Source organism: Pseudophryne corroboree, chromosome 2, assembly GCF_028390025.1.
Source record: "Pseudophryne corroboree isolate aPseCor3 chromosome 2, aPseCor3.hap2, whole genome shotgun sequence".
NCBI classification, from domain to species: Eukaryota; Metazoa; Chordata; class Amphibia; order Anura; family Myobatrachidae; genus Pseudophryne; species Pseudophryne corroboree.
The window spans coordinates 538,289,241-538,361,329 of NC_086445.1; the positions used below are offsets into that span (position 1 = coordinate 538,289,241).

The following is a 72,089-nucleotide window of genomic DNA, read 5'->3' on the forward strand; positions in this document are numbered from 1 at the left end:
TGGGGAGGCTGATAGCCTTTGTTGTAAAAGAAAAGATATTGTTTTTAGTAGCAGTACTACAAGGCCCAGCAAGCCTCCCCCGCATGCTGGTACTTGGAGAACCACAAGTACCAGCATGCGACGGAAAAACGGGCCCGCTGGTACCTGTAGTACTACTACTAAAAAAATACCCAAAAAAAGACAAGACACACACACCGTGAAAGTATAATTTTATTACATACATACACACATACATACATACTTACCTTAAGTTCCCACGCAGGTCGGTCCTCTTCTCCAGTAGAATCCAAGGGGTACCTGTTGAAGAAATTATACTCACGAGATCCAGGGGTCCAGGCTCCTCGGGAAATCCAGGGGTAATCCACGTACTTGACAAAAAAAACAAAACGGTGTCCCGAGCCACGAACTGAAAGGGGACCCATGTTTGCACATGGGTCACCTTTCCACGAATGCCAGAAAGCCACTCTGACTTCTGTCTAAGTGGGTTTCTTCAGCCAATCAGGGAGCGCCACGTTGTAGCACTCTCCTGATCAGCTGTGTGGTCCTGTCCTCACTGACAGGCAGCACACGGCAGTGTTACAATGTAGCGCCTATGCGCTACATTGTAACCAATGATGGGAACTTTCTGCCCTGCGGTTGACCTAAAGTGACGTCACCGCTGAGCAGAAAGTTCCCATCATTGGTTACAATGTAGCGCATAGGCGCTACATTGTAACACTGCCGTGTGCTGCCTGTCAGTGAGGACAGGACCACACAGCTGATCAGGAGAGTGCTACAACGTGGCGCTCCCTGATTGGCTGAAGAAACCCACTTAGACAGAAGTCAGAGTGGCTTTCTGGCATTCGTGGAAAGGTGACCCATGTGCAAACATGGGTCCCCTTTCAGTTCGTGGCTCGGGACACCGTTTTGTTTTTTTTGTCAAGTACGTGGATTACCCCTGGATTTCCCGAGGAGCCTGGACCCCTGGATCTCGTGAGTATAATTTCTTCAACAGGTACCCCTTGGATTCTACTGGAGAAGAGGACCGACCTGCGTGGGAACTTAAGGTAAGTATGTATGTATGTGTGTATGTATGTAATAAAATTATACTTTCACGGTGTGTGTGTCTTGTCTTTTTTTGGGTATTTTTTTAGTAGTAGTACTACAGGTACCAGCGGGCCCGTTTTTCCGTCGCATGCTGGTACTTGTGGTTCTCCAAGTACCAGCATGCGGGGGAGGCTTGCTGGGCCTTGTAGTACTGCTACTAAAAACAATATCTTTTCTTTTACAACAAAGGCTATCAGCCTCCCCATCCGCAGCCCATTGGATGGGGGGGGGACAGCCTCGGGCTTCACCCCTGGCCCTTGGGTGGCTGGGGGGGGGGGACCCCTTGATTGAAGGGGTCCCCACTCCCCCAGGGTACCCCGGCCAGGGGTGACTAGTTGGATTTTTGATGCCACGGCCGCAGGGCACTATATAAAAGTGACCCCCGGCTGTGGCATTATCTGTCCAGCTAGTGGAGCCCGGTGCTGGTTTTAAAAATACGGGGGACCCCTACTCTTTTTGTCCCCCGTATTTTTGGGACCAGGACCAGGACCAGAGCCCGATGCTGGTTGCTTAAATATGGGGGAACCCCTGTCATTTTTTTCCCCATATTTCTGCAACCAGGATCGGCTCAAAGAGCCCGAGGCTGGTTATGCTTAGGAGGGGGGACCCCACGCAATTTTTTTAGAAAAAATAAGCACTTTCCCACCCCTTCCCACTGATATACATGCACGGATCTCATGGATCCGTGCATGCCTATCCAATCACGAATAAAAAAAAAAGGTCTGTTTTTTTTTAGCACTTTTTTACGAGTTGTAATTTTTCACGGCAGTGTTTGTTCTTTTTTTGCTTTGCACTTCTTAGTAAATGACCGAGATTCATACTTAAACAGCCGCGTTTTGACCGATGGTGTATTCATTCGTAATTTTTTACCTGAACTTGCAAAAAATTACGAATGCCCTCATCACTGCTGTGATTAGTGTTTAGTAAATTACCGAGATGACACTTTGATGAAAAAACGGCATCTCGGTCAAAATCGGGAGCTTAGTAAATTTACCCCAAGGTATGTGCAAAACATGGGACGTGCTGGAATTTGCCCAGATTTAATGCACACACAATATTGCTGGCGTTGTCCGATGCCACAAATCCACAGGAGAGTCCAATTGGGGTAAGCCATTCCGCGATGATCTTCCTCAGTTGCCGTAAGAGGTTTTCAGCTGTGTGCGTATTCTGGAAACCGGTGATACAAAGCGTAGCCTGCCTAGGAAAGAGTTGGCGTTTGCGAGATGCTGCTACTGGTGCCGCCGCTGCTGTTCTTGCGGCGGGAGTCCATACATCTACCCAGTGGGCTGTCACAGTCATATAGTCCTGACCCTGCCCTGCTCCACTTGTCCACATGTCCGTGGTTAAGTGGACATTGGGTACAGCTGCATTTTTTAGGACACTGGTGACTCTTTTTCTGAGGTCTGTGTACATTTTCGGTATCGCCTGCCTAGAGAAATGGAACCTAGATGGTATTTGGTACCGGGGACACAGTACCTCCAACAAGTCTCTAGTTGGCTCTGCAGTAATGATGGATACCGGAACCACGTTTCTCACCACCCAGGATGCCAAGGCCTCAGTTATCCGCTTTGCAGCAGGATGACTGCTGTGATATTTCATCTTCCTCGCAAAGGACTGTTGGACAGTCAATTGCTTGGTGGAAGTAGTAAAAGTGGTCTTACGATTTCCCCTCTGGGATGACCATCGACTCCCAGCAGCAACAACAGCAGCGCCAGCAGCAGTAGGCGTTACACGCAAGGATGCATCGGAGGAATCCCAGGCAGGAGAGGAATCGTCAGAATTGCCAGTGACATGGCCTGCAGGACTATTGGCATTCCTGGGGAAGGAGGAAATTGACACTGAGGGAGTTGGTGTGGTGGTTTGCGTGAGCTTGGTTACAAGAGGAAGGGATTTACTGGTCAGTGGACTGCTTCCGCTGTCGCCCAAAGTTTTTGAACTTGTCACTGACTTATTATGAATGCGCTGCAGGTGACGTATAAGGGAGGATGTTCCGAGGTGGTTAACGTCCTTACCCCTACTTATTACAGCTTGACAAAGGCAACACACGGCTTGACAAATGTTGTCCGCATTTCTGTTGAAATACTTCCACACCGAAGAGCTGTTTTTTTTTGGTATTTTCACCAGGCATGTCAACGGCCATATTCCTCCCACGGACAATAGGTGTCTCCCCGGGTGCCTGACTTAAACAAACCACCTCACCATCAGAATCCTCCTTGTCAATTTCCTCCCCAGCGCCAGCAACACCCATATCCTCCTCATCCTGGTGTACTTCAACACTGACATCTTCAATCTGACTATCAGGAACTGGACTGCGGGTGCTCCTTCCAGCACTTGCAGGGGGTGTGCAAATGGTGGAAGGCGCATGCTCTTCACGTCCAGTGTTGGGAAGGTCAGGCATCGCAACCGACACAATTGGACTCTCCTTGTGGATTTGGGATTTCGAAGAACGCACAGTTCTTTGCGGTGCTTTTGCCAGCTTGAGTCTTTTCATTTTTCTAGCGAGAGGCTGAGTGCTTCCATCCTCATGTGAAGCTGAACCACTAGCCATGAACATAGGCCAGGGCCTCAGCCGTTCCTTGCCACTCCGTGTGGTAAATGGCATATTGGCAAGTTTACGCTTCTCCTCCGACAATTTTATTTTAGATTTTGGAGTCCTTTTTTTACTGATATTTGGTGTTTTGGATTTTACATGCTCTGTACTATGACATTGGGCATCGGCCTTGGCAGACGACGTTGCTGGCATTTCATAGTCTCGGCCATGACTAGTGGCAGCAGCTTCAGCACGAGGTGGAAGTGGATCTTGATCTTTCCCTAATTTTGGAACCTCAACATTTTTGTTCTCCATATTTTAATAGGCACAACTAAAAGGCACCTCAGGTAAACAATGGAGATGGATGGATACTAGTATACTTATGGATGGACGAGCGACTGCCGACACAGAGGTAGCTACAGCCGTGGACTACCGTACTGTGTCTGCTGCTAATATAGACTGGATGATAATGAGATGAAATCAATATATATATATATAATATCACTAGTACTGCAGCCGGACAGGTATATATATTTATTATGTAATGACTGATGACGGACCTGCTGGACACTGTCAGCTCAGCAGCACCGCAGACTGCTACAGTAAGCTACTATAGTAGTATGTATAAAGAAGAAAGAAAAAAAAAAACCACGGGTAGGTGGTATACAATTATGGATGGACGAGCGACTGCCGACACAGAGGTAGCTACAGCCGTAGACTACCGTACTGTGTCTGCTGCTAATATAGACTGGATGATAATGAGATGAAATCAATATATATATATATATAATATCACTAGTACTGCAGCCGGACAGGTAGATATATTTATTATGTAATGACTGATGACGGACCTGCTGGACACTGTCAGCTCAGCAGCACCGCAGACTGCTACAGTAAGCTACTATAGTAGTATGTATAAAGAAGAAAGAAAAAAAAAACCACGGGTAGGTGGTATACAATTATGGATGGACGAGCGACTGCCGACACAGAGGTAGCTACAGCCGTGGACTACCGTACTGTGTCTGCTGCTAATATAGACTGGATGATAATGAGATGAAATCAATATATATTATATCACACTAGTACTGCAGCCGGACAGGTAGATATATTTATTATGTAATGACTGATGACGGACCTGCTGGACACAGTCAGCTCAGCAGCACCGCAGACTGCTACAGTAAGCTACTATAGTAGTATGTATAAAGAAGAAAGAAAAAAAAAACCACGGGTAGGTGGTATACAATTATGGATGGACGAGCGACTGCCGACACAGAGGTAGCTACAGCCGTGGACTACCGTACTGTGTCTGCTGCTAATATAGACTGGATGATAATGAGATGAAATCAATATATATATATATAATATCACTAGTACTGCAGCCGGACAGGTAGATATATTTATTATGTAATGACTGATGACGGACCTGCTGGACACTGTCAGCTCAGCAGCACCGCAGACTGCTACAGTAAGCTACTATAGTAGTATGTATAAAGAAGAAAGGAAAAAAAAAAAACACGGGTAGGTGGTATACAATTATGGATGGACGAGCGACTGCCGACACAGAGGTAGCTACAGCCGAGGATGTTATGAGCCACGGCTGTGGCTCATTCCTGTTTTGCATTTTGGTTCTGTATTTTATGTTATACTTCAGTTTATGTTCCCCGTGGGTATCATGGGGTGCTCGGAGCTCACCCTTAAGGAGGGGATACTGTTATGAACCACAGGTAGTGGTTCATTTCTATTTTATGTTTTTTAAGTTGTCTTGCATGCCAGGATTTCCTGTTGCTCTGTTTTAGTATGCTCTTGTCTGCTGCCGCTAGTTAGTCTGTGTAATTGCAGCTTGTTCCATGTGTTCAGCCTCACCTGGCTGCTAATTGCATCTTGTCAGCTGGAATCATGCAATAGGCCAGCTGCTCTGGATTATTAATTAGGCCTCTCTGTTATATGCTGGCTGATTGCAGTTCACAGACGCTGGTGATATTTCTGGGTTTTCAGTCTGCTTGAGTTCTGAGCTTGGTTCCTGCTAGTTCCTGAGCTTCCTGTTTGCTGTATCTGTTGCAGAGAGTGTTTCCAGTCCTGCTCTATCCGGTCGTTCCTGTCCTCAGTGGTCCAGTACTCGGAAGTTGTCATCTGTTCCTGGAGTCCTGACCGAGCACCTTTAACATCCTGTGGTGTTCGTGAGTCGCGGCGTAGCCGTGTGTTGCGGCTTGACCGCTTACTATTTATTATTTGTTATATTGAGTCTCGGAGCTTTTGCGGAGGATTCCGCTCCCACAAATCCACTCTGGTATCCAGCGGTGCTGGGTAGGAGTAACGGATTAGTGGATTTTGGTTGTCCTTTTCCCTGGCGGTTTGTCCGCACATACTTCTGGTTTGAGTTTAGTTAGCTTGTAGCCCCTGGCCTGGTTGTTTAGTCAGAGGGCCCCTTGTTATCACCCTGTCTCGGATTTCCCTTTGTCTCCCATTAAGACCTGAGGGGGCATCGGAGTTGGGCAGACATAATCCGCCCTTCAAACGCGGCTGCCATGGGCTCAAGCAACCATAGTCTCGCAGGGGATTTCTGATAACACGGGCGAGACAACGGAGTTAGGGCGCCAGGGGTTACTAGGCTTTCCTGCTCCCATAACCAGCATTCCCCTCCAGTACTCTGGCCTTTGTCATAAGATCTCCTCTGGTCAGAAGTACTGGAATCATAACATTATCACCAGCCATACCACAAAAAAGAAATAAAACTTTTTTTCTTTTTTGGCCCAGTCCAGTGTCTAGTCTAGAATCCAGTCCTGTCTAGAATTCAGTGTGCAGAATCCAATCCGGTGTTTAGAATCCAGTCCTGTATAGAATTCAGTGTGCAGATTCCAGTCCGGTGTTTAGAATCCAGTCCGGTGTTTAGAATCCAGTCCGGTGTTTAGAATCCAGTCCGGTGTTTAGAATCCAGTCCGGTGTTTAGAATCCAGTCCGGTGTTTAGAATCCAGTCCGGTGTTTAAAAAAAAATAAATAAATAAAAAAAAAAAAAAAATTTTTTAAAAAAAAAGTCTTGATTTGTTTAGCAAAATTTAGTCTTGTCTTGTCTTGTCTTGTCTTGCCTTGTCTTAAATCCTCCTATGTCTACTATGCAAGCCCTGCAGGCATCTCTCGAAGCCCTGAACTCTGTATTCAGTGCTTTGAGACCAGAGCGACTACAAGTTTGGCAGCAATCCCTAAAGCAACTGCAAAACCTTCTGACTAAAATCTTGCTCATTTTGCCAGAAGTCGTTGAGAGTACATCTATCTCTAAAGAGACTCTTGTTCACAGTATGGTGACAAGAGAATCCTCTGGTTTAATTGAAGAGAAAAGGTTTAAAAGTTTTCTGCGGCCCAGGCTCTCAGAAGAGGAGCGTCTGCGTCGCAGAAACTTAAACTTATGCCTATATTGTGGGGGTTTAGGCCATTATCTGCAGACCTGTGAGTTGCGCAAGCCAAAGTGTGGTGACGAGTCTTGCCCTCTGGCCAAGTTGAGTCATGATACAAGACCTACTCCTGTCTCTACTGTGGCAGAGGTACTTGTCACACAACCCACACAAAAAAGCTCTCTGTCCTATAATTGGGGTCCTTGGGCAAGGGAGCCCCATTATAGATTCAGGAATCAAAAGAGAATGTTTCTCTCCTCTCTTGAGGTTCCTGTGGAAGCGGAGTTGCAAGTCCCTGGAGGGGTGCCCGATGCCCAGGGTCCTGGAGTGGTGCCCGATGCCCAGGGTCCTGGAGTGGTGCCCGATGCCCAGGGTCCTGGAGTGGTGCCCGATGCCCAGGGTCCTGGAGCGGTGCCCGATGCCCAGAGTGCTGGAGCGGTGCCCGATGCCCAGAGTGCTGGAGCGGTGCCCGATGCCCAGAGTGCTGGAGCGGTGCCCGATGCCCAGAGTGCTGGAGCGGTACCCGATGCCCAGAGTGCTGGAGCGGTACCCGATGCCCAGAGTGCTGGAGCGGTACCCGATGCCCTAGCTTATAGAGGGACATCAAATATTATAGTTCAGGTGTCCATACCGGAAGGGGTCTCAGAAGCTGTTACCCCAGGTAGGGATTTGAAAAGCGCAATCCCAGAAAGGGTATCTAAAACCATAGTTCTTGAAGGGAACTCGAGAAGCAAAACCCCAGAAGGGATCTTTGAAGTAATATCCCCAAGTGGGGTCTCGAGAGACGCAGCCCCAAAGAAGGGTCTAGAAGTCGCTTCCCCAGGAAAGAACTTAAGAAGCATAGCATTAGTGGAGGATCTGAACGTTATGGCTTCAGCAAAAATCCCGGAAGTCATAGTCCCGGGAGAACTTTCGATAATTATCGACTCAGAGAGGGAGGCCGATGGCCCGATCCCAGTCAGGGAGGCAAACGGTCCGGTCCCAGTAAAAGAATCCGAGGTGCTGACCCCAGCGGGGTTCCCGGAGGCCACTGCCCCAGCGGGGTTCCCGGAGGTCACTGCCCCAGCGGGGTTCCCGGAGGTCACTGCCCCAGCGGGGTTCCCGGAGGCCACTGCCCCAGGTGGGGTTCAGAGAGTCACTGCCCCGGGTGGGGTTCAGAAAGTCACTGCCCCGGGTGGGGTTCAGAAAGTCACTGCCCCGGGTGGGGTTCAGAAAGTCACTGCCCCGGGTGGGGTTCAGAAAGTCACTGCCCCGGGTGGGGTTCAGAAAGTCACTGCCCCGGGTGGGGTTCAGAAAGTCACTGCCCTGGGTGGGGTTCAGAGAGTCACTGCCCTGGGTGGGGTTCAGAGAGTCTCAGCCTCAAGTAAGGTCAATAGTGACCAGGTACTAGCAAAGCACTTCAGTCAGTCAGATGGGAAGGAAACAGATCCTGACTCTGATATCTCAACATCCATAATCTTTGATGGGGACTTAGCCCAATTTCTGGCGCTTTACAAACACTATTACATTATTATGTTGTCTAGACCATTTCTGGGCATCACTCCAGAGAACCTTGTGCTCTATCTTATTTATTCTTTTAAAGGAGAGCCTTTTGAGTGGGTGACCAGCCTAATGAAAGCTGAAGATCCCATTCTTCAGGATCCCCCAGCATTCAGTGATGCAATTATTAAAAGATATGGTTCCAAAGAAATTGGTTCAGGTTCCTCTAAGTCACCCGTCTTGTCTTCTGAGATTCCACCAAATACTGTAAACTCGGCACAAGAGTCCCAGCCCGTTGTTTTGACTGCAGGATGTGCTTTTCTGACTTCTTCTTCTTCTAATAATAGTACTTTGCCAGAAAGTTCAGCTCCCAAGGGTAAGAAACCTGTCTCTGATTTGAATGCAGCCTTGTTGGGTGGTACCATCAGTTCAGACAATGTTTGGGGAATTACCTTGGTCAGACCTAAAGAGCTTTGTAAAAAGAAGAAGAAGAAAAAGAAATAATTTTTGACTCTTGCCTTGATAAAAAAAAAAAAAAAAAAAAAGATTTTTTTCCTTATCTTGTGTCCAGTGGCCACCGTCAGGGGGAGGGCACTGTTACAAGCTGTGGTTGCAGCTTGTTTCTGTTTTCGTGTCTGTTTGACCAATGTGTCAGGTTTTTTTTTTGTATCCCTTGTTCTGGATAGTCTGAATTTTGGGGTCTTTTGACCCCTCCTCAAGAGGGGGGTAATGTTATGAGCCACGGCTGTGGCTCATTCCTGTTTTGCATTTTGGTTCTGTATTTTATGTTATACTTCTGTTTATGTTCCCCGTGGGTATCATGGGGTGCTCGGAGCTCACCCTTAAGGAGGGGATACTGTTATGAACCACAGGTAGTGGTTCATTTCTATTTTATGTTTTTTAAGTTGTCTTGCATGCCAGGATTTCCTGTTGCTCTGTTTTAGTATGCTCTTGTCTGCTGCCGCTGGTTAGTCTGTGTAATTGCAGCTTGTTCCATGTGTTCAGCCTCACCTGGCTGCTAATTGCATCTTGTCAGCTGGAATCATGCAATAGGCCAGCTGCTCTGGATTATTAATTAGGCCTCTCTGTTATATGCTGGCTGATTGCAGTTCACAGACGCTGGTGATATTTCTGGGTTTTCAGTCTGCTTGAGTTCTGAGCTTGGTTCCTGCTAGTTCCTGAGCTTCCTGTTTGCTGTATCTGTTGCAGAGAGTGTTTCCAGTCCTGCTCTATCCGGTCGTTCCTGTCCTCAGTGGTCCAGTACTCGGAAGTTGTCATCTGTTCCTGGAGTCCTGACCGAGCACCTTTAACATCCTGTGGTGTTCGTGAGTCGCGGCGTAGCCGTGTGTTGCGGCTTGACCGCTTACTATTTATTATTTGTTATATTGAGTCTCGGAGCTTTTGCGGAGGATTCCGCTCCCACAAATCCACTCTGGTATCCAGCGGTGCTGGGTAGGAGTAACGGATTAGTGGATTTTGGTTGTCCTTTTCCCTGGCGGTTTGTCCGCACATACTTCTGGTTTGAGTTTAGTTAGCTTGTAGCCCCTGGCCTGGTTGTTTAGTCAGAGGGCCCCTTGTTATCACCCTGTCTCGGATTTCCCTTTGTCTCCCATTAAGACCTGAGGGGGCATCGGAGTTGGGCAGACATAATCCGCCCTTCAAACGCGGCTGCCATGGGCTCAAGCAACCATAGTCTCGCAGGGGATTTCTGATAACACGGGCGAGACAACGGAGTTAGGGCGCCAGGGGTTACTAGGCTTTCCTGCTCCCATAACCAGCATTCCCCTCCAGTACTCTGGCCTTTGTCATAAGATCTCCTCTGGTCAGAAGTACTGGAATCATAACAGTGGACTACCGTACTGTGTCTGCTGCTAATATAGACTGGATGATAATGAGATGAAATCAATATATATATATATATATATATATATATAATATCACTAGTACTGCAGCCGGACAGGTATATATATTTATTATGTAATGACTGATGACGGACCTGCTGGACACAGTCAGCTCAGCAGCACCGCAGACTGCTACAGTAAGCTACTATAGCAGTATGTATAAAGAAGAAAGAAAAGAAAAAAAAACACGGGTAGGTGGTATACAATATTATATACAATTATATATATATATTATATACAATTATATATATATATATATATATATATATATATATATATTCAAATAGGAATAAAGTCTCTGCGCCTTCAGTGCTTGGGTATGGAAACTTCCATCTGTGTATAACCAAAATGATATTTATATGCGTACCGGAAGTATGATCAAATTGTGCCTGTAGTGGTATCTTTAATTGGTCATCTCCCCTTGTCTTCTTACTCCATGTGTAAACGCCCTCAGCGGGGTGTTGAACCACAATTTACATAGGCAGAGAGGGAAGATGTGTCAGCAAGAATGCTCTTACTGTTATAAAGTGACTCGTGCCATAATTGTGCCAAAAAAAAATGTTTTTTATATATAAAGTGCTCTGTGCCTATAGTGTTTCTATAAACCACTATATTTCTTGTGATTTCTAATATAGATAATCAGAATCACACCCCAGTGGCTAATAAAAAAAATAATAAAATAATAAAAGGAAGGTAATGACTCACTCCTTTTAAGAATGCTGCTCCTATGAGGCGATCATTGACCTAGTCTGGTACCTCTATAGAGAAAGTTTTTTTCATGTACAGTAAGGATAACTGTGGAGAGATAACGTGTTACCCTGCAGACTGAGTAACACGATGTGTAATTACACAGATAATAACGTATACTCAGAAGATGTTCTGGTGTCCACTGTCTCCTGTGTTATTATTGCAGCACTTTACCGGTCTCTTGTTTTATTTCTGTTACTTCTATCCAGAGATGAGAGGGACTAGCTGCAGCCGGGTGGTAGGCCTGCTCTTGGTGGAAGGAGCCAGGCTGCAGCTGCTCCTGTGAAAGTTTTCTGATCTCTCTCTCACTCTCCCTTTTCCGCATTGTGGAGACAGGAGCCTGGATTATACCCTCCACACTGCAGCCTGGCTCCTTCCACCAAGAGCAGGCCTACCACCCGGCTGCAGCTAGTCCCTCTCATCTCTGGATAGAAGTAACAGAAATAAAACAAGAGACCGGTAAAGTGCTGCAATAATAACACAGGAGACAGTGGACACCAGAACATCTTCTGAGTATACGTTATTATCTGTGTAATTACACATCGTGTTACTCAGTCTGCAGGGTAACACGTTATCTCTCCACAGTTATCCTTACTGTACATGAAAAAAACTTTCTCTATAGAGGTACCAGACTAGGTCAATGATCGCCTCATAGGAGCAGCATTCTTAAAAGGAGTGAGTCATTACCTTCCTTTTATTATTTTTTTTATTAGCCACTGGGGTGTGATTCTGATTATCTATATTAGAAATCACAAGAAATATAGTGGTTTATAGAAACACTATAGGCACAGAGCACTTTATATATAAAAAAACATTTTTTTGGCACAATTATGGCACGAGTCACTTTATAACAGTAAGAGCATTCTTGCTGACACATCTTCCCTCTCTGCCTATGTAAATTGTGGTTCAACACCCCGCTGAGGGCGTTTACACATGGAGTAAGAAGACAAGGGGAGATGACCAATTAAAGATACCACTACAGGCACAATTTGATCATACTTCCGGTACGCATATAAATATCATTTTGGTTATACACAGATGGAAGTTTCCATACCCAAGCACTGAAGGCGCAGAGACTTTATTCCTATTTGAACATTTGTAATTGTGACTCAGCGAAATACGAGTCAATAAGAGAGTCTATACTGCAGCCCCTACACGTGGGAGTGCTGTTTGGAATTAACGTGAATGGTTATGCACGAATTTTTATGTATTTATTGTAAACGGTTTAGGTTTTAAGCGCTCATTATACACCTTTATTGTACATATATATATATATATATATATATATATATATATTAAACTGGTGGTCAGGTCACTGGTCACACTATCAGCAACTTGCAAGTAGTACTCCTAAGCAGACAATCACAATATATATTATACTGGTGGTCAGTGTGGTCACAATGGCAGTGTGGCACTCTGGCAGCAAAAGTGTGCACTGTACGTTATATGTACTCCTGAGTCCTGCTCTCAGACTCTAACTGCTCCCCACTGTCAGTGTCTCCCCCACAAGTCAGATAATACAGTCACACTATCTATCACTTCAGCAAGTAACTACTAGTACTCCTCCTAATGCTCCCCAAAATTACTACTGTGTCTCTCTCTGTCTCACTCTCTTCTCTATAAACGGAGAGGACGCCAGCCACGTCCTCTCCCTATGAATCTTAATGCACGTGTGAAAATGGCGGCGACGCGCGGCTCCTTATATAGAATCCGAGTCTCGCGATAGAATCCGACAGCGGGATGATGACGTTCGGGCGCGCTCGGGTTAACCGAGCAAGGCGGGAAGATCCGAGTCGCTCGGCCCCGTGTAAAAAACATGAAGTTCGGGCGGGTTCGGATTCCGAGGAACCGAACCCGCTCATCCCTAGTGTATTTTCGCTATGTAAGTGTGCGAACGCTGTTGCAGCCGACGGCACAAAAATTTTTTTTGCAGTTTCTGAGTAGCTCTGGACTTACTCAGCTGCTGCGATCACTTCAGTCTTTTTGGTCCCAGAATTGACGTCAGACACCCGCCCTGCAAACGCTTGGACATGCCTGTGTTTTTGCAAACACTATCAGAAAACGGTCAGTTGACACCCACAAATGCCCTCTTTCTGTCAATCACCTTGCGATCGGCTGTGCAAATGGATTCTTTGTTAACTCCATCGCCCAGCACCGGTCCTCTTTGTACCCGTACGATGCGCCTGCGCATTGCGGTGCATACGCATGCACAGTTTTGCAGAGATTTAACCTGATCGCAGCGCTGCAAAAAGTTGCTAGCGTGTGATCAACTCGGAATGACCCCTTATAGCTCCAGGTCCCTTCGGCCTTACTAGTGAGTACTATAAAATTCTCTCTGCAAGGATTTCTAATACTCTTCGGGGGTCTTTAAGATAAGGCTTAACTTCATCTCTGATTATTTTAAATCTGCAATTCTCAAGATTTTGCCTAAACCAGAGAAATGTTAAATTACCAGATTCATTTAGAATAGTTTCTCTTTTTAATATTGACTACAGACTACTGACAAAAGTTTTGGTGGAGAAACTTATACCACTTTCAGACTGCCAGCTTGTAACACGGGTTATTGCTCATGAGTGCGCAGTAATTGTGCGGTCTGAAAGGGCCCATGGGAAATATCCCGGGTCAAGCGACCAGGGTTGACTCTGGCTTCAACCCCGGTTGCTGTCCGGTGTGAATGGGTTGCCGGGTCGATGTGACCCATTTTCCGTTCACATCTGATGTCCAAGTGCCGCCCCCACACGCATCACTGCTGACGTCACTTACCTGGCAATATGCCAGGCTGGGGACAGCAGTGTGAAAGGGGCTCAGGTGGGTCGCACTCGGGAAGCACCCGTCTATTGCGGTCTGAAAGGGGTATTAAACAGGTGTTCCTGCTCATTGTTCATTATGATCAGACTGATTTAATGTTGGAGTAGGCACTGTGTGGTTAATATCAGAAAGGTATTTTAGATTCTTGGGATCATAATGGTGCACTCTGGTGTTCTGGATTGTTTCATAGCCACTTTTCCAGCTTTCTGTACAACCCCTAAATCACAAGTGCAGTGTAATGGTTATCTCTCTGATTCATTTTTGATAGAGAGACACCAGGTAAGGTTGACCATTGTCCCTACTGCTTTATGCAATTGCTTAGGAATCCCTGACCTTATGTTCTTATTTATAACTTCTTGAGATCGAGAATGGATCGACTGAAATAAAGTTAGCACTATTTTATCTGATGATATATGTTGCTCTTTCTATCAACCTGACTGATTACTTTTTTCTGTCAAACATGATTGATTTGATGCCAACGGATCTCAGTTTTTGAATTAATTGCAGGATATACATTTAATGAATTTCTCTCACTGACAAATATTTTTTTCAAATTACCTTTCCTCACCTATTTCCTCACAATTCAGCTAACTTCCTCTCCATTGAAATATTTAGAGATCGTTATCCCCTACACATTACATAAAAAATTTTTTAATGCTAATTTTCACCTCTTGATCACTAAAATTGACTAAAGCTGGTGTTATTGAAGGATGGAACAATCATGTTCTGTTTGTCATAAGCATACTGTAGGACAATAGCGATATGGTCAGGTTTGATGTACAGCACATCAAACTTGACAAAATCAGTAATGACCGCGGGCACCCATGGGCGCCTAGGGACGGCAGTTGTTTGGGAGAAACACTTGGATGCTTGCGTTGGTACCGTCAGCCTGAAATGTACCAGTAATTGCAAAATATTTTCACTGTACTGTACCATATGCCATCTTGAATGGAGTATAAACAGGTAGGATAGGCACATACTGCCCCCGTAAGCTGTCCTACTCAGTAAATATCTATACATAATTAAAAAAAAGAAATGACATAGTTAGTGGCTTTATTAAAATTGTTCTATTAAATTGACTATCATCTAATGAGGGCTTACATAACCAATCAATAAAAATAATAAAAATAGGGTTGCATTAATGTTGTGCCTCTAAATCCGCCCCTGTCAGTGTGTACCCAGCTTAAGTGTTGGATATCTGGAATTGTCTACACCTTTCACTTTTTGGATAGTCAACAGTATTTAAAAGTAAATCTAGCCCAAATTATGAAGGTCCCCCCATAGCAAAGTTGAACTGCCAACTATATTATCCTTTATTGCCTTGTCTGCCTATAAAAGTGAATATCAATACAAAGATCATACCTAGAAAAGTTTATGTTCTCATTCTGCCACTATTTTGTCCAGAGGTATTTTCACTGTTAATTCCGGCAGTGGCTTCATCTGGCTGGCTGGGATGGGGGGCCTTTGGGGGGGGGGGGGGGGGGGGGGTAATCTGGCTGACCACCTATGCAGCCCTGCCCTCCCTGTAAGTGACAGCTGATATCACAGAAGGGGGGGGGGGGGGTCCATCTATGCAGCCCTGCCCTACTGGTGAGTGACAGCTGATGTCACCAGAGGTGGGGCTTTCATTGGACTGTGGGGGAGATGTACTAAGCAGCGAAAAGTGTGTAGAAATGAGCCAGTGGAGAAGCTGCCCATGGCAACCAACCGGCTGCTCTGTATAATTTTATAGTATGCAAATTATAAATGTTACTTCAGTGCTGATTGGTTGCCATGGGCAACTTCTCCACTGGCTCACTTCTCCACTCTGTTCTCTGCTTAGTACATCTCTCTGCTATCGCAGTCCAGGCTGGCAGTCCCAGGGGGAGAAAACACCTCACTCTGGGACTGCCTGCCTGGTTGTGGTTAGCTGGGAGTGCTTCCATTGGGAAATCACCGCCACTTTAGGTAGCGGATTTTATGGGGGTGAGGAGGGGGGGCTGCAGTCTTAAGTAAATTCCGCCACTGATTAATACTATGCAAGATACACCCATCAACTATAACATTAAAACTATTCAAAATATTGGGTTGGGGATAAAGGGAAAAACTTCTGCACCAGTAGGTACTGTGCTATTAATACTAGACCCGGAGATGTTGTTATTAACACATGGTACAATTATTGATGTGGGGGTTGCCGCCTAAGACAACTCGTACATACAATGCAAAAAAGAGAGAGAGGACTGTCTTTTTTTCTGGCACACTGAAGAAATTGTCATAAAATATAATCTTTATTGAGTAAAGTTTACCCAAATAAGGTTATATTTTATGATAATTTCTACAGTGTGTCATCCTTTCTCTCTTTTTTTTTTTGTATTCAATAACATTAACACCTCCTGCCTAATATTTTGTACACCAAAAACAGCTTGAGGCATGGACTCCACAAGACCTCAGAAGGTGTCCTGGGGTATCTGGCACCAATACATTAGCAGCAGATCCTTTAAGTCAGTGGTTCCCAAACTGTGTGCCGTGGCTCCCTGGGGTGCCTCGGGACACTTGCAGGGGTGCCTTGGATTGGTGGTCCAGGACCAATTCAAATTATTTATGGTCAATATAATAGGCAAAACCAGTGCTGGTAGCTGTCAGTCATAAAATATGGGGACAAACAGAAGCAAATCTTGTCCCTCACCACACAATTGAGCCAAATGATGACATATAAACACAATCTATTTAATTTAATATTTCTTTCTAAATTTCTCAATGAAATTTTTGGCCTAGGGGTGCCGTGAAAATAATTCTGATACTCTAGGGTGCCGTGATTCAAAAAAGTTTGGAAACCACTGCTTTAAGTCTTGTTAGTTGCACAGTGGGGATTCCATGACTCAGACTTGTTTTTCCAGCCCATTCCACAGATGATCAATCAAATTGCGATGTAGGAGTTTAGAAGCCAAGTCAACACCTTGAATTCTTTGCAATGTCCCTCAAACCATTACTGAACTTTTATTTTGCAGTGTAGCACGGTGCATTATTCTGCTGAAAGATGCCACTTCTATCAGGGAATGCCGTTACCATGAAGGGGTGTACTTGGTCTGCAGCAATGTTTAGGTACTGTAGGTACAGAAGATCATGCAGAGGTAGATTTAAAGGTGAAGGAACCCCTAGGCAAAACTGTAACAGCATGCCCACCCCCGGACTAATTGTATTATTTTAAATGATTGGTTATAAGCCCTCATTCGACGATAGACCAATAGAAAACTAAAAAAAGCCACTAACTATAACATTTTTTATTTTTTATTATGTATACACATTTACTAAGTAGGACAGCTTACAGGGGCAGTATGTACATGTCCTACCCGTTTACACTCTTTTCAAGATGGCATATGGTACAGTAAAGTGAAAGTATTTTGCAGTTACTGGTACATTTTGGGCTGATAGTACCAACACATACATCCAAGTGCCGCCCTCATGTGCTTAATGGGAAATTCACCACTTAGTATGTGTCAAAGTAACATCCACATAAATGCCAGGACCTAAGGTTTTTCAGAAGAGCATTACCCAGTGCATCACACTGCCTTCTTCCCATAGTGCTTACTGGTGCCATCTCTTATCTACTAGGGCTGTACGGATGGTGTAATGGTTAGCATTACTGCCTCACAGCACAGAGGTCATGGGTTCGATACCCATCATGGCTCTACCTGTGTGGAGTTTGTATATATACTGGTAGGTTAATTGGCTACCAACAATATTAACCCTAGTGTGAATGTGTGTATGCGAAAGGGAATATAGATTGTAAGCTCCACTGGGGCAGGGACTGATGAGAATAGCCAACTATTCTCTGGAAAGCACTGCGGAATATGTGTGCGTTATATAAATAACTGGTAGATAAAGAATAAATAAATAATACATCCGGAAAGTATTCACAGTGCTTCACTTTTTCCACATTTTGTTATATTACAGCCTTATTCCAAAATCGAATAAGTTCCTTTTTCGCCTCAAAATTCTACATACAATGGGGGTCATTCCGGGTTGATCGCTAGCTGCCGTTGTTCGCAGCACAGCGATCAGGCTGAAAATCGGCACTTCTGCGCATGCGTATGGTGCGCACTGCGCACGCGCGACGTACTTTCACAAAAGCCGATGCAGTTTTACACAAGCTCTAGCGACGCTTTTCAGTCGCACTGCTAATCGTTGAGTGATTGACAGGAATTGGGTGTTTCTGGGTGGTAACTGACCGTTTTCAGGGAGTGTGTGTAAAAACGCAGGCGTGCCAGATAAAAACGCAGGAGTGGCTGGGGAAACAGGAGAGGGGCTGGCTGAACGCAGGGCGTGTTTGTGACGTCAAATCAGGAACTAAATAGTCTGAAGTGATCAAAAGGTAGGAGTAGGTCTGCAGCTACTCTGAAACGGCACAATCTTTTTTAGTAGCAGCGCTGCGATCCTTTCGTTCGCATTTCTGCTAAGCTAAGATACACTCCCAGAAGGTGGCAGCTTAGCATTTGCACTGCTGCTAAAAGCAGCTAGCGAGCGAACAACTTGGAAAGAGGGCCAATACCCCATAATGACAATGTGAAAAAAGTTTTTTGGAGATTTTTGCTAATTTATTACAAATAAAAAACTAAGAAAATCACATGTACATAAGTATTCACAGCCTTTGCTATGAAGCTCAAAATTGAGCTCAGGTGCATCCTGTTTCTATTGATCATCCTTGAGATGTTCCTACAGCTTAATTGGAGTCCACCTGTGGTAAATTAAGTTGATTGGACATGATTTGGAAAGACACACACCTGTTTATATAAGGTCCCACACTTGACAGTGCATGGCTGAGCACAAACCAAGCATGAAGTCAAAGGAATTGTCTTTAGACCTCCGAGACAGGATTGTCTCAAAACACAAATCTGAGGATGGGTACAGAAAAATACCTGCTGCTTTGAAGGTCCCAATGAGCACAGTGGTCTCCATCATTCATAAATGGAAGAAGTTCGGAACCACCAGGACTCTTCCTAGAGCTGGCCGGCCGACTAAACTGAGCGATTGGGGGAGAAGGACCCTAGTCAGGGAGGTGACCAAGAACCCGATGGACACTCTGTCAGAGCTACAGCATTCCTCTGTGGAGAGAGGAGAACCTTCCAGAATGACAACCATCTCTGCAGCAATCCACCAATCAGGCCTATATGATAGAGTGAATATAGGCAAATATAGTGGTGGATACTCAATTAGCTTAGTGATATCATTCAGGTGCTTGAAAGGGAGGGGTATTTCTAAGCAAGAAAAAAACACATTTTGTTTCCCCCAGCACCCTGAATGATAGCAGTAACCAGATTTAAATCACATACAGTATCTTAGAATTCAGAGATCTCTGTTACATATATCTGCCCAAATGTATGTGTAAGCCCCAAGCCGCGTCAAGGCCTCTCTGTATATAGATCGGGGGTCCCTAGCCCTATATATAGGTGCAGGGGGTGGCACCCCCCAAAAAATCAGCATAAGCCAGACAGCCCAGGGCAGCATACCAGTGAAAAAACAATAATGTTAATAGATTAGTGTTTAAGAAGCCGAAGCTATAGAGAAAGTGATACAAAAATCAGATGTAATTATAATAAGAAATAGTGTTAAAGAAATTAGTATGTGAGATAAGTGTAAAATGTAAGGGTATGCCACACTAAAGCCATCCAGCTCCGCCAAATCAGGGGCACCACATCCCACATCCCACACCTGCACAACTCCAATCTGGGTCTATGTTTATCTACCAAGGAGCCACATGATAATGGCTCCCTGCTACAATATATCTAAGCTAAGAGCTACCCACCTTGGAGAAACTCAATAATGCTCCATCTGGCATGTCAGGACCTGCATCTCCTCCTCTCTGCCTCTCACAACAGGCAAATATAGTGGTGGATGCTCAATTAGCTTAGTGATATCATTCAGGTGCTTGAAAGGGAGTGGTATTTCTAAGCAAGAAAAAAAACACATTTTGTTTTCCCCATCATCCTGAATGATAGCAGTAACCAGATTTAAATCACATACAGTATCTTAGAATTCAGAGATCTCGGTTACATACAGAGGCGTATCTAGGGTAGGGCGAGTGGGGCACGTGCCCTGGGCGCCTTGGCAGGCCCAGGAGAGGGGGGCGCCGCAGGCGGCCAGGGCATCATGCCCCACTCGCCCCTGTCAACCCGAGATGTGAGGGGAGGAGAGCGCACCGCCTCTCCCTCCCCTCACCGCCGCTGGAAGCCCTAGCAGCGCTGCCAGCAGCGGTGCTGTGTCCGCCCGGTCTCCGGCGTTAGCCAATCAGAGCTTGCGGACCGGCTCCTGATTGGCTGCCGGTCCGCGAGCTCTGATTGGCTAGCGAACCGGCGCCAGACAGCCGCCGGAGACCGGGAGCGGTGAGGGGAAGGAGAGGCGCTGCGCTGTGCTCTCCTCCCCTCACATACACAACAGGCGCCGGTGAGTGACAGAGGGGGTGGGGGTGGGGGGGCACAGTGGGGCCTGGCACTGTGGGGCATGTAACTGGCACAGTGGGGCCTGGCACTGTGGGGCATATAACTGGCACTGTGGGGCATATAACTGGCACAGTGGGGCCTGGCACTGTGGGGCATACAACTGGCACTGTGGGGCATACAACTGGCACTGTGGGGCATATAACTGGCACAGTGGGGCCTGGCACTGTGGGGCATATAACTGGCACTGTGGGGCATATAACTGGCACAGTGGGGCATGTAACTGGCACTGAGTGGGGTCTGGCACTGTGGGGCATATAACTGGCACTGTGGGGCATATAACTGGCACTGTGGGGCATGTATCTGGCACTGTGGGGCATGTATCTGGCACTGTGGGGCAATGTAACTGGCACTGTGGGGCAATGTAACTGGCACTGTGGGGCATGTATCCGGCACTGTGGGGCATATAACTGGCACAGTGGGGCCTGGCACTGTGCGGCATATAACTGGCACTGTGCGGCATATAACTGGCACTGTGCGGCATATAACTGGCACTGTGGGGCATATAACTGGCACTGAGTGGGGCCTGGCACTGTGGGGCATATAACTGGCACTGTGGGGCATGTAACTGGCACTGTGGGGCATGTAACTGGCACTGTGGGGCATGTAACTGGCACTGTGGGGCAATGTAACTGGCACTGTGGGGCAATGTAACTGGCACTGTGGGGCAATGTAACTGGCACTGTGGGGCAATGTAACTGGCACTGTGGGTCAATGTAACTGGCACTGTGGGGCATGTAACTGGCACTGTGGGACAATGTATCTGGCACTGTGGGGCAATGTATCTGGCACTGTGGGGCAATGTATCTGGCACTGTGGGGCATGTATCCGGCACTGTGGGGCAATGTAACTGGCACAGTGGGGCATGTAACTGGCACTGAGTGGGGCCTGGCACTGTGGGGCATATAACTGGCACTGTGGGGCATGTATCTGGCACTGTGGGGCAGGTAACTGGCACTGTGGGGCATGTATCTGGCAGTGAGTGGGGCAATGTATCTGGCACTGTGGGGCAATGTATCTGGCACTGTGGGGCAATGTATCTGGCACTGTGGGGCATGTATCTGGCACTGTGGGGCAATGTAACTGGCACAGTGGGGCATGTAACTGGCACTGAGTGGGGCCTGGCACTGTGGGGCATGTATCTGGCACTGTGGGGCATGTATCTGGCACTGTGGGGCATGTATCTGGCAGTGAGTGGGGCAATGTATCTGGCACTGTGGGGCAATGTATCTGGCACTGTGGGGCATGTATCTGGCACTGTGGGGCAATGTATCTGGCACTGTGGGGCAATGTATCTGGCACTGTGGGGCATGTATCTGGCACTGTGGGGCATGTATCTGGCACTGTGGGGCAATGTAACTGGCACTGTGGGCCATTTTCAGTGGCCACACCCCTTCTGGAGCGTGGCCACACCCCTTCTGGTGTGTGACCATGCCCATTTTTTCGGCCCGTGCGCCGAAGGCGCGCGCACATGCTTCTTTTTGTGTTTTTTTTGGAAGGGGGGGCGCCATTTTCCATCTTGCCCTGGGCTCCGGATACCCTAGCTACGCCTCTGGTTACATATATCTACGCAAATGTATGTGTAAGCATGGTGGTGGCAGCATTATGCTGTGGGGATGTTTTTCAGCAGCAGGAACAGGGAGACTAGTCAGGATAGAGGGAAAGATGAATGCAGCAATGTCCTGGATGAAAACCTAATCCAGAGCACTCTTGACCTCAGACTGGGTCGACGGTTCATCTTTCAGCAGGACAACGACCCCAAGCACACAGCCAAGATATCAAAGGAGTGGTGTCACAATCCTGACTGTAGGTTTTATATTTGGTGACTTACCCCTGCCATCTGTCCTGGATCCTGTGTCTTTTCACTCACGGAGTTAAACAGCTTGTCAGTTTTCCTGAGTTCTCTGCCTGAGAGGTAATAGTTAATTAGCTCCACCTGTGGTGATCTCCTGTGTGAGGCTGAATTCAGTAATCTGAAGTTCAGGCTTCAGTGTTCTCTCGGCCTGCTAGGCCTCGCTGCACTTCACAGCCTCCTCTAGAGTAGTCACATGACAGTGACTTCACCTGACCCAGAGTTGTCCAATCCTCTGCCAGCCTGAGACTCTCTACATCACCTAATCCTGCCCACCAATCATCAGGGACCAGGAAGTATAAATCAGGAGGCTGAGTTGGAATCTGGGCCAGTTCCTCATGTCACATACAGCCTTGTGTGAGTCTTATGCTGAGCTCCCTTAAGGTAACCTTTGTACCTAAGTTCCTGTGGGAACTCTGTTCCCTTGTTACCGTTTGGTTTACTCGTGTGTTGCCATTTGTTTTCATCATTTTCCCTGAGTCTCAAAGTAAAGGCACAGCTGCAATGTTTCGTCTTAAAGGCACAGTACTGAATTCCGTGTTCTCCACTGAAAACCACAGAAGTCGTGTTTCAGTTTTACTACTGTTGTAGTTGGGATCTCCAGAGCTCAGTACCTCGTGCCTCAGCATTTCCATGCTTCCAGCACCTCGTGCCTCAGCATCTCCGTGCCTCAGTACCTCCGGGCTTCCAGCACCTCCGTGCCTCAGTACCTCCGTGCCTCAGTACCTCCGGGCTTCCAGCACCTCCGTGCCTCAGTACCTCCGTGCTTCCAGCACCTCCGTGCTTCCAGCACCTCCGTGCCTCAGTACCTCCGTGCCTCAGTACCTCCGTGCCTCAGTACCTCCATGCTTCCAGCACCTCCGTGCCTCAGTACCTCCGTTCTTCCAGCACCTCCGTGCCTCAGTACCTCCGTGCCTCAGTACCTCCGTGCCTCAGTACCTCCGTTCTTCCAGCACCTCCGTGCCTCAGTACCTCCGTGCTTCCAGCACATCCGTGCCTCAGTACCTCCGTGCCTCAGTACCTCAGTACCTCCGTGCTTCCAGCACCTCCGTGCCTCAGTACCTCCGTGCCTCAGCACCTCCGTGCCTTAGTACCTCCGTGCCTCCACGCATCCCAGTGCCTCTACGCACCTCAGTGTTCCCAAGCACCTCAGTGTCCCCAAGCACCTCAGTGTCCCCAAGCACCTCAGTGTCCACAAGCACCTCAGTGTCCCCAAGCACCTCAGTGTCCCCAAGCACCTCAGTGTCCCCAAGCACCTCAGTGTCCCCAAGCACCTCAGTGTCCTCAAGCACCTCAGTGTCCTCAAGCACCTCAGTGTCCTCAAGCACCTCAGTGTCCTCAAGCACCTCAGTGTCCTCAAGCACCTCAGTGTCCTCAAGCACCTCAGTGTCCTCAAGCACCTCAGTGTCTCCAAGCACCTCAGTGTCTCCAAGTACCCCGTGCCCTTTAGCACAGTTGAACCTGGTATTCTTCACTGATTCATCAGCGCCTTTCCAGTTCTGTCTTTCAGGAGACCTTCAGCGCCCCCACGTGCTTCCTGTCTGCCGACCTAATCCTGTATGAGGAGAGCCTAGATTCGGCCATCTCTGCCGCGGTTCCTCTTCCCAGTCATCGGAAGAATACTCGAGTCCACAACATTTCCAAACCAGGTCAGTGGTAGTATTCACATAATCCTCCAGTCGCCCGCACAGACTTCACTACACCGGGTTCACAAAAACCTCAGTCATGACAGTAGGAACTGGCCACATGGACCCGGCCGAAAGTGTTTGTCTGACGCATGACCTCCTAAGCAATATTGCAGGACGCTTGGGAGGTCTGGAGTCGACTCAGCATCGATTGGCACAGTGTCTGCAGCGGAATTCGTCCTCCAGAGATTCTATGACCTTCTGCTCTAAGACTCCTGACCAACTGCAGATTTTCTACCAGATGTTACTACAGTTACAAGAACTTTTGCCTAGTATTCTCTCTGTGATGCCTGATCTCCTCAGGAATACTACCAACGTTGTTGATCCTGTTTTGTCCCATTCAGTTAATAGAGTCTCTTCCTCTGCGCAAGGGAAAGTTTTTCATCAGAGCTATCCACGGCCCAAGCTCTCTGAAGCTGAACGTCAGCGGCGTAAGGAGCTACATCTCTGTCTTTACTGTGGAAATTCTGGTCATTTTGTTAAAGACTGTATTCTTCGCAAGCCAGGTAATAGTGACAAATCTCAGTATCATAGTGCTCATGTCTACAAGTCATCCACAGTATCCGATCCATATGCTGCTGACGGGGGTATCAAGAAGGCTACTCTTCTGAGAGAGACTCAAATTTATGACTGGGGTCCGGTGGTTAAAAGACCTTATCCCAAGTTGGGTGTCCAGAGAAGAATGTTCAAGCCATTTACAGTCACAGAGGAGTCCGTGTCCACAGCCCCAGGAGGGGCGTCTTCAGAGCGTCCAGCCCCAGGAGGGGCGTCTTCAGAGCGTCCAGCCCCAGGAGGGGCGTCTTCAGAGCGTCCAGCCCCAGGAGGGGCGTCTTCAGAGCGTCCAGCCCCAGTGAGGGGTTCAGAGCGCCCAGCCCCAGAGAGTCTACAGGGTGCTGCCCAGCCAGAGATTCTACAGGGTGCTGCCCAGCCAGAGATTCTACAGGGTGCTGCCCAGCCAGAGATTCTACAGAGTGCTGCCCAGCCAGAGATTCTACAGAGTGCTGCCCAGCCAGAGATTCTACAGAGTGCTGCCCAGCCAGAGATTCTACAGAGTGCTGCCCAGCCAGAGATTCTACAGAGTGCTGCCCAGCCAGAGATTCTACAGAGTGCTGCCCAGCCAGAGATTCTACAGAGTGCTGCCCAGCCAGAGATTCTACAGAGTGCTGCCCAGCCAGAGATTCTACAGAGTGCTGCCCAGCCAGAGATTCTACAGAGTGCTGCCCAGCCAGAGATTCTACAGAGTGCTGCCCAGCCAGAGATTCTACAGAGTGCTGCCCAGCCAGAGATTCTACAGAGTGCTGCCCAGCCAGAGATTCTACAGAGTGCTGCCCAGCCAGAGAGTCTACAGAGTGCTGCCCAGCCAGAGAGTCTACAGAGTGCTGCCCAGCCAGAGAGTCTACAGAGTGCTGCCCAGCCCCGTGAAGAGGGGGCTCTTGCCTCAGCCCAGCCCCGTGAAGTGGGGGCTCTTGCCTCAGCCCAGCCCTGTGAAGAAAGGGCTCAGCCCGTCCCGGTTCCAGCCGGTCCAGCAATACTCCAGGCTCCGCCTGGTCAGTCCGTCCCGGTTCCAGCCGGTCCAGCAATACTCCAGGCCCAGCTTGGCCAGTCCGTTCTGGTTCCAGCCGGTCCATCAATACTCCAGGCTCCGCCTGGTCAGTCCGTCCCGGTTCCAGCCGGTCCAGCAATACTCCAGGACCAGCCTGGTCCGTCTCCTTTGGCTCCAGCCAATCCAAGTATCCTCGGATCCAATCCAGTCCTACTCGTCCAGCCAAAGCTTTCTTCAGTTTCATCCTCTAAGCTTTCGTCTGATGGTTTTCCACCTATTTACTTTGATGGAGATTTATTGCAATATGCCGCTCTGGTTGAACAATTTCTCTCTCGGATGGAGTCTGATCCTTCAGGTGCAGTAACTCTTTCCAACGTTACTCGATATCTGTTCCTGGCATTCAGAGGAAGAGCTTTGGAGTGGGCCAACATGCTCTTTGAGAGTAATGATCCTGTGTTCCATGACTTACAGACTTTCAGTAACGCTGTAGTTAAAGAATTTAGTCCTAAACCTTTGGAATCTGCATCAACGAAGGTCCTAAATTCTTCTGTATGAATTTCTCAAGTTCCTCTAAGATTCAAGATGGGTGTCCGGAGTCCACCCTTGAAGAGGGGGATACTGTCACAATCCTGACTGTAGGTTTTATATTTGGTGACTTACCCCTGCCATCTGTCCTGGATCCTGTGTCTTTTCACTCACGGAGTTAAACAGCTTGTCAGTTTTCCTGAGTTCTCTGCCTGAGAGGTAATAGTTAATTAGCTCCACCTGTGGTGATCTCCTGTGTGAGGCTGAATTCAGTAATCTGAAGTTCAGGCTTCAGTGTTCTCTCGGCCTGCTAGGCCTCGCTGCACTTCACAGCCTCCTCTAGAGTAGTCACATGACAGTGACTTCACCTGACCCAGAGTTGTCCAATCCTCTGCCAGCCTGAGACTCTCTACATCACCTAATCCTGCCCACCAATCATCAGGGACCAGGAAGTATAAATCAGGAGGCTGAGTTGGAATCTGGGCCAGTTCCTCATGTCACATACAGCCTTGTGTGAGTCTTATGCTGAGCTCCCTTAAGGTAACCTTTGTACCTAAGTTCCTGTGGGAACTCTGTTCCCTTGTTACCGTTTGGTTTACTCGTGTGTTGCCATTTGTTTTCATCATTTTCCCTGAGTCTCAAAGTAAAGGCACAGCTGCAATGTTTCGTCTTAAAGGCACAGTACTGAATTCCGTGTTCTCCACTGAAAACCACAGAAGTCGTGTTTCAGTTTTACTACTGTTGTAGTTGGGATCTCCAGAGCTCAGTACCTCGTGCCTCAGCATTTCCGTGCTTCCAGCACCTCGTGTCTCAGCATCTCCGTGCCTCAGTACCTCCGGGCTTCCAGCACCTCCGTGCCTCAGTACCTCCGTGCCTCAGTACCTCCGGGCTTCCAGTACCTCCGGGCTTCCAGCACCTCCGTGCCTCAGTACCTCCGTGCTTCCAGCACCTCCGTGCCTCAGTACCTCAGTGCCTCAGTACCTCCATGCCTCAGTACCTCCGTGCCTCAGTACCTCCGTGCCTCAGTACCTCCATGCTTCCAGCACCTCCGTGCCTCAGTACCTCCGTGCCTCAGTACCTCCGTTCTTCCAGCACCTCCGTGCCTCAGTACCTCCGTGCTTCCAGCACCTCCGTGCCTCAGTACCTCCGTGCCTCAGTACCTCCGTGCTTCCAGCACCTCCGTGCCTCAGTACCTCCGTGCTTCCAGCACCTCCGTGCCTCAGTACCTCCGTGCTTCCAGCACCTCCGCGCCTTAGTACCTCCGTGCCTCCACGCATCCCAGTGCCTCTACGCACCTCAGTGTTCCCAAGCACCTCAGTGTTCCCAAGCACCTCAGTGTCCCCAAGCACCTCAGTGTCCCCAAGCACCTCAGTGTCCTCAAGCACCTCAGTGTCCCCAAGCACCTCAGTGTCCTCAAGCACCTCAGTGTCCTCAAGCACCTCAGTGTCCTCAAGCACCTCAGTGTCCTCAAGCACCTCAGTGTCTCCAAGTACCCCGTGCCCTTTAGCACAGTTGAACCTGGTATTCTTCACTGATTCATCAGCGCCTTTCCAGTTCTGTCTTTCAGGAGACCTTCAGCGCCCCCACGTGCTTCCTGTCTGCCGACCTAATCCTGTATGAGGAGAGCCTAGATTCGGCCATCTCTGCCGCGGTTCCTCTTCCCAGTCATCGGAAGAATACTCGAGTCCACAACATTTCCAAACCAGGTCAGTGGTAGTATTCACATAATCCTCCAGTCGCCCGCACAGACTTCACTACACCGGGTTCACAAAAACCTCAGTCATGACAAGTGGCTTCAGAACAACTCTGTGAACGCACTTGAGTGGCCCAGCCAGAGCCAAGACTTGAATCCGATTGAACATCTCTGGAGTGATCTGAAAATGGCTGTGCACCGACGCTTCCCATCCAACCTGATGGAGCTTGAGAGGTGCTGCAAAGGGGAATGGGTGAAACTGCCCAAAGATAGGTGTGCCAAGCTTGTAGCATCATATTCAAAAAGACTTGAGGCTGTGCAAAAATCTCAAAAAAACTTTTTTCACGTCATTATGGGGTATTGTGGGTAGAAATTTGAAGGGAAAAAATTAATTTATTCCATTTTGGAATAAGGCTGTAACATAACAAAATGTGGAATAAGTGAAGCGCTGTGAATACTTTCCAGATGCACTGTAGGTAAACAATGCACACTATGTAAAATAAAACGGGATTCATCAGACGATGCCACCTTCTTCCATGGCTCTATGGTCCAGTTCACATGTGCCCATTGTAGGTGCTTTCTGTGATGAAGAAGGAGTTAGCATGGGCTCTCTGACCAGTCCACGGTTACATAGTCCCACAAGTCTTGCAAACATTTCTGTGAACCATCAGTACAGCCACATCACCATGTCGAATGGACCGCCAGAGAAATATACATGGGGACAACATTACTAAATGTAATTCCATAAATGTATGGGACAGTGCTTAACCACATCACCAACCAATCTATATGGTACACACTGGTAATAGGGGAGGACATTGTGGGAATACGAAGTACCACATAGATTGGTTGGTGATGTGGTTAAGTACTGTCCCATACATTTATTGAATTACACTTATGAGGAAATTTAAGAATTAAGAGTGAAGAGGTGGCTCCCTTATATCGGTGCTTGGTGTCGAAACATATTCTGATGGAGAATCATGAGAGAATGGAAGATGTCTGGGCAGAAAGATACCTTTCCCTTAAACAAGATGGCAGACCTGGCTTCAGCATGTAAAGCCAAGGATCCGATGTGAATTATGGATTGTCAACATAAGAAGAATACAGTAGTTATGGCATCTTACTGTTTAATTTTAAAAATCTACTCTTTGATGGAACTATTGAAATTCTCCGTAGAACGTATAGGTAACCTAAGCCGGACTGCGGAGACTATTTCCGGGAGGGATACGCAGAAGTGACGTATCGTTCCGGCTTTCACAAGAAGTAAAGTAAATATACCATGGAACGCATTGCGGAAGGGTCTTTGAAACGCAGCGTCACTTCCAGTAGTAAATATCCGGAAGTAGGATGGAATGGACTAATTACACAGCAATCAGTCAATTAAAATGGGTATATAAGACCCATCTACCTCACAGCCTATTATCCACTTCTTGAGAAAGGTCTTTCGACCGAAACATGTTGAATGGATGACAAGCTGTGACAATTGTATCCAACACCAGTGACCACATGCTGAGGAAAAGCTCTGTGCGGTGGTGCCAGGCAGGCCCGGCGCTACCCGCTCAGCGAAGGGATGCAGTGCAGGGAGGCGCTGGGACGGAGAGGCGCTTCCCCTGCTCTTTATCCCTTCCCTGCTGCGCCGTCCTGTCCCCCCTGCTGCTGGTGCAGCTGCCAGTGCTGTGTCTGTCACTGTATGACAGGCACTGGCAGCGGGCACCTGCAGCATGAAAAGCCTCCTCCCTCCCCTCACCTGTGCTGTGTGACAGCGCCGAGTACGGGACAGAAGGGGGAGTGGCTAAATGGGCCAGAAAGGGGCGGAGCTACACGGACCAGGCTGCTGTACAGAGGGAGACTGGCTGGCTTAGGTAAGTGGAGGGTGAGAGAGAAGTGTGTGTATGTGTGTGTATATGGTGGGTGTGTACAGGGCCGGTGCTAGGGTGTTCGGCGACCCCCTGCAAACTATAAATTTGCGCCCTCCCATATTCCTTTGGTGCGCGCCGGGAAAAGGGGTGTGGTCTCACAAGTAAGGGGCATGGCCACACAATAGTACCCCCATTTAAAATTACGCCACAATGTAGCACAATCTTATTAACCTTATACGTACTGCCCCACCCGTAGTAGTAGCGTCCTTATATGTAATGCACCCCAGTAATAGTAGCATCCTTATACATAATGCCCCCCAGTAGTAGTAGTGTCCTTATACATAATGCCCCCCCAGTAGTAGTAGCGTCCTTATACATAATGCCCCCCAGTAGTAGTAGCGTCCTTATACGTAGTGCACCCCCAGTAGTAGACGCGTCCTTATACGTAATACCACCCAGTAGTAGTAGCGTCCTTATACGTAGTGCACACCCAGTAGTAGAAGCGTCCTTATACGTAATTCCCCCCAGAAATAGTAGCGTCCTTATACGTAATGCCCCCCCAGTAGTAGTAGCGTCCTAATATGTAATGTCCCCCCAGTAGTAGTAGCGTCCTTATACGTAATGCCCTCCCAGTAGTAGTAGCGTTCTTATACGTAATGCGCCCCCAGTAGTAGTACCGTCCTTATACATAATGCTCCGCGCAGTAGTAGCATCCTTATACGTAATGCCCTCCCCCCAGTAGTAGCATTGTTATACGTAATGCCCTCCCAGTAATATTAGCGTCCTTATACATAATGCCCCCAAGTAGTAGTATCGTCCTTATACGTAATGCCCCCCCAGTAGTAGTAGCGTCCTTATACGTAGTGCACCCCAGTACTGGTATCGTCCTTATAAGTAATGCCCTCCCAGTAGTAGTAGCGTCCTTATACGTAATGCCCTCCCAGTAGTAGTAGCGTTCTTATACGTAATGCGCCCCCAGTAGTAGTACCGTCCTTATACATAATGCTCCGCGCAGTAGTAGCATCCTTATACGTAATGCCCTCCCCCCAGTAGTAGCATTGTTATACGTAATGCCCTCCCAGTAATAGTAGCGTCCTTATACATAATGCCCCCAAGTAGTAGTATCGTCCTTATACGTAATGCCCCCCCAGTAGTAGTAGCGTCCTTATACGTAGTGCACCCCAGTACTGGTATCGTCCTTATAAGTAATGCCCTCCCAGTAGTAGTAGTGTCCTTATACGTAGTGCACCCCAGTACTAGTATCGTCCTTATAAGTAATGCCCCCCCACAGTAGTAGTATTGTCCTTATACGTAATGCCCCCCAGTAGTAGTAGCGTCCTTATACGTAGTGCACCCCAGTACTAGTATCGTCCTTATACGTAGTGCACCCCAGTAGTAGCGTTGTTATACGTAATGCCCCCCCCAGTAGTAGTAGCGTTCTTACATGTAATGCCCCCCCAGTAGTAGCGTCGTTATACGTAATGCCCCCCCCCCGTAGTATTAGCGTTCTTACATGTAATGCCCCCCCCCCCAGTAGTAGCGTCGTTATACGTAATGCCCCCCCCCCCCGTAGTATTAGCGTTCTTACATGTAATGCCCCCCCCCCAGTAGTAGCGTCGTTATACGTAATGCCCCCCCAGTAGTAGTAGCGTTCTTACATGTAATGCCCCCCCAGTAGTAGCGTCGTTATACGTAATGCCCCCCCGTAGTATTAGCGTTCTTACATGTAATGCCCCCCCCCAGTAGTAGCGTCGTTATACGTAATGCCCCCTCAGTAGTAGCGTCCATAAAGCGCGCGCGGAGACATACCTCACACACACAATTCACACATATATACACACACATACACACCCACCATACACACACACACACACACACACACACACTTCTCTCTCACCCTCCACTTACCTAAGCCAGCCAGTCTCCCTCTGTACAGCAGCCTGGTCCGTGTAGCCCCGCCCCCTTCCGTCCCGTGTAGCCCCGCCCCCTTCTGTCCTGTACTCGGCGCTGTCACACAGCACAGGTGAGGGGAGGGAGGAGGCTTTTCATGCTGCAGGTGCCCGCTGCCAGTGCCTGTCATACAGTGACAGACACAGCACTGGCAGCTGCACCAGCAGCAGGGGGGACAGGACGGCGCAGCAGGGAAGGGATGCAGAGCAGGGGAAGCGCCTCTCCGTCCCAGCGCCTCCCTCCAGTGGCAAACGCAGGATTTGCATGGGGGGGTTTCCAGAACTGGGCGGAGCCAATCACGGGGGTGGAGACTGAGGTGACCCAGTATATGCTGGGTCCGTAAAACTAGTGTGTGTGTGTGTGTGTGTGTGTGTGTATGTATATATATATATATATATATACACATATATCTACACACACACATATATATATATATACATACATACATACATACACACACACACACACACACACACATACATACATACATACATACACACACACACACACACACACACACATACATATACACGGGTGGTCTTCAGTATGCCGGCGGTCGGGCTCCCGGCGACCAGCATACTGGCGACGGGAGCCTGACCGCTGGCATACCGACACTTATTCTCCCTCGTGGGGGTCCACGACCCCCCTGGAGGGAGAATAGAATAGTGTGGCGCGCGTAGCGAGCCCGCAAGGGGCTCATTTGCGCTCGCCACACTGTTGGTAAGCCGGCCTCCCGGCGCCGGTATGCTGGTCGCCGGGAGGCCGGCCGCCGGGAGATCGTAGTGAACCCATATACATAGCATATTAAACATGCATATATATATATATATATATATATATATATATACATACAGTACACATATATATACACATGTGTGTATATATATATATATATATATATATATCATATGTGTGTGTGTGTGTGTGTTTATATGTATGTATGTATGTATATACATGTGTATATATGTAGGCACATGGATATATATGTACTATAATTAAAATAAAGTAAACTTTTATTGCACTTGCAAGTGCCACCAGGAAGACAGCAGGCTGCAGAGGACGCTAGACAGTCATTAATGTCATTAATAATACTCATGCAGCTTAAAAAAAAAAAAAAAAAAAAAATTTTTTTTTTTTTTAGTGGAGGGGGGTTTCTGGGTACTCGGAAACCCCCCCTGGGTGCGCCGCTGCCCTGCACTGCATCCCTTCGCTGAGCGGGTAGCGCCGGGCCTGGGTGTGTATATGTGTGAATTGTGTGTGTGAGGTATGTCTGTGCGCGCGCTTTATGGACGCTACTACTGAGGGGGCATTACGTATAATGACGCTACTACTGGGGGGGGGCATTACATGTAAGAACGCTAATACTACGGGGGGGCATTACGTATAACGACGCTACTACTGGGGGGGCATTACATGTAAGAACGCTACTACTACTGGGGGGGGCATTACGTATAACGACGCTACTACTGGGGGGGGGCATTACATGTAAGAACGCTAATACTACGGGGGGGCATTACGTATAACGACGCTACTACTGGGGGGGGCATTACATGTAAGGACGCTAATACTACGGGGGGGCATTACGTATAACGACGCTACTACTGGGGGGGCATTACATGTAAGAACGCTACTACTACTGGGGGGGGCATTACGTATAACGACACTACTACTGGGGTGCACTACGTATAAGGACGATACTAGTACTGGGGTGCACTACGTATAAGGACGCTACTACTACTGGGGGGGCATTACGTATAAGGACGATACTACTACTGTGGGGGGGGCATTACTTATAAGGACGATACTAGTACTGGGGTGCACTACGTATAAGGACACTACTACTACTGGGAGGGCATTACTTATAAGGACGATACCAGTACTGGGGTGCACTACGTATAAGGACGCTACTACTACTGGGGGGGCATTACGTATAAGGACGCTACTACTACTGGGAGGGCATTACTTATAAGGACGATACCAGTACTGGGGTGCACTACGTATAAGGACGCTACTACTACTGGGGGGGCATTACGTATAAGGACGATACTACTACTTGGGGGCATTACGTATAAGGACGCTACTATTACTGGCAGGGCATTACGTATAACAATGCTACTACTGGGGGGAGGGCATTACGTATAAGGATGCTACTACTGCGCGGAGCATTATGTATAAGGACGGTACTACTACTGGGGGCGCATTACGTATAAGAACGCTACTACTACTGGGAGGGCATTACGTATAAGGACGCTACTACTACTGGGGGGACATTACATATAAGGACGCTACTACTACTGGTGGGGCATTACGTATAAGGACGCTACTACTTCTGGGGGGAATTACGTATAAGGACGCTTCTACTACTGGGGGTGCACTACGTATAAGGACGCTACTACTACTGGGGGGTATTACGTATAAGGACGCGTCTACTACTGGGGGTGCACTACGTATAAGGACGCTACTACTACTGGGGGGCATTATGTATAAGGACGCTACTACTACTGGGGGGCATTATGTATAAGGACACTACTACTACTGGGGGGCATTATGTATAAGGATGCTACTATTACTGGGGTGCATTACATATAAGGACGCTACTACTACGGGTGGGGCAGTACGTATAAGGTTAATAAGATTGTGCTACATTGTGGCGTAATTTTAAATGGGGGTACTATTGTGTGGCCATGCCCCTTACTTGTGAGACCACACCCCTTTTCCCGGCGCGCACCAAAGGAATATGGGAGGGCGCAAATTTATAGTTTGCAGGGGGGCGCCGAACACCCTAGCACCGGCCCTGGTGCCAGGTTCTCCAGACCGGGACCTAAACATCTGCTTATATAAGCTAAGCCCACTGCACCTCCTGTTTTGGGTGAGAACTCATTTCTATAAGCACAAGGCACTTTGCAGTCATATCTGCTCCTTGTATATATGTGAATACTGTTTTTATTGATATGTTTTGAGTGTAATAAAGTGCGTTTTATATTTTGCCTAAAACCACAGTTGTAAATTTGTTCATACTGTGGTTAATGAAATGGCTATATAAATAGGAATCACTTTCACTCTTGTGTTATATATGCATCGTATGCACCTAGCGTCAGTGTCTTCCACTCCATTGTTTTTCTATTGATGTTGCAAGGGATTGTGTTTGTCCCCTTTTTGTGGTGAAACAAGGCAGCCAGGTATGTTTTATTGCGCAGACTGAGTGAGGGTCTTTTTTTCTTTAAAGTAAATGTCTTAGCACTTACTGTGCTCAACAGTTATTCTGCTGCAACAACCTGCAGCCACCATCCACCATGATCTTCTGGCACAGCCATGTCCACAGTCCCTGGCACTACAAACTGCAGCCTACTCACTGGCTGCTAACAGGCATCAGTGCACCATGTACTGGGTGTATGGGATTTTTAAACTCCTCTCCTGCTTCTGACTTCCTGCTGGCTGTGGGTGAGCTGGAAAACCTGGAATTCTATTTTTCCACTTTGAGTTGTGCAGTCCATAAACCCTGGAGTTTCACACTTCTACTCCAGGTGGAGAATGTGCAGGTCTTGTTTTTCTCTCCCTTGGAGGGAGCTGATCACATGATTGATTCATATGCTCCCCCATGTTAATTGCTTGGGTGCATCACGGAGTCTTACAGCAATTTATGTTTTTACCTGATCATTTATTTTCTAACTATATAGCAACCCAATATGTCCTCCCTTGAACGTGTTATATTTTTCATAACCAGCTTGGGATGTCACATGGAAGCGAAGGGTGAGTCCTAAGATATACATTCTGGGGGCGTGAACAGTTTACCTATAAGTCAGGATTGCCATGAAGTTGTTCAAAGAAAAGATATTATCTGGTAAATCATAATTTGCTTATATATGAACCAATGCAAAATAATAACGTGATAGCGCTTTTTATTACTATACAAAAAAATTAAAGGAAAATATAATGCAAAGCATGCTTTAATAAGATGGATTAGTATTATATACACAATGGCTGTACACTTTAAATGGCAGTGAAGGACGTCTGCTTTGATCCGAGGTAGCGATAGTCTAAACAATGCTTTACAATGGATTATTCCTTTGCAGGTAAAACCTATGAAACCTGTTTATTTTTTAGGGTCAAGATCAACAGTCCAGATTGGTTGAGAAAGTGCATTGAAATTTACAATTACGGAAAAGTCCTGTGTCTGTGTTCTGTTAAGCAAGGGGTCCTTGATAATGATCGCAGTGATAGTAAGAGAAAGCTGGATCCTTGTGTGGAAGAAAAAATTGTGGTGATTCCGCACAAGGGGGGTAATTCCAAGTTGATTGCAGCAGGAATTTTGTTAGCAGTTGGGCAAAACCAGGGAGGCAGATATAACATGTGCAGAAAGAGTTAGATTTGGGTGGGTTATTTTATTTCTGTGCAGGGTAAACACTGGCTGCTTTATTTTTACACTGCAAATTAGATTGCAGATTGAACACACCACACCCAAATCTAACTCTCTCTGCACATGTTATATATGCCCCCCTGCAGTGCACATGGTTTTGCCCAACTGCTAACAAAATTCCTGCTGCAATCAACTTGGAATTACCCCCAAGATTCTGAGGATAAGTCTGAACCGTAATCCATACTACTTCAGTCATACATACCCTCCAACATTTTACACATAAAAATCGGTACAAATTAGAAAAGGGGGCAATTGGCCACGGGTAAAGGGGGCTTGGCCATGCCCCTTTTCCTATACTTTCAATGGAAGTTTGGAGAGCCAAAAATCGGTACAGACCATTAAAAAAAAGTACCGTCCCTGCCAGGGCCGGTGCTAGGGTGTTCGGCGCCCCCCTGCAAACTCTAGATTTGCGCCCTCCCATATTCGTGCCGGGAAAAGGGGTGTGGGCTCACAAGTAAGGGGCATGGCCACACAATAGTACCCCCATTTAAAATTACGCCACAATGTAGCACAATCTTATTCCTCTTATACATAATGCCCCACCCGTAGTAGTAGCGTCATATGTAATGCACCCCAGTAGTAGTAGCATCCTTATACATAATGCCCCCCAGTAGTAGTAGTATCCTTATACATAATGCCCCCCCCAGTAGTAGTAGCATCCTTATATGTAGTGCGCCCCCAGTAGTAGACGCGTCCTTATACGTAGTGCACCCCCAGTAGTAGAAGCGTCCTTATACGTAATTCCCCCCTAGTAGTAGTATCGTCCTTATACATAATGCCCCACCCCAGTAGTAGTAGCGTCATTATGCGTAATGCCCCCCTGTAGTAGTAGCGTCCTTATACGTAGTGCACCCCCAGTAGTAGAAGCGTCCTTATACGTAATTCCCCCCTAGTAGTAGTATCGTCCTTATACGTAATGGCCCCCCCAGTAGTAGCGTTGTTTCACAAAATGCCCCCCCAGTAGTAGTAGCGTCCTTACATGTAATGCCCCCCCCCCAGTAATAGCGTCATTATACGTAATGCCCCCCCAGTACTACCATCCATAAAGTGCGCGTACACAGACTTACCTCACACACACACACACACAATTCACACATATATACACACACACACACACACACACCGTATGCACACACACACCATATACACACACACACACACACCGTATGCACACACACACCATATACACACACACACACACACCGTATGCACACACACACACACACACACCATATACACACACACACACCGTATGCACACACACACCCACCATATACACACACACACACACACACACAGACACACACACACACACAGACACACACACCATATATACAAACACACACTTCTCTCTCACCCTCTACTTACCTAAGCCAGTCTCCCTCGGTACAGCAGCCTGGTCCATGTAGCCCCGCCCATTCTGGCCCGTTTAGCTCCGCCCCCTTCCGTCCCGTACACAGCCGCTGTCACACAGGTGAGGGGAGGGGAGGGAGGAGGCTTTTCACGCTGCAGGTTCCGCTGCCAGTGACTGTCACAGTCATACAGTGACAGACACAGCAGCAGCAGCAGGGGGGCCAGGACGGCGCAGCAGGGAAGGAATGCAGAGCAGGGGGAGCGCCTCTCCGTCCCAGCGCCTCCCTGCACTGCATCCCTTCGCTGAGCGGGTAGCGCCGGGCCTGGTCCCTGCTAAAAAGGTACAGTTGGAGGGTATGGTCATATGTAATGAACATGTAAATCAACCAGAAAAAAACAACAAAAAAACACTTTTGTGAGGCACTCTTAATAGTGTAAAAATTGCTCTTAAAATATCCATGGCTAAAGGGACTGCCTCCAAGTCTGTTGTCACATAGACAGCATAAACATACCTGACATGGGTGTAGAACAGCAGGGTATGGAATTCAGTCCAGCACTATTGCAGACACCTGTCAGCTTTCTGTTAAAATTGTTTCAGACACAAGAGACAGGACTCCTGATGGTGAACTAGTCGCCTGGGTGATAGGCCAGGGAGGGTGGCTACTGCTAGGGGTCCTGGATCAATGGTCTCTGGAGAATTTACACTCTGTATGCTAAGAACTGCTGTGAACTATTTTGAAAACCTGTGACTTAATGATAACTGCTAATGTTTAGTTGTAAATTGCCTGTCTCTGGAAAAGCTATAGAAAAATAAACCTGCACTTTGGAACTTTGGTGGTCATTCTGAGTTGTTCGCTCGCTAGCTGCTTTTAGCAGCATTGCAAACGCTAGGCCGCCGCCCTCTGGGAGTGTATCTTAGCTTAGCAGAATAGCGAACGAAAGATTAGCAGAACTGCTACTAAATATTTTCTTGCAGTTTCTGAGTAGCTCCAGACCTACTCCTAGATTGCGATCAGCTCGGTCCGTTTAGTTCCTGGTTTGACGTCACAAACACGCCCTGCGATCGGCCAGCCACTCCCCCGTTTCTCCAGACACTCCCACGTTTTTTCCTGACACGCCTGCGTTTTTTAGCACACTCCCGGAAAACGCTCAGTTACCACCCAGAAACGCCCCTTTCCTGTCAATCACTCACCGATGAGCAGTGCGACTGAAAAGCACTGCAAAGACAACAGCAAATCTGCTAAGTTTTTAGTTAAATAACTTAGCGCATGCGCGCTGCGTACCATGCGCATGCGCATTTAGCAACAAATCGCAGCATAGCGAAAATCGTCAACGAGCGAACAACTCGGAATGACCACCTTTATCCAGTGCATGTGATCCTTGTCACATTTGGTGCCCAAACAGGGACCCTTCTGCTGGATGTTTTAATGCAGCAAAGAGTCCTGGAAGGTAACTGGATCTATCCACAGGAGCAGTAACACGTGTTGCAGGACGCTACCCACTGTACCGCAACTTGGTGAGACTGAACCACACTGGCCACAGCTGGGTAAGTGAGCCGGGCAGGCCACCATTAAATGGCAATTGTTCACAATTTATGATTGCGTATGTGAATTAGAGGCCAAGAAAGGCTGTATAGTGTGTTTACTTATGGCAGTGTGACCAGTAGAGGCGAATCACACACAAATACAGATGTTTCAACTGGCTTGCCCGAAGATTTGGTCAAGCCTGCTAAGTTTCTTCATAAATTGAATCACTGTGTAAAATGGAGGAGTTTTGGAAGAGGTTTGCTGAGATGGCTGCTGGTCAGTAAACCCTTATACCCAGGGCCGGTTCAAGGGCGCTCTGCGCCCCGGACAGGAAAAGGGGTGTGGCCTAATACAGGGGGCGTGGTCAGTTACGCCCCCTGTACATTGTTAGCGCCGCTTGAATGCTGAGCGGTGCGCTATGACGTCATCGCGCACCGCACAGCAAAAGGTCCTCTCCACGAAGGGAAACTAGACGCTATGCGTCTAGTTTCCTTCGTGGAGAGGACCTTTGCTGTGCGGTGCGCGATGACGTCATCGCGCACCACTCAGCAAAGTTACTCTCCACAAAGGGAAACTAGACGCATAGCGTCTAGTTCCCTTCACAGGAGGCGGACGGGGACGGCAGCGGGCAGCGGAGGCGGACGGGGGACACAGCGGGCAGCAGTGGCGGATCTTGCCACGGTGCGGCGCCCTCCGGAAGGCGGCGCCCCGGGCAAAAGTCCTGCTTGCCCGTGGCAAGATCCGCTACTGCTTATACCGGGCCAGCAAACCCAGATCCAGTTGCTGCATGAGGAATTGGTAAGGAATGGTGGAATGGTGGACAGGAGTCAGAGGTGCTGCAGAAACTGACACCGTCAGATGCTATAGAAGCATTTATGTGCACCTTTGAATGCCCTGCTGCCAGGCTAAAATGTCCAGAAGGGCAATGTGTGACAAAGTTAGCTTGCTGTCTTACAGGGGAAGCTCAAAGAACCTATGTGGATTTGACTGTGGCTGAGGCCAATTCCTATCCTCTCCTAATAGAGGCTATCCTCGCCAGGGTTGGTGTGATGGCCACAGCAAAGCCCAGAAATTCCACGATTGGTGACTGAACCCCTCTGAGGCTCCAAGGGTTCAGCTGGTGAAACTGACCAGGCTAGGTAGAGCCAGCTATAGCCAGATAAGAGTACTCCTCAGCGCATAATGTAGGTTGTTGCCTTAAACCATTTCTGTGTTGGTGTTAGATCCTGCTATACAACAGTGGGCTCTTTAGGCTGATCCCCAAACATTTGGAGAGTTAGCAGTAGTGGTTAATCGGTATCTGATCCTTGGAAAAATGAATAAAACTAAACAATGGTTAGGACCAGTACCTAAGCTCAGGACTCAGGTACCGATTGTTAAAAAGGATAACTTGCCCATGGCTGTATGTTTAACTGTGGTAAACCTGGTCATGTATGCCGGGACTGCCCAGACCGGGGAGAGCCAATTGACTGTAGTGCGGGCAAAAAAGCTTGCCCTGTTGTTAACATATTTGCAGGGAATATTTCCTCAGCAGGAACCACTCTGTTCCGGGTGGTAACAACGCAGTAGAGGGCCGGGAGGTCTGGGCTTTGGTGGACACAGGTAGTGAACTATTATTGCAGCTAACCTGGTTAGAAAATGGGCTGACCAAGTTTTACCCTCATTTAAGGTACTGTGTGTCCATGGAGATGTGGTGGAATACCTTCGTGTACAAATGCGGATGCTGTTAAAAAGATGACCACTTAAGATAGTATCTGCGGTAGCTTGTAGGTCTCCCTATCCACTGATTTTGGGTCATGATTTACCGCTATAATAAGAGGTAATCACTTGGCACAGGTGCCAAAAAAGACGGGAACAGTGATGAGCCAGAGCGCTGTAACTGTAAAACCCACCTCGGCAGGTGAACAGCAAGAAGAAAGTGGTTCAGAAACTAACTGGTTACCTATCGATAAAAATGTTTCCTTACAGGACTTTTCTCGTGATCAACAGAATAAGGGAAACCTTATAAGTGCTTTTGAGAATGTGGTGATGGTAAATGGTTACATAAAAAGTGCTGTACCACCTATAGGCATACCACATTTTATGCTGAAAAATTATTTACTGTACCGGGTTGCTTATTTGCAAATGAAAAAGGTTGAATAGTTGCTAGTTCTCATAAAACATGAGCAGGCGGTCTTGAGGGCAGCTCATACGCATTTGTGGGGTAGACATTTTAGAGAGAAGAAAACTCTCCAACGAATTCAATTAAAGTTCTTTTGGCCAGGCATTTATGCCATGGTGAAAAAGTATTGCCAAGAATGCCCAGTGTGCCAGAGTAATCACACTGACCAGAGTTTAGAGCACCGAATTGGTATGGACATTGTAGGTCCAGTGGAAAAATCTGCTTGTGGGTATCGGTATATTTTATTGGCAGCTGACTACGCCACCAGGTATCTTAAGGCGATACCGCTGCAAAATATTAAATCTAACACTATCGCTCGGGAAATGGTAATGTTGTATACACGCTTGGGAATTCCAAAAGAGGTCTTGATAGACAAGCATACACCTTTTATGTCTAAAGCTGGCCATACACCTAAATATTTATTGTCAGATCTGGCTGGTTGGAATGAAAATCTGGTAATGTATGGGAGCAAATGACAATTGATCATTTGCTCCTAAACACTGAAAAATAGACAGAAATGGTCAATCAGGCAAATTGGTTAAATTCATTAGATTTACCCAATTTGTCTGAATGACTGTTTTTGTCAGTTTTATGGCATTTAGGAGCAAATGGTCAATTGTCATTTGCTTCCATACATTACCAGATTTTCATTCCAACCAGCCAGATCTGACAATAAATCTTTAGGTGTGTGGCCAGCTTAAGTTCATGAAAGACCTGTTGGGAGTTCAAAGAATTAACACCTCAGTGTAGTATCCGAAAACAGATGGGTTAGTGGAACGCTTTAACCAAATCCTTAAGCAGATGGTAAGGTGGGAGAGATTGGGACCAGGATAAGAGAGATTGGGACCAGATCTTGCCTTATGTAATGTTTGCGAGGTGCCCCAGTTATCTACAGGATTTAGCCACTTTGAGCTCCTTTATAGTAGACAACCTAGAAAAATCATAGATCTCTTAAAGGAGGGTTGGGAACAACTGTTCTTAAAGCTAAATATAGTTCAATTTGTGTCTCAACTGTATGGCTGCGTAAGTCAAATTGAGCCACTTGAAAAAGAACACAACAAACTCAGCTTGGCAATGTCAAAATCATAATTGTGATGTTACAGCTGTGAACCACTCCTTCAAACCAATGTTTTGGTTCTCACCTGTGAAAGTAAGTTGTATGCCCATTGGCAGGGTCCTTATGAGATATTAGAAGCAATAGGGCTGTTAATTATAAAGTACGCCAAGATGGTAGAAGGAAAGAGGTACAAATTTACCATGTTAATTTGTTATAGCTTTGGAAGGGAAGTACCAGTCAACCTTCTCTATTAGCTGTGAAAACTCCCGCTTGTCAGGTGCATATTGAATCTCCATTAAGGGGGTTATTCAGAGTTGTTAGCAAACCAAAAGAGTACACTAATGGGCAAAACCATGTTGCACTGCAGGTGGGGCAGATGTAACGTGCAGAGAGATTTAGATTCGGGTAAGTTATATTGTTTCTGTGCAGGGTAAATACTGGCTGCTTATTTTTACACTGCAATTTAGAATTCAGTTTGAACATAATCCCACCCAAATCTAACTCTCTATGCACATGTTACATCTGCCTCTCCTGCAATGCACATGGTTTTGCCCAATTGCTAACTTTTTCAGTTTGCTAACAACTCTGAATAACCACCTAAGTTGGAAGATTTGTATAAGATATTCCTTTTACATCTTATTGGAAATATAACTTTTCTTTTGCATAATTTAAAATCCATGCATTTATCACTGCTAGCCCACATTGCAATATTAAAAAGTGTAATTTTTACAAAATTATGGGCCTAATTCAGATTTGATCGGTGCTGCAAATTTGTTAGCAGTTGGGCAAAACCATGGCCCTCATTCCAAGTTGTTCGCTCGCTAGCTGCTTTTAGCAGCATTGCAAACGCTAGGCCGCCGCCCTCTGGGAGTGTATCTTAGTTTAGCAGAATAGCGAACGAAAGATTAGCAGCACTGCTACTAAATAATTCCTTGCAGTTTCTGAGTAGCTCCAGACCTACTCCTAGACTGCGATCACCTCAGTCCGTTTAGTTCCTGCTTTGACGTCACAAACACGCCCTACGTTCGGCCAGCCACTCCCCCGTTTATCCAGCCACTCCTGCGTTTTTACCTGGCATGCCTGCGTTTTTTAGCACACTCCCTGAAAATGCCAAGTTGCCGCCCAGAAACACCCACTTCCTGTCAATCACACTACGATCACTCGAGCGTTGAAAAAACGTCGCTCGAGCTTGTGTAAGTCTCCAAAGTTTTGTGTTAAATTACTTAGCGCATGCGCGCTGCGTACCATGTGCATGCGCATTTTCCACCTGATCGCTGCGTTGCGAAAAAACGGCAACGAGCGAACAACTCGGAATGACCACCCGTGTGCACTGCAGGGGAGGCAGATATAACATGTGCAGAGGGAGTTAGATTTGGGTGGGGTGTGTTCAATCTGAAATCTAAATTGCAGTGTAAAAATAAAGCAGCCAGTATTTACCCTGCACAGAAACAAAATAACCCACCCAAATCTAACTCTCTCTGCACATGTTATATCTGCCACACCTGCACATGGGTGGTCATTCTGACCTGATCGCTCGCTGCTGTTCTTCGCAGTGCAGCGATCAGGTCAGAACTGTGCATGCGCCTCCGCCTCAGTGTGCCCGCGCATGGCTGACAGCCGACGGCTGTCATTGCCTAGCGATCACCTCTGCCTGATTGACAGGCAGAGGCAGTCACTGGGCTGGAGGGGGTGGCACGGCGGCGTGTGGCCGCTATTTAGTAAGCGCGGTCCAGCCAACGCATGTGTCACACGTAGCCGCTGCCACCCAGGCAGCGACGAGTAGCTCCCGGCCAGCACGCAAAAGCTGCGCTGGCCGGGAGCTACGCCTGAAGTGCAAAAGCATCACCGTTGTGCGATGCTTTCGCACTTCTGTGACGGGATAGGGACTGACATGTGGGGCGGATTAGCCCTGTGCTGGGCGTCCCCCCGCATGTCTGTGTTCCTGATCGGAGCTGTGCTAAATTTAAATACATGAGTGACCCCGCTGAAGATGGGGTAGAGTTACAAGCAGCACACATAACCATGTCAACAGACATCTTACACAACTGTAACACAGCACAGCCCACTGACCAACACCTCCACACAGACCCTAGAGAGTCCCTGGAGTGACACTGAGGAGCGGACACCAGCACACAGAACACAATGTGTTGGAATATGTGTATGACCTAATAGTAGTGCAGCGGCACTACCGGTGGTGTGCTCCCCCCTGTCTATGACCCCCTGGTAGCAATCTTGTAATCTGTAACAGCGTGGGTCCTGGAGGTGCAGCGTGCATGCAGCCTTGATGATCCACAGCAGCAGGGAAATGACGCCTTCCCACCGCCGGTCCCGCTCCAGGAAGCCCCACCCCTTGCAATGGCGCGCGGTCCCAATCATAGATTATACTGGCCACGTTATAACAAATATCAGAAAATGTATTGTACAGTCCACACAGAGCCTTGAAACAGTGAGCACTGCTGGGCAACAGCCCTGAGCCAGTTTGTCCGTGGCGGGCACTGCAGCTCTGGGCCCGTGACCGCCGCGTGACTTGCCGCCAAAACTGCATCGGGGACCCACTAATTGGGACCCCGCTGTAACACTCACCGCATCTTGTAACTTCGCCATCTGTTAGAGGGTGGCGGCTAGCTGCTGGAGTGGGCACACATACTAACGATGTGTGATCAGCGCCTCAGGAGCTCAGTGTCCTGTCAGCTGGGATTACAAACCATTAACCCACAGGGGATTGGTTCGGTTCCCCTTCTAAGTCCCACGAAGCAGGTAGCCTGGCTGCCAACCAGAGCTACCTGAAAATAATAAACTGAAATAAAAACAATGGAAACTCTCTGGAGCTCCAGAGAAATGCACATGGCTTCTGGGCACATTTTTCTAAACTGAGTCTGGTAGAAGGGGCATAGAAGGGAGGAGCCAGCTCACACATACACACTAAAGGTTTTAAAGTGCCAGGCTCCAGTGGACCCAATCTATACTCCATGGTACTAAAGTACCTCAAAGCTTATCTAGAACATATACGGCACAATGAGATTATGAGTGTGGGGAAGTTTCTCCTTTGGATCCTGGGAGTCATCATAATTATTGGTTTGATATTCAGGTGTGTTCAAATTCTAACGCGGCGCAAGCACGGCACAAATTTGATGAGTCTAAGGAGCGAGGGAGCTGTTATAGCAGCAGATTTAATCTGCGATCCATCCATAGAGACAGCGTTATGATGAGGATTGCAAATGAATTTCATGGCCTGTTTCTTTCACCCGTTTTTCTTTGTCTACCCCTCTGCCCAGATACATCCAACTGGAAAAGACGTCAGCCCTACCCAAAATGTTTATGTGAATGTATTTTTATATAAGTGTCTTATCTTCATCTCTTCAACCTCCAGTTAATGGCACACATAGTCGACAGGTGATATCCACATATACTAGCACTCACATATGTTCCCCCTCCATGTATCATCAACTAAATATGCACCCCATTTGTTGGAACAAGAAGCCAAAAAGAGCTCGGCAGTGTTTGTTGACCCATTTACAGACCCTTAATACGGGATGAGAAGGATTTAATCTATACTTCGCAATACCTCGAAGCTCATCTAGAACATACACGGCACGATGATACATGCCCCTCAGACATGGATTCATGCATACATGCTTTTTACTATCCCATTAGGTCATACATTTCCCACCTACAACTCTCCCCCGATCATCCAAGCTTTTGTATATATTGTATAGGTAATATTTTTTTCCTGTTTATTGATTAGTTAGTGGCAGTTTTTTGATGACTGCCAAAGGGTGGACTGTCAAAGTCAGAAAATATTACAGTACACACATTACGTACAAACGCCACATAGATGGCCTCCGTGTGCATACGTATTCGGCCGTGTGTGCACATATTCGCAATTTGCGTATGGTCGCTCCCGCGGTCCTGCACATTTTAGAGCGTGGTATGAGTAATTACAATGGAGTTTGTACTCGCATGGAAAAGCCACAAAGACATATCATATATCTAATCCATAAATTGCATAAATCCCCCACTGTCTGCTGCCTCTTCTAAATAGCATGAAGATCGGTCCCACATAAATTAAACTCCCAGAGACTCAATTACAATGGCCTTATTTACACAAAGCTTTGAAATTCTATAAAGAAAGCAAACACCTTTGTTTACTCCTATTATTCTAGGGTAGCCTAGTTTCTATCGAAAACAATAAGTACTGGATTGTCATTGTCTTACCTGAAGACAAGACAAACAAAAAGACAATACCCAGGAACCTAGGCTGAGGAGAAACTCAATTAGCAATAGCTAACAAAAATACAAACCAGACATTTAGAAATCTGAGGTAATAACATTCATAGTCTAAACTCTTGGAGATGTATATATTTGTGTATATATATATATATATATATATATATATATATAAATAATTCCTAACAAATTGTAATAGCAGGAGTGTGTGTGTGTGTGTGTGTGTGTGTGTGTGTGTGTGTATAGATGTATATATATATATATATATATATATATATATATATGTATATCTTGAGGATGGAAATAGATAATCATATCATGTGTGGGATCATATTGTTCAGAGTCACGTAAACATTAATCTGGTGGGAATAAGAATATTATCATATATTACCACATTAAGTTATTAATAATACCAGATTTATGTATGATTATTGTGATGGGTTAAACTGGTCATGGGGCGGGAACTCAAATTCAAACAACAGAAATCACATCTCAAGTCTTAGCCATCGCCCACTTCTTGAGCTGACCAATGATCCCCGGTGCACAGGATATGTCCCACCCCCGAACCAATGGAAGAGCACACAGTGTCTATTGTATTATGTTTTGATCTACTGTATAAAGAGCCAGCTGCATGCCAGGTCACTATCACAGACTCTAAAGGTTATCTACCCAGATGACTGAGGACCAGACTGGGAAGCGCAGGCGACAAAACCAAACACGTATGTACCATTGACTGTAGCCATTATTCTATTGTATTTATTGCTTTGTTATTGTAACCCCCTTTCAGTAATAATATGTTGTGGTGTCAGAACCCGGCATTTTAAATACAAACTGGTGTCGTGTTTCCTTTCCCTGCTAAGGTATTAAAATGTATTTATAGCCACTCAGGCTGCTGCATTGTGCTAACAGCGTATAGGCCTGTGTACGCAAACTGTGTAGTCACTACGCCCTTTAGGCGTACATGCGCAGAGTGCGTACACTGTGCGACTTTGTGTACGTAAAGTTTGTGAATAACATAAAGGTGAAAGGTTAATTACCGTGGCCGCAGCGGCTCAATATTAAAGTGTGTTTAAGGTATATGCTTTTTAGTCCTGTAAGTAAACCAGCGTTTACACCAGTATTCACTAGGACATAAGAGAAAGGGTGGTCTTCTGTATACCGGCGGTCGGGCTCCCGGCGCTCAGTATACCGACGCAGGGAGCCCGACAGCCGGCATACCGACACTTATTTTCCCTCGTGGGGGTCCACGACCCCCATAGAGGGAGAATAAAATAGTGTGGCGCGCGTAGCGCGCCACCGTGCCCGTAGCGTGGCGAGCGCAGCGAGCCCGCAAGGGGCTCATGTGCGCTCGCCACACTGTCGGTAAGCCGGCGGTCGGGCTCCCGGCGCCGGTATGCTGGTCGCCGGGAGCCCGACCGCCGGCCAGCCGTAGTGAACCCAAGAGAAATAGTAAATATGCATTTTATCATGAAGTATGGCCATTTTCATAGACAAATAGAAAAATATTTAAGAACAATTGCCAACTTTTAAAAGAGGACAAAATATTTAAGGAACAATTACCAGAATGTCCTTCTTTTAGATTAGAAATGTAATTATTTTAAATGCTATAACCTTGGATATCTTTTTTTAGTTAGAAATTTATCCAATCCGATTTTGAATGTATTTACAGAGTCCGCCATTACCACCATCTCTGGCAGTGAGTTTCAAATCTTTATTGCCCTTACTGTGAAGAACCCTTTCCTACGTTGTGTACGGAATTTTCTCTCCCCTAGCCTCAGCGAGTGCTCACGTGTCTTATACAGAGTTTTATTAATAAACAAATCACCTATCGCCTTGCATTGCCCCTTTAAATATTTGAAGATATTAATGTCTCCTCTTAGACGCCTCTTTTCTAGAGTATACATATTCAACCTAGTAAAGCCGTTCTTTGTAATCTAGTGCCTCTAGCCCTTTAATCAATTTAGTAGCTCGCCTTTGAACTCTTTCGATTTTCATGATATCTCTTTTATAATGTGGTGCCCAAAATTGAACACAATATTCCAGGTGCGGATTGTCGAAGTCAAAAATATTACATAGAGAGAACATACAGACTCCACACATATGAGTCTCTAAGCTTGCAAATACGCGCAGTGAGCACAGCAATATATAGTAACATACGCATTTACACAGACATGCCACAGAGATAGATTCCACACATATTTCATACAGCACATAATTTGAACGTATCAAGCGCCAGACATCATAATGTTTTAAATGTATTTAATGGAGTAATGTCATGTATGTGTATTATTGGAGCAGAGCAAGATGGACAAGATATTTGGCGTCACAGTAACCAGATTAATGTGTAGATCAATTTGATGCCTATTAAGTTGTAGCTCATTGCAACAAGTAGATATGATTACATGTATGAAAGCTAAAGTCACTCCTATTAGAACAATGGATATTCTAAGCATGTGATGGACAGGAAACTCAGGCCAGCCCTTTTGATGTCTTCAAGGCTGAACCATGTTTGCATATGAACCGATCAGTGACTCATCATGAATGAGAAAGTTCCCTCCCCTAGACTAGTGTGTGCACTCACCCAAACTACACAGTGTATTGCTGAAGAGACACACAGAAGTCTCTGTCCTTTTTCCCCTGGGTCCTGAGCGAGATGGAGTGTTGGTAATATTTTGCTTCTGTTAGCTGGAGTTGAGAGCTAAAGATGGAGGAACTGGAGCGTAGAAAGCATTGAGCAAAATATGGTAATTGTATCGCTGGCCATGTGGCTGTATTTTGAATTAGATTGTAATAACTGCTTATTGTATAAATTGTAACCATGTATGTATGTATATATATAGATACATATTACCGGCACTCCTTAGGGTGGCTATTGCGTTTCTGTGCTGGTTGCCCTCACAAACGGAAATAGATAACTTCAAATGGTGCGGCACTCCAGACGAAAAAGATTACTCATAACGGCAGTGTTAGCAGCAACGTTTCAATGCCTTTATTGTGGCATTTTCATCAGGCTTTTAGACAAAGACATACAAAGACTCTTACCTTATATCCCCACCCGTCAGTGATTGATGCCGTTCGGGTAGCGGGACCACGCACCCGTCCCGACGGCTTCTAATGATGACGTCATCACGTCTCACGCTCTACGGCGCAGCCGGTGACCCATCGCACTGTTTCCTTAGCAACTGTAAACACATATACAAATACATACAGGGCTATAGTTGCGTGTGACATAAAAACAATCTCATATATCTAGACAGTAAAAACTGACCTATTTCATTATTAACGGTATATTACCGAGAGCGAGCAAGTAATACTAATGCAATATCAATCATAAATAGACAGCACTCCAATATAATGATTACCTGCCATATATATCGGAACCTTAATAAATTCACACTAATTACAAAATGTAACCCATATGAATTAAGGTATAATAGGGGCATATATATCTCTGTTGTAAACCTAGGCTCATTGGCTCTTAGTTAATTCTCAGTAAGATGTGCCCCTTAAGAAATTTTTTTTTAAAAAATAAGAATTATGTGCTGATGATATTGACGGATCCAGATAAATTGTATACCTAGCTATATTTTTATTATATGGCTACTGATCCACCCATTACAAAAAGTTATTGAGGCCCAAATGTTCATTGAGTCCTCTGGGTGCTAGGGTTCCCATTCGATGGATCCATCGGGATTCCATCTGTAGCAGCTTGAGGCCTCTATTGCCTCCACGTATGTTAAGGGGTACATGGTCAATCATCCTATATCGGATTGATGTTAAATTATGTCTGGCTTCCGAGAAGTGTCTAGCGACCGGTTGGTCACTACCTCCCGTAGCCAGGGCCTTCCTGATAGCGGATCTATGTGCTGTCATCCTCTCTTTAAAGCTGCGTTCTGTTTTGCCGATGTAGGATTTCCCACATGGGCAAATTATCTGGTAAACAATGTATTTAGTATTACAAGTGAGCTGGTGGCGTATATAATATTTTTTACCTGATAATGGGTGATTAAATGTGTCACCTGCCAACATAAACTGGCATGTGGTGCACGTACAACGTATACAACCAAGTTTTAATCGGGCCCCACTGAGCACTTCAACCCCCTGCTTGGGTGATATATCTGCTTTAACTAATATATCACGGAGGTTTCTACCCCTAGTGTGACAAGGCATAATTCTGGTTTCTGTCAGTGGTAGATCAGGATCTGACTGTATGATCGGCCATAATTTTTTCACTTTCTTGGTGATAATAGGGCTGGCCTGATTGTATCGGTTTACCCAAGGGAGTATCTTATTTGGTTCCCGATTTTTATCAATATTTTGTTCTGGGTATTGTAGTACTTTTTGTTTTGCTTCCAACAATACATCAATGTGATATCCCCTTGCGAGGAATTTATCGATCAATGCATTAATTTGTTGTTCTGCTAATTTACTGTCTGTAGTGATACGTTTGATTCTCAGCATTTGTGAGTAGGGTAAACCTCTCACCAATGCTCTAGGATGGGCACTGTTAAAGTGTAACAGGTTATTTCTATCAGTTTCCTTAGCATACAAACTGGTGTAGATGTTGCCCTTATCAATTCTAATAGCTACATCCAAAAAATTTACACAATCTTCTGAGATGTTATAGGTAAATTTGACCGGACCATTAGCTAAATTATAATTATCTAACACATTGATCAATTCCTGCTTTTTACCACTCCAAATAATCAACAAGTCGTCTATGAATCGCGTATAGAAAACAATCTGATTAGTAATCTGTGTACATGAAAAAAAATGCATCCTGTTCAATGCTAAACATAAACATATTGGCGTACGATGGGGCCACATTCGACCCCATCGCACAGCCAATACGCTGCAGATAAAATCTATTATCATAAATGAAAAAATTCGATGTAAGTATAAGTTGAAGTAAAAATATAGCTAGGTATACAATTTATCTGGATCCGTCAATATCATCAGCACATAATTCTTATTTTTTTTAAAAAAAATTCTTAAGGGGCACATCTTACTGAGAATTAACTAAGAGCCAATGAGCCTAGGTTTACAACAGAGATATATATGCCCCTATTATACCTTAATTCATATGGGTTACATTTTGTAATTAGTGTGAATTTATTAAGGTTCCGATATATATGGCAGGTAATCATTATATTGGAGTGCTGTCTATTTATGATTGATATTGCATTAGTATTACTTGCTCGCTCTCGGTAATATACCGTTAATAATGAAATAGGTCAGTTTTTACTGTCTAGATATATGAGATTGTTTTTATGTCACACGCAACTATAGCCCTGTATGTATTTGTATATGTGTTTACAGTTGCTAAGGAAACAGTGCGATGGGTCACCGGCTGCGCCGTAGAGTAGGTTTACCCTACTCACAAATGCTGAGAATCAAACGTATCACTACAGACAGTAAATTAGCAGAACAACAAATTAATGCATTGATCGATAAATTCCTCGCAAGGGGATATCACATTGATGTATTGTTGGAAGCAAAACAAAAAGTACTACAATACCCAGAACAAAATATTGATAAAAATCGGGAACCAAATAAGATACTCCCTTGGGTAAACCGATACAATCAGGCCAGCCCTATTATCACCAAGAAAGTGAAAAAATTATGGCCGATCATACAGTCAGATCCTGATCTACCACTGACAGAAACCAGAATTATGCCTTGTCACACTAGGGGTAGAAACCTCCGTGATATATTAGTTAAAGCAGATATATCACCCAAGCAGGGGGTTGAAGTGCTCAGTGGGGCCCGATTAAAACTTGGTTGTATACGTTGTACGTGCACCACATGCCAGTTTATGTTGGCAGGTGACACATTTAATCACCCATTATCAGGTAAAAAATATTATATACGCCACCAGCTCACTTGTAATACTAAATACATTGTTTACCAGATAATTTGCCCATGTGGGAAATCCTACATCGGCAAAACAGAACGCAGCTTTAAAGAGAGGATGACAGCACATAGATCCGCTATCAGGAAGGCCCTGGCTACGGGAGGTAGTGACCAACCGGTCGCTAGACACTTCTCGGAAGCCAGACATAATTTAACATCAATCCGATATAGGATGATTGACCATGTACCCCTTAACATACGTGGAGGCAATAGAGGCCTCAAGCTGCTACAGATGGAATCCCGATGGATCCATCGAATGGGAACCCTAGCACCCAGAGGACTCAATGAACATTTGGGCCTCAATAACTTTTTGTAATGGGTGGATCAGTAGCCATATAATAAAAATATAGCTAGGTATACAATTTATCTGGATCCGTCAATATCATCAGCACATAATTCTTATTTTTAAAAAAAAAATTTCTTAAGGGGCACATCTTACTGAGAATTAACTAAGAGCCAATGAGCCTAGGTTTACAACAGAGATATATATGCCCCTATTATACCTTAATTCATATGGGTTACATTTTGTAATTAGTGTGAATTTATTAAGGTTCCGATATATATGGCAGGTAATCATTATATTGGAGTGCTGTCTATTTATGATTGATATTGCATTAGTATTACTTGCTCGCTCTCGGTAATATACCGTTAATAATGAAATAGGTCAGTTTTTACTGTCTAGATATATGAGATTGTTTTTATGTCACACGCAACTATAGCCCTGTATGTATTTGTATATGTGTTTACAGTTGCTAAGGAAACAGTGCGATGGGTCACCGGCTGCGCCGTAGAGCGTGAGACGTGATGACGTCATCATTAGAAGCCGTCGGGACGGGTGCGTGGTCCCGCTACCCGAACGGCATCAATCACTGACGGGTGGGGATATAAGGTAGAGTCTTTGTATGTCTTTGTCTAAAAGCCTGATGAAAATGCCACAATAAAGGCATTGAAACGTTGCTGCTAACACTGCCGTTATGAGTAATCTTTTTCGTCTGGAGTGCCGCACCATTTGAAGTTATCTATTTCCGTTTGTGAGGGCAACCAGCACAGAAACGCAATAGCCACCCTAAGGAGTGCCGGTAATATGTATCTGTATTTATTGAGATCGCAGCTTGCAATCTGAATCACATGGCACCCTAAGGCTTCATTAAGTTGAATCATTCATCAGTGACTGTTTTCTTCTAAACTTGTCTTGAACTTGGTTGCTATATTGGTACACTGTTTGGACAATTTTTTTTCCCCATGGGGAGTAATCTGACAAGTACTGACCTATAAATTATTTTGGTGTAATTACTTGGAGTACATTATCCTATGAGCATTGGAAAGTGGTGGTGGACATTAATACATGTATAATATATACATACTCTGCAGACTTCTGTGATATTGATCCATAATTTTTTATCACTGTTCCCCTTGCTGGGCAACCAGCACTGTTCTCCTTGCTGGTATATATTTGGAAGTATGGTTGATGCAAATATTGAGCAACATGCAAGTGGCTTTCAGCATACAACCTATACCATTGGAGATGTGCATTCCTTTTCAGAGAGTGAAGCTGATCACATATTATATGCAGCTGAATTAGCAGAACGTTTTGAGCCCCCTCCGTTGGAGGAATTATACCGTGACCTCCTTAAATATAAAAGGAAGGAAATTGATTATTTCTACCATGGCCTCACTTTAAGTGAGTATTACAGGGCTAAAAAAATACCGCGTGGGTTAAGAGTAAAGAACTGCCCTACCATAGGGCGACATGACGGAGCATTTTGTAAAAAATGGGTGGCCACGCTCAACAAATGCTCATTTGATCTCATGCTGCTAATTATAGAACACTCAACAAAGGAAGTAAACTTATTAAAGGATAAGATCAAAGCATTTGAGGCTATACACAAAGAGAGCCTTGAAAAGGATACCAATACCAACTGGTATGACAAATTAAATGGACAACTTCAAACGTACAAACGAGATCTTGTGAAGTTTAAAAAGGAGAAAAGAGATAAAGTGGATGCTGACTATGAATTTAATTCAGTGTACCAATGGACCAGCAATAAGGAAAGAAGTGACCAAAGGAGACCATTTTTTCGGAGGAACAGATCTAAATTTGTACAAGACACCGATTCATCAACTGAGAGGGTCTCCTCTCTAAGTGAGAATGAAAATACACATGGCAATGAGGGAGCGACACACCCTTTAGGGGTGACTACAAGGGCAGAAGTAAAAGGCAGAGGACGTGCACGAGGAGGGGAGGCCAAACAAAAAGGAAGGGGACGTGGAAGAAAACCACCAGTACCCAAACGAACTTAATAGTCAATTTATCATCTTATACTCTCAATAAAATTGAGAATGATGTATTAGCACGTGGCTTATCATTTGTACCATCGGTTCCATTTGACCATTTCCAATGGCTGATTGAACAACAAGCCCTCCACCGTCAATTAAAATTAAAAGAATTTTTCTCTAAAAACATCTCAACGGCTGAAAAAACCCCTACCGACATTCCGCCACAGTTACGTAAAGTGCTACCACGCTCCACGTTTGAACCGCAATCATTTAATGCTAGTATCAAGACATTCATGCGACTCATGGATACAGATGTGCAGGCAACGGTCAATACCTTGCCACCCATGAGACATAATCTGAGCAAACAAGAACATACAGCATTGAAAAAGTTATCCCAAAATCAACAATTGGTCTTTCGTCCCGCGGATAAGGGCGGTGCCCTTGTAATACAGGACTTACACAATTACAAGGCAGATATCCAAAAACAGTTGGAAGATCATCAGACATATCAATTACTATCTGGTGACCCTACAATGAAAGTTAAAAGAGAATTACAAATGATTCTCAAAACCGCTGTGGATAAGGAATTGGTCACGCAAGATATAGCTAAGGCACTTGTTCCTGAATTCCCGGTGGTGCCCCTCTTATACACAACACCAAAAATACATAAGTCCATGACAAAGCCCCCCGGGCGCCCCATCATATCCGCAAGAGGATCATTACTGCAGAATACATCAATATACCTGGATGCCTTGTTCCAACCGGCAATAAGAGCACATCCACGGTATCTATTGGACACCCCATCTCTCCTATCGAAACTAAGAGAATTACCTGTGCTGCAAGGAGAAATATGGTTATGCAGCATTGACGTTAAGAGCTTATATACTGTAATACCACATGATATGGGGCTGCAATGCACATATAGGTTCTTGAAAGATAATGTGAATTATATGGGACCGGATTTGGGTCTTGTGATGGAGTTACTTCAACTTATACTTACATCGAATTTTTTCATTTATGATAATAGATTTTATCTGCAGCGTATTGGCTGTGCGATGGGGTCGAATGTGGCCCCATCGTACGCCAATATGTTTATGTTTAGCATTGAACAGGATGCATTTTTTTCATGTACACAGATTACTAATCAGATTGTTTTCTATACGCGATTCATAGACGACTTGTTGATTATTTGGAGTGGTAAAAAGCAGGAATTGATCAATGTGTTAGATAATTATAATTTAGCTAATGGTCCGGTCAAATTTACCTATAACATCTCAGAAGATTGTGTAAATTTTTTGGATGTAGCTATTAGAATTGATAAGGGCAACATCTACACCAGTTTGTATGCTAAGGAAACTGATAGAAATAACCTGTTACACTTTAACAGTGCCCATCCTAGAGCATTGGTGAGAGGTTTACCCTACTCACAAATGCTGAGAATCAAACGTATCACTACAGACAGTAAATTAGCAGAACAACAAATTAATGCATTGATCGATAAATTCCTCGCAAGGGGATATCACATTGATGTATTGTTGGAAGCAAAACAAAAAGTACTACAATACCCAGAACAAAATATTGATAAAAATCGGGAACCAAATAAGATACTCCCTTGGGTAAACCGATACAATCAGGCCAGCCCTATTATCACCAAGAAAGTGAAAAAATTATGGCCGATCATACAGTCAGATCCTGATCTACCACTGACAGAAACCAGAATTATGCCTGGTCACACTAGGGGTAGAAACCTCCGTGATATATTAGTTAAAGCAGATATATCACCCAAGCAGGGGGTTGAAGTGCTCAGTGGGGCCCGATTAAAACTTGGTTGTATACGTTGTACGTGCACCACATGCCAGTTTATGTTGGCAGGTGACACATTTAATCACCCATTATCAGGTAAAAAATATTATATACGCCACCAGCTCACTTGTAATACTAAATACATTGTTTACCAGATAATTTGCCCATGTGGGAAATCCTACATCGGCAAAACAGAACGCAGCTTTAAAGAGAGGATGACAGCACATAGATCCGCTATCAGGAAGGCCCTGGCTACGGGAGGTAGTGACCAACCGGTCGCTAGACACTTCTCGGAAGCCAGACATAATTTAACATCAATCCGATATAGGATGATTGACCATGTACCCCTTAACATACGTGGAGGCAATAGAGGCCTCAAGCTGCTACAGATGGAATCCCGATGGATCCATCGAATGGGAACCCTAGCACCCAGAGGACTCAATGAACATTTGGGCCTCAATAACTTTTTGTAATGGGTGGATCAGTAGCCATATATAATAAAAATATAGCTAGGTATACAATTTATCTGGATCCGTCAATATCATCAGCACATAATTCTTATTTTTTTAAAAAAAATTTCTTAAGGGGCACATCTTACTGAGAATTAACTAAGAGCCAATGAGCCTAGGTTTACAACAGAGATATATATGCCCCTATTATACCTTAATTCATATGGGTTACATTTTGTAATTAGTGTGAATTTATTAAGGTTCCGATATATATGGCAGGTAATCATTATATTGGAGTGCTGTCTATTTATGATTGATATTGCATTAGTATTACTTGCTCGCTCTCGGTAATATACCGTTAATAATGAAATAGGTCAGTTTTTACTGTCTAGATATATGAGATTGTTTTTATGTCACACGCAACTATAGCCCTGTATGTATTTGTATATGTGTTTACAGTTGCTAAGGAAACAGTGCGATGGGTCACCGGCTGCGCCGTAGAGCGTGAGACGTGATGACGTCATCATTAGAAGCCGTCGGGACGGGTGCGTGGTCCCGCTACCCGAACGGCATCAATCACTGACGGGTGGGGATATAAGGTAAGAGTCTTTGTATGTCTTTGTCTAAAAGCCTGATGAAAATGCCACAATAAAGGCATTGAAACGTTGCTGCTAACACTGCCGTTATGAGTAATCTTTTTCGTCTGGAGTGCCGCACCATTTGAAGTTATGTGTATATATATATATATATATATATATATACTGTACATTTTGATATATTGAATACATATCCTTTTAATAACAAATATATACATCGATGAGCTTTGGAACTCAGACAATGGCCCTCATTCCAAGTTGATCGGTCGCAAGGCGAATTTAGCAGAGTTACACACGCTAAGCCGCCGCCTACTGGGAGTGAATCTTAGCTTCTTAAAATTGCGACCGATGTATTCGCAATATTGCGATTACTAACTACTTAGCAGTTTCAGAGTAGCTTCAGACTTACTCTGCCTGTGCGATCAGTTCAGTGCTTGTCGTTCCTGGTTGACGTCACAAACACACCCAGCGTTCGCCCAGGCACTCCCACCGTTTCTCCGGCCACTCCTGCGTTTTTTCCGGAAACGGTAGCGTTTTCAGCCACACGCCCCTGAAACGCCGTGTTTCCGCCCAGTAACACCCATTTCCTGTCAATCACATTACGATCGCCGGAGCGATGAAAAAGCCGTGAGTAAAATTACTTTCTACATAGCAAAGTTACTTGGCGCAGTCGCAGTGCGAACATTGCGCATGCGTACTAAGCGGATTTTCATTGCGATGCGATGAAAAATACCGAGCGAACAACTCGGAATGAGGGCCAATGTGTGCGTGTATTTTTTTCTCTTAAGGGATGTAGTGTTTTGCGACGTACAGTGCACTTTTATCGTATATGGTAATAATATGCGCCTGGCGTCCACAGTATATATTAGAGCGGGCATTTTAAATATTTGTTAGAAAGCAATTTGGTATTTACAGGATGTACCAATGATTTGTACAGTGGCAGGAGTACATCGTCCCTTGTCTCAATTCCCTGTTTTATGCACGCTTGGACCTTACTTGCCTTCTTTGCTGCATTTTGACTTTGTGTGCTGTTATTAAGCTTATTATCTATGAGTACCCCTAAATCTTTTTCCACTAATATTACCCCCAGATTTCCCCCACTTAATGTGTAGGATGCAAGTTTGTTTTTTGTCCCAAAATGCATAACTTTGCATTTTTATATATTAAACCTCATTCTCCACTTTGATGCCCAGATTTCAAGTTTAAATTAATCATTCTGTAGAGACTCCACATCGATGTGGAAACTGTTTACCATGTAAGACTACATGCAATAAGAATAACAATACATAAAGATAAGAATTTAAGGTAAATGGGAAAATTAATCACTTTTTAACTTGTGATTCTAGGAATGTAGTGTATGCCCTAAATTGTGAATGTGGCCTAGTATACGTGGGAAAAACAACAAGACCACTAAAAACATGTATATCTGAGCACATCTATAATGTAAGAAAGGTTCCTTTGATGCAATCAGTCTCCGCTCATTTTAAAGATAAACACAAATAATAGGATTTTAATTACCTACCGGTAAATCCTTTCCTCCTAGTCCGTAGAGGATACTGGGGTTCCTTTTAGGTATAGACGGGTCCACTAAGAGCCATGGGCACTTTAAGAATTTGATAGTGTGGGCTGGCTCCTCCCTCTATGCCCCTCCTACCAGACTCAGTCTAGGAAACTGTGCCCAAGGAGACGGACATACTTTCAGAGAATGATATAAAGGATAGTGGTGAGATTCCGAACCAGCACACACAAACCAGAGGAAAGCTATGCTAACCCAACTTTAAACAGGAACAGCAACACCTGAACCAACAATATTTAACCAAGTAACAGTGCAGGAAGAACGAAGCACCGGGCGGGCTCCCAGTATCCTCTACGGACTAGGAGAAAAGGATGTACCGGAAGGTAATTAAAATCCTATTTTCTTTTAAGTCCTAGAGGATGCTGGGGTTCCATTTAGTACCATGGGGATGTACCAAAGCTCCCAAACTGGGTGGGAGAGTGCTGAGGTTCCTGTAGAACTGATCGACCATAGTGAAGGTCCTCAGAGGCCCAAGTATCGAACTTAGAACTTAACAAACATGTTCGAACCAGACCAAGTAGCCGCTAGGCATAGCTGTAAAGCCGAGACACCCCGGGCAGCTGCCCATGTAGAACCCACCAACCTAGTAGAGTGGGCCTGTACAGATTTTGGAACCGGCAAACCTGCTGTAGAATAAGCATGCTGGATAGTGAGCCTGATCCAGTGTGTAATTTTCTGCTTTGAAGCAGGACACCCAATTTTATTGGGATCATAGATAACGAACAGCAAGTCAGATTTAGTGTGACGAGCTGTCCCCTTTACGTATACCTTCAAAGCCCTCACAACATCCAAAGACTTTGAAGTAGCAGAGGTGTCGGTGACAACCGGAACCACAATAGGTTGGTTGATGTGAAATGCAGACATCACTTTAGGAAGAAACTGCTGACGAGTTCTGAGTTCAGCTGTGTCCTCATGGAAAATTAAATATGGGCTCTTGTGAGACAAAGCCCCCAGCTCCGACACACGTCTTGCTGAAGCCAAGGCACACCAGTGTGACGGGCTAACACGTAAGATATTTTATGTCCACCTCCTGTAACGGTTCAAACCAGTCTAATTGGACAGAGGTATTGTTTCTGCAGGCAAAGGGAATAGGAAGCATATCCACAGCAACAGAAGATAATTCAGATCAAAACCAAATAAAAATAGGCAGAGAGAAGAACATAGCTAGGAACAGAAAAAGCACAAACAAAACTCTAAAAGCTATGTGTGCAAATGCTAGGAGCTTAGGAAATAAAATCCCAGAACTAACTGCAATAATGACAAGGGATGATCTAGACATTGTGGCAATTACAGAGTCATGGTACAATGAAAATCATGACTGGGACATAGCTATACCGGGATATACTTTATTTAGGAAGGACAGAATTGGAAAAATCGGAGGAGGGTTAGCAATGTATGTAAAAAATGCCATAAATACTACATTAATAAAAAGTATTGAAGAAAAAACTGAGGCCCTTTGGGTGACCATGGAAACAGGGGAAAAGTTGATTATTCGTATTGGCGTGATATACAGGCCACCAGGTCAGGAAGAGGAACTTGACAAGAACCTATTGCAGGACATAACTAAAATGGCATTAAAAGGAGAGGTAATAATCATGGGAGACTTTAATCTTCCTGATGTAAACTGGGAGGTGTCTGTTGCTAGTTCCACTAGAAGTAGGAACATTTTAAATTCCCTTCAGGGAGCATCCCTCCACCAATTGGTGAGGGAGCCCACTCGGAAAGATGCAATATTAGACTTAATACTTACAAATGGAGACAGATTATCGGACGTAAAAGTGGGTGAAAACCTGGGATCCAGTGATCATCAAGCAGTATGGTTCAGCATTAAGACAGAGACTGACTCGTCCCATACAAAAACAAAGGTGTTGGATTTTAGGAAGGCTGATTTTGTAGGGATGGGAAAATGTGTAAGCGATTCTTTGGCAGAGTGGAGGAACTTGGAAACAGTGCAGGAGAGGTGGGAAACATTAAAATGTGCAATATTGAAGGCAACAGACCTTTGTATCAAAACTGTTAGGAAAAACACAAGGAAAAGGAAGCCAGTGTGGTTTGTAAAAGAAGTAGCAAATATTGTGAGAGCAAAAAAGATGGCTTTTAGGAAATATAAGCAGACACAAAATAATGAAGACAAAAAGATATATCTTGTTAGACAGAAGGAGACAAAGAAGGTAATCAGATGTGCAAAGGCACAAGCTGAGGAGAAAATGGCCCAGTCAGTGGGTAAAGGAGGCAAAACTTTTTTTAGGTATATACGCGAAAGGAGAAAAACAAAAGGCAGAATTATAAAACTAAAGACGGACACTGGGAGTCTTGTTGAAGGAGACAATTTAATAGCAGATCATCTTAATGATTATTTTTGCTCAGTATTTACTACTGAAAGAGAGGGGAAGGGGCCACAGTTAAGTTGCAGGGATATTCAGGAAAATGAAACAAGTACATTTACAGAGGAGAAGGTCGTAACAGAACTCTCAAAGCTGAAAGTGGACAAATCTAAGGGGCCAGATGGGATACATCCAAGGATACTAAAAGAACTTAAAGAGGTGCTGGTAGCACCATTGACAGAATTATTCAACCAGTCATTAGCTACAGGAGTAATTCCAGGGGACTGGAAAAGAGCAAACGTAGTCCCACTGCACAAAAGTGGAAGCAAGGAAGAGGCAAACAACTACAGACCAGTGAGTCTTACATCAGTAGTAGGGAAATTGATGGAAACACTCTTAAAAGAAAGAGTTGTAGATTATCTCAAATCCGGCAATTTACTGGATCCCAAACAGCATGGATTCACTGGGGGGAGATCATGTCAAACAAATCTTATTGACTTTTTTGATTGTGTGACTAAAGTGATGGATAAAGGTGGAGCCATGGATATAGCTTATCTAGACTTTAGTAAGGCTTTTGACACAGTTCCACATCGCAGACTGCTAAATAAACTTGAAAGTTTGGGATTGGATATTAGGATTATTGAATGGATAAAATCTTGGTTGAAGGATAGAAAACAGAGAGTTGTGGTAAATGGAGTGCATTCACAGGAGGGAAATGTTACCAGTGGAGTACCCCAGGGATCTGTACTTGGACCAGTGCTTTTTAATATCTTTATTGGTGACATTGCAAATGGCATTAAAGGGAAAGTATGCCTTTTTGCAGATGACACAAAGGTATGCAACAGGGTAGACACACCAGGTGGGGTAAAACAAATGATTGAGGATCTAGGTAGACTAGAGGAATGGTCAAGAGTCTGGCAATTACAGTTTAATGCCAAAAAATGCATACTGAGGAGGAAAGGGATCTAGGAGTCACTATTTCAGATGACTTAAAGGCAGGTAAGCAATGTAACAAGGCAATGAGGAAGGCTAGTCAGATGCTTGGCTGCATTGGGAGAGGAATCAGCAGCAGAAAGAAAGAAGTAATAATGCCACTGTATAGGTCATTGGTACGGCCTCATCTAGAATACTGTATTCAGTTCTGGAGGCCATATCTTCAAAAGGATATTAATACATTAGAAACTGTACAAAGGAGGGCAACTAAAATGGTGCATGGCCTACATCACAAAACATACCCAGAAAGACTAAGAAATCTCAATATGTATAGTTTGGAGCAGAGAAGGAAAAGGGGGGACATGATAGAAACTTTCAAATATATCAAGGGTTTTAACAAAGTCCAGGAGGGAAACATTCTCCAAATGAAGAGAAGCAATAGGACACGAGGACATGCACTGAGACTGGAGGGGGGGAGGTTCAGGGGAAATTTGCGGAAAAATTATTTCACAGAAAGGGTAGTGGACAAGTGGAATAGCCTCCCATCAGAGGTGGTAGAGGCTAAGACAGTAGAGCAATTTAAACATGCATGGGATAGACATAAGGATATCCTTACAAAGAAATAAGGATCAAATAAGGTTAGAGATAAAAATAATAAAAAAAAAAAAAAAAAGGGGGCAGACTAGATGGGCCAAGTGGTTCTTATCTGCCGACAAATTCTATGTTTCTATGGAGGAACTGCAGCACCAAATTGAGATCTCAAGGTGCTGTAGGAGGCACAAAGGGAGGTTGGATGTGCAGAACAACTCTCAAGAACGTCTGGACCTCAGGGAGAGAAGCCAATTGTTTTTGAAAGAAAATGGACAAGGCCGAAATCTGGACTTTTATGGAGAAAAAGCAGGAAACGTCCCAGATGAAATTCCACCGCAGAAAAATTTCTGCTCTCACACCAAGAGACGAATCTCTTCCAAATACGGTGGTAATGTTTAGACGTTACCCCCTTCCTGGCTTGGATCATAGTCAGGATAACTTTGTTAGGGATCCCTCCTCTGGCTAGAATCAGCCGTTCAACTTCCATGCCGTCAAACGTAGCCACGGTAAGTCCTGATAGATGAACGGGCCCTGTTGCAGAAGATACTCGTGAAGAGGTAGAGGCCATGGATCGTCGAGGAGCATCTCCAGAAGTTCCGTGTACCAGGCCCTTCTTGGCCAGTCTGGAGCAATGAGTATTGCTTGAACCTTTTCCCTTTTTATTCTTTTTATAATTCTTGGGATCAGAGGAAGTGGAGGAAACACGTACACCATCTGATAGACCCATGGAGTCGGCAGAGCATCTACCGCCACTGCCTGTGGGTCTCTCGACCTGGAACACACCAAGAGACGAATCTCTTCCAAATACGGTGGTAATGTTTAGACGTTACCCCCTTCCTGGCTTGGATCATACTCAGGATAACTTTGTTAGGGATCCCTCCTCTGGCTAGAATCAGCCGTTCAACTTCCATGCCGTCAAACGTAGCCACGGTAAGTCCTGACAGATGAACGGGCCCTGTTGCAGAAGATCCTCGCGAAGAGGTAGAGGCCATGGATCGTCAAGGAGCATCTCCAGAAGTTCCGCGTACCAGGCCCTTCTTGGCCAGTCTGGAGCAATAAGTATTGCTTGAACCTTTTCCCTTTTTATTCTTTTTAGAATTCTTGGGATCAGAGGAAGTGGAGGAAACACGTACACCATCTGATAGACCCATGGAGTCGGCAGAGCGTCTACCGCCACTGCCTGTGGGTCTCTCGACCTGGAACAGTACCACTTGAGCTTCTTGTTGAGACGAGAGGCCATCATGTCGATTTGTGGATATCCCCATCGACGTGTCAAGCACCTGAACACTTCCAGGTGAAGGCCCCACTCCCTCGGGTGTAGGTCGTGTCTGCTAAGGAAGTCTGCTTCCCAGTTGTCTACTCCAGGAATGAAGACCGCTGACAATGCCACAGCGTTTTTTTCTGCCCAGAGGAGAATTCTTGACACCTTTGACATTGCTGCTCTGCTTTTCGTTCCACCCTGTCGGTTTATGTACGTCACTGTCGTCACATTGTCCGACTGGACCTGAATGGCCCGATCTTGAAGAAGATATGAGGCCCGCAGAAGGGCGTTGTATATGGCCCTGAGTTCCAGAATTTTGATTGGAAGAATTACTTCCTGACTTGACCATCTTCCTTGAAACTGCACCCCCTGGGTGACTGCTCCCCAACCTCTGAGGCTTGCGTCTGTGGTTAACAGGATCCAATCCTGAATTCCGAACCTCCGACCCTCTATGAGGTGAGAAATCTGTAGCCACCACAGAAGGGAGATCCTGGCTTTTGGCGACAGACGGATCCTCTGGTGCATGTGAAGATGCGATCTGGACAATTTGTCCAACAGATCAAGCTGGAAGGGTCTTGCATGAAACCTTCCGTATTGAAGCGCCTCGTAAGAGGCCACAACTTTTCCCAGAAGGCGAATGCATAGATGCACCGATATCCGGGTTGGCTTCAGGACATCCCAAACCATCGACTGGATTACCAATGCCTTTTCCAACGGAAGGAACACTTTCTGCGACTCCGTGTCCAGTATCATTCTCAGGAATGGGAGCCTCAGTGTTGGCTCTAGGTGAGATTTCGGAAGGTTCAGAATGCACCCGTGATCCTGGAGAAGTTTGGTTGAGAGACCAATGCTGTCCAGCAACCTCTCCCTGGACGTTGCCTTTATCAGAAGATCGTCCAGGTACGGAATTATATTCACTCCCTGTTTGCGGAGTATAAACATCATCTCTGCCATCACTTTGGTGAATACCCTCGGTGCCGTGCAGAGACCAAATGGCAGGGCCTGGAACTGGTAGTGACAGTCCTGCAGTGCAAACCATAGATAAGCCTAATGAGGCGTCCAGATCGGAATGTGAAGGTACGCATCCTTGATATCCAGAGACACTAGGAATTCCCCTTCCTCCAGACCTGAGATCACCGCTCTCAGAGACTCCATCTTGAACTTGAATACTCTTAAGAATGGGTTCAAGGACTTGAGGTTCAGAATCGTCCGTACCGAACGGTCTGGTTTCGGTACTACAAACAAGTTGGAATAGTACCCCTTGTTGTGAAGATGAGGTGGAACTGGAACAATGACTTGAGTCTGTACCAGTTTTTGATGGCATGCTGTAAAGTTATACTTGCCTCTTGTGAAGCTGGTAAGCCTGATTTGAAGAATCTGTGAGGTGGGAGCTCTTGGAACTCCAGTCTGTAGCCCTGGGAAGTAAAATCTATGACCCAGGGATCCCGGCACGAATTTGACCAGATGTGACTGAAGAATTTTAGTCGGGCTCCCACCTGACAGCCCTCCAGGCATCGCGGTCCACTGTCATGCTGAATGCTTTGAGGAAGCAGAGCCTGAGCTCTGTTCCTGTGCACCTGCACTTGCTGGTTTGCGTGGTTTACCTCATGTCTCTGGAGGCCGTAGAAGCACCTCTGGATTTGTCCTTAAACCTGGCCATCCGGAAGAACTGTAAATTTGAAGCTGAATAAACTTTCCTGGCTGGGGGAGCTGCGGAAGGAAGATACGTAGACTTACCCACAGTAGCTTTGGAGATCCATTTGTCTAGTTCATCTCCAAACAATGCCTCTCCTGTGAATGGTAGGTCTTCGACGCCTTTCCTGGAGTCCACATCAGCAGTCCACTGGCGTAGCCACAAGCACCTGCGTGCTGACACTGCCATAGCGGTTGTGCGTGCATTAAGCAAACCTATCTCTTTTATGGCTTCCACCATAAAGTTTGCAGAGTCCTGTATGTGCTGCAGGAGTAAAACAACATCCCCCCTAGACAAGGAATCTAACCCCTCAATTAGGTTACCTGACCATTTAGCAGTGGCTTTTGTGATCCACGCACATGCAATAGTGGGTCTCTGGGCCACCCCAGCCACTGTGTATAATGATTTGAGTGTAGTCTTAATTTTACGATCAGCCGTGTCTTTTAGGGAGGCTGCACCAAGAACAGGCAATACATTTTTTCGTGACAGCCTACAGACTGATGCATCCACTATCAGTGGATTTTCCCATTTTTTCCTATCCTCCAAAGGAAATGGAAAAGATGAGCGCAACCTTTTAGGGATTTGAAATGTCTTATCAGGATTAACCCACGGTTCTTCAAACAGGGTATTCAATTCCTTTGACGCAGGAAAAGTGACTGAGGACTTCTTTTTTACATTAAAATAAGATTCCTCACACTCCTCTGACACCTTATCAGGAATTTGCAGAACATCTCTGATAGCCTCTATTAGAGCCTCTGATCCCTGTGACAGAGTAGTATCCTCCCCTCCAAATCCACCTCGCCCTCCTCCATGTCTGACCCCTCAGCGTCAGAGTGAGACTGCAGGATATGGGCCAGAGATATCGTTTTTGCGGACAAATGGGAGGGGATTGAGACACCGGTTTGGGGACTGAGTTTCTATTCATACACTCATTCACAGTCTGTCTTAAGTATTGCGTCTTTCTCATTGCGGGATAATTTTGTAGAAATATTGGATATCATTTTCTTAATGGAATTAACCCACTCCGGTTCAGACCTGCTATTCTGGGAAGGTGCACTGCCCTGAGTACCCAGTAGTGAGCCCCCTGGTGAAGAGGAACACTCCGCTGTACAAGAAACACACTCTTTGCCTGACATAATGTAAATGTGACAGCACACACACACACACACACACACACACACACACACACACACACACACACACACACACACACGAAAAGGTTAAGCACAATTAACCCACAAAGAGCCCTTCAGGGAGCCACAGAGTTATTTGGAGCCAGCCCCCGCCGGTCACAGACTAAGTACCCTGATAGGGGACTTAGAACACTAATAATCAGTCCCCCCCTGCTATGACCCCCTGGTACCTCTGAGGTAATCTGGAGTCTCTCCGGAGGAGCTGCGCGTCTCTGTCAGTCAGTGTCTGTGTCCACTGCAGAGGGAAAATGGCGCAGGTGAGCTGCTGGATCCGCTCATAGTGAAGGCCCCGCCCCTTCAATTGCACGCGGTCTTCCCGCTTATTTTATACTGGCTGAGGTAATCTGCTGCTTAAAATGAAAAGAAAACCGTTTTAAGGCTGTTTTTGCCAATGTGGGTACTGTGTACAGTGTACTGCGACACAACTGTGTACTGTGTCTGGAGACGCATTCCTCCCCGGTTAGCAGCCGTGCGTCTCCATACCCTCATGCCACCATAATGGCCGGCACCCTGCTAACCGGGATGCCGGCTTAGTACTCACCACTCTTCACTCTTCTGGCTCTGTTAGGGGTGGCGGCGTGCTACGGGAATGCACGCTCGCCACGGTGGGGCTTGCTAATAGTTTCCTCAGGAGCACAGTGTCCTGTCAGCGAGGAACGGGACCATTAACCCTTCAAGAGGTTGGGCCGTTATCCCCCCTGCCAGAAAATAACAAACATATAAAATAAATGCAGAAAACTCTTCAAGAGCTTCCATAAGCGTGACCGGCTCCTCCGGGCACATTTTCTAATGCTGATTAATCCTCTGTTGCGGGGAATTTGAAAAGGTAACCTCAATACCAGAGGGGTAAGAAAAAATAGGATTTTAATTACCTACTGGTAATCCCTTTCTCGTAGTCCATAAGGGATATTGAGGAGACTTAGTACGATGGGGTATAGACGGGGTCCAAAGGAGCCAGTGCACTTTAAATTTCTTCACTGGGTGTGCTGGCTACTCCCCTCTATGCCCTCTACCACAGGCAGTTATAGGTAAAACAGTGCCCAAAGGAAAAAGGACATATATGAGAGAAGGAACATGATAACAAAGAGTGGTGAGATTCAATACCAGCACACCACGAACATGTAACAACCAGCAACGGCTGGTAACAATAACAGCAACAGCTGAATGTCATGCCGCCGCGGCCGCTGCGCTTACCCCTCCGGGTGCGCTGGGCTTCCTGGCGGCCGTCCCCGCTGGTGGTCCCCGGCTCCTGTTGCTCTGTCGGCGCTGGTCCCGGCGGATGTCCGGGGGACGGGCGTCGCGGGTGCGCCTGGCGTCCTCGGGGGTCAGATGGGCGGGTGACGTCATCGGCGCTCTCCGCCAATCGGAGAGAGGCGGGAAGTTTAAATTCAGACGCCGGGCAGAGCTCCGGTGCCTGAGTATCATCAATTCTGCTGTCAGAAGCTGTGATCTCCAGAGCTCCCACGTTCCTGCGGTCTCCGTGCCTCCAAGCACATCCGTGCCTACAAGCACCTCCGTGCCTACAAGCACCTCCGAGCCTCCAAGCACTTCCGTGCCTCCAAGCACCACCGTGCCTCCAAGCACATCCGTGCCTCCAAGCACCTCCGTGCCTCCAAGCACCTCCGTGCCTCCAAGCACTTCCGTGCCTCCAAGCACCTCCGTGCCTCCAAGCACTTCCGTGCCTCCAAGCACTTCCGTGCCTCCAAGCATCTCCGTGCCTCCAAGCACTTCCGTGCCTCCAAGCACCTCCGTGCTTCCAAGCGCCCAAGTGCCTCCACGCACCTCCGTGCCTCAATACCTGTGCCTCCAGCACCTCTGTGCCTCAGCACTCAGCATCAGTGTGCCTCCGGCACCTCCGTGCCTCAATACCTGTGCCTCCGGCACCTCCGTGTCTCAATACCTGTGCCTCCAGCACCTCTGTGCCTCAGCACTCAGCATCGCTGTGCCTCCGGCACTTCCGTGCCTCAATACCTGTGCCTCCGGCACCTCCGTGTCTCAATACCTGTGCCTCCAGCACCTCTGTGCCTCAGCACTCAGCATCGCTGTGCCTCCGGCACTTCCGTGCCTCAATACCTGTGCCTCCGGCACCTCCGTGCCTCAATACCTGTGCCCCCAGCACCTCAGTGCCTCCAGCACCTCTGTGCCTCAGCACTCAGCATCGCTGTGCCTCCGGCACTACCGTGCCTCAATACCTGTGCCTCCAGCATCTGTGCCTCAGCATTCAGCATCTTTACAAGTCTTGTCTTTCAGGAGACCTTCAAGCATTCCTCCGTGCCTCCTGCCTGCCATCTTAATCCTGTATGAGGAAGACCTACATCCGGCCATCTCTACTGCGACCCAGTAGCGGTTCCTCTTCCCGGTCACCGGAAGAAGCCCCGAGTCCACAACACTTTCCAATCAGGTCAGTGATGGTATACTCAGGACACATGGACCCGGGGAATCGGAACACAGAGTCGAGCGCCATCCAAAGTTTGGCTTCCCGAGTTCAGTCTCAAGAGGCGACACAGGGTCAGGTGATGCAATATCTCCAGGAACTGTCCGGCCGATTGGATCAAATCCAAGCATCCTTAGCCTCCGCAATTCCGGCTCCAGCTTCCGTAACTGCTCCAGTTGCTGTTTCCAGTAATGTCCAACCTCCGGCCGGTACCAGGTCACGTCTTCAGCTTCCTACTCCTTCCCGCTACAATGGGATCCCAAAGAATTGCCGTGGTTTTTTAAATCAGTGCGAGGTGCACTTCGAGCTGCTCGCTCATAATTTCCCTACGGATCGCTCTAAGGTAGCGTATATCATTTCCCTGCTTGAGGGATCAGCGTTGGATTGGGTGTCTCCATTGTGGGAACGATCTGATCCCGTGGTTTCCAACTACACCAACTTCATCACGTCCTTTCGAAGAATCTTCGGCGAACCCGGCAGGATGACCACTGCTTCTTCCGATTTGCTCCGTGTTCGTCAGGGCTCCCGTTACGTGGGTCAGTACGTGGTTCATTTCCAGACCATTGCCTCTGAATTACGCTGGAATAATGATGCCCTGAGAGCTGCCTTCTGGAACGGTCTCTCCGATCGGCTGAAAGATGAGCTGGTTACAAGGGATCTGCCGGATCCATTAGAAGAGTTGATTTCCCTTTGCGTCAAGGTGGATCTTCGGATGCAGGAGCGTGGAAGAGAACGTAGCCGTTCAGATCGTTCCAGGTTCCGGAATCCTACTCCTAGACCGGTGGCTATGCCTAGCTCGGACGAGCCCATGCAAATTAACCGATCCCGACTGTCCCCGGAAGAACGACAGCGTCGTCGTGAGGGTAAACTTTGCCTTTACTGTGGAGCCGCAGATCACTTTCTCAAGTTTTGTAAATCCCGTCCGGGAAACGGGCAGGCCTAGCTTGTTCCGGAGGAGTCAAGCTGGGGGTTACGACAAAATCTTCTCCAATTTTGGACTGTTTGCTTCCTGTAACTCTAGTCACTGAATCAGCCTCCAAGTCTTGTGAAGCCCTGTTGGATTCCGGGGCTGCGAGGAACTTCGTTTCTTCCTCCTGTGTCCAAAGCATGGGTTTAAAGTTACGGCCTATCGAGCGGCCTATTTCGTTGACGGCAATCAACAGGACTAGAATTTCCAAGGGTCTCATAATGTGGCGCACGGAGCCAGTTAAGCTGCAGGTCGGGGCTCTACATCAAGAAAGTCTGGAACTCTTGGTGATCCCAGAAATGCACCATGATCTGGTCCTTGGAATGCCTTGGCTAAAAATTCATAATCCTCACATTGACTGGAAGTCTTCACAAATTCTGTCCTGGAGTTCCTTTTGTCACGCTAATTGTCTCACTCCTGTTTGTCCGCTCCGTGTCTCTTCCAAGACGGATGAAGAGCATATTCCGGAGGCGTATCAAGGGTACAAGGATGTGTTTTCGGAACAAGCAGCTGATCTGTTACCACCTCATAGGCCTTGGGACTGCCCTATTGACCTTGTCCCAGGGAAGACGCCACCTCGTGGTCGCACATATCCCCTATCACTTCCCGAGACTCAAGCTATGTCGGAATATATTAAGTCCAATCTGCTCAAGGGATTTATTCGCCCCTCTTCCTCCCCTGCTGGAGCGGGCTTCTTTTTCGTGAAGAAGAAGGACGGGGGGTTGAGACCATGTATCGACTACCGCGGCTTAAACGATATCACTATCAAGAATAAATACCCCTTGCCACTAATCACAGAGTTATTTGATAGGGTTCGTGGTGCCCGCGTTTTCTCCAAACTCGACTTGAGGGGAGCTTATAATCTTATACGCATCCGAGAAGGGGATGAATGGAAGACTGCCTTCAATACCCGAGATGGGCATTACGAATACTTGGTGATGCCGTTCGGTCTTAGTAATGCTCCTGCTGTTTTCCAGGGATTCGTCAACGAAATCTTCCGAGACATGTTATATCAGAGTGTTGTGGTATATTTGGACGACATACTGATATTTCCAAGAATCTTGTTGAACACAGGACTCAAGTCAAAGAAGTGCTCCACTGTTTACGAGAGAATCATCTCTATGCTAAGCTTTCCAAATGTACCTTTGAAGTAACATCAATTCCGTTCCTCGGTTATATCATCTCGGGGAGGGAGCTTCGCATGGATCCGGAAAAGCTTACTGCCATTCGTGACTGGACTCAGACTCTCTCTTTGAAAGCAATACAAAGGTTCCTGGGCTTTGCGAATTACTACAGGAAATTCGTTAGAGGTTTCTCCACCATTGTCGCGCCCATTACTGCCCTGACAAGAAAGGGCTCTAATCCGAGTTTGTGGCCTTCCGAAGCCATTGAGGCATTTTCCCACTTGAAGTTAGCTTTCATGGCCGCTCCAGTTCTCGAACAACCAAATTTCGATGAACCTTTCTTCCTAGAGGTTGACGCATCTTCAGTCGGGGTTGGGGCCGTTCTCTCTCAGTACTCCTCTGATAAGAAGTTACATCCCTGTGGCTTCCACTCTCGTAAATTCTCTCCGGCCGAACGAAATTACACTATTGGAGACCAGGAACTTTTGGCAATTAAATCCGCCTTGGAAGAGTGGAGATACCTCTTGGAAGGGGCTAAACATGTGTTTACCATTTACACGGATCACAAAAATTTGCTGTACATCAAATCCGCACAATGCTTGAATCCTCGCCAAGCGAGATGGGCACTTTTCTTTACTCGATTTTCTTTTGTTATCAAGTACCAGGCTGGGACTCTCAATATTAAAGCAGATGCGC

At 46.2% G+C, this 72,089-nt stretch overlaps 1 long non-coding RNA gene across 2 annotated transcripts; it reads left to right on the top strand.

The window, feature by feature from the left end:
* The first annotated feature begins 37,490 nt into the window (after nt 1–37,490).
* Nucleotides 37,491–53,055, top strand: LOC135050943 (uncharacterized). 2 transcript variants are annotated; one of them, XR_010241938.1, is made up of 3 exons: nt 37,491–37,629; nt 38,758–38,834; nt 52,922–53,055. It is a non-coding gene; the product is annotated as an uncharacterized LOC135050943 (long non-coding RNA). The 2 variants fall into 2 exon arrangements; XR_010241937.1 differs by lacking the exon at nt 52,922–53,055 and adding an exon at nt 51,579–51,621.
* The last annotated feature ends 19,034 nt before the right edge of the window (nt 53,056–72,089 follow it).